Source organism: Bombina bombina, chromosome 3, assembly GCF_027579735.1.
Source record: "Bombina bombina isolate aBomBom1 chromosome 3, aBomBom1.pri, whole genome shotgun sequence".
Classification (NCBI taxonomy): domain Eukaryota; kingdom Metazoa; phylum Chordata; class Amphibia; order Anura; family Bombinatoridae; genus Bombina; species Bombina bombina.
Genome location: NC_069501.1, coordinates 521,361,038 through 521,433,126, shown reverse-complemented (window position 1 = coordinate 521,433,126; position 72,089 = coordinate 521,361,038).

Here is a 72,089-nt window from a genome sequence, read left to right as displayed (position 1 = left end):
GGCAGCGACTTGGTCTTCACTGCACACTTTTACCAAATTTTACAAGTTTGATACTTTTGCTTCTTCTGAGGCTATTTTTGGGAGAAAGGTTTTGCAAGCCGTGGTGCCTTCCATTTAGGTGACCTGATTTGCTCCCTCCCTTCATCCGTGTCCTAAAGCTTTGGTATTGGTTCCCACAAGTAAGGATGACGCCGTGGACCGGACACACCTATGTTGGAGAAAACAGAATTTATGTTTACCTGATAAATTACTTTCTCCAACGGTGTGTCCGGCCCACGGCCCGCCCTGGTTTTTTTTAATCAGGTCTGATAATTTATTTTCTTTAACTACAGTCACCACGGTATCATATGGTTTCTCCTATGCAAATATTCCTCCTTAACGTCGGTCGAATGACTGGGGTAGGCGGAGCCTAGGAGGGATCATGTGACCAGCTTTGCTGGGCTCTTTGCCATTTCCTGTTGGGGAGGAGAATATCCCACAAGTAAGGATGACGCCGTGGACCGGACACACCGTTGGAGAAAGTAATTTATCAGGTAAACATAAATTCTGTTTTTGCCAAAGGATAGGAAGTTGACTAATAATTATGCACACCTGATATAGGGTGTTGATGTCATTAGACCACACCCCTTCTCATTACAGAGATGCACATCACCTAATATGCTTAATTGGTAGTAGGCTTTTGAGCCTATACAGCTTGGAGTAAGACAACATGCATAAAGAGGATGATGTGGTCAAAATACTCATTTGCCTAATAATTCTGCACTCCCTGTATATATATGTATATATATATATATATATATATATATATATATATATATATATATATATATATATATATACGCACACATTTGAGCCCTTTTCAGTCAAAGACCTTGTCATATAAAATATACATTTTAAACAAATGTAATGTTTTTTATTAGAAATACCTTTGCTCACTTAATATTTATTTGTATCTATATCTATCTATCTATCTATCTATCTATCTATCTATCTATCTTATTTATTGATATATTGTGCCCAGTGACCTTTAGAAAAGCAAAGGGACAGTTATTTACAATGCTTGATATATTTTGATGCCCCCTCTTTTGATGAATATTAGTGTTAACATGATGATTACAAATATTACCTGGTATAATATGATAGAGGTGGTGGTGAGTACCCCCACAAAAAGCCCTGTATGTTTATTTTCCCATAAACAAAGCTCTGGTGTATTACAGCAAACAAATACCTGATTTTATTAGAAAAAAGGAAAAGCAGCGTGTTCAAAATAATGTTAATGAAAAGATAAATATTTCTCCAACATAGGTGTGTCCGGTCCACGGCGTCATCCTTACTTGTGGGATATTCTCTTCCCCAACAGGAAATGGCAAAGAGCCCAGCAAAGCTGGTCACATGATCCCTCCCAGGCTCCGCCTACCCCAGTCATTCTCTTTGCCGTTGTACAGGCAACATCTCCACGGAGATGGCTTAGAGTTTTTTAGTGTTTAACTGTAGTTTTTATTATTCAATCAAGAGTTTGTTATTTTGAAATAGTGCTGGTATGTACTATTTACTCTGAAACAGAAAAGAGATGAAGATTTCTGTTTGTATGAGGAAAATGATTTTAGCAACCGTTACTAAAATCCATGGCTGTTCCACACAGGACTGTTGAGAGGAATTAACTTCAGTTGGGGGAACAGTGAGCAGTCTTTTGCTGCTTGAGGTATGACACATTCTAACAAGACGATGTAATGCTGGAAGCTGTCATTTTCCCTATGGGATCCGGTAAGCCATTTTTATTCAGACAGTAAATAAGGGCTTCACAAGGGATTATTAAGACTGTAGACATTTTCTGGGCTAAATCGATCATATTTACACATATTTAGCCTTGAGGAATCATTTAATCTGGGTATTTTTTGTAAAATAATATCGGCAGGCACTGTTTTTGACACCTTATTCTATAGGGGCTTTCCCTAATCTTAGTCAGAGCCTCATTTTCGCGCCGGTATGGCGCACTTGTTTTTGAGAAAAGCATGACATGCAGCTGCATGTGTGTGGAGCTCTGATACATAGAAAAGTCTTTCTGAAGGCATCATTTGGTATCGTATTCCCCTTTGGGCTTGGTTGGGTCTCGGCAAAGCAGATTCCAGGGACTGTAAAGGGGTTAAATATAAAAATGGCTCCGGTTCCGTTATTTTAAGGGTTAAAGCTTCCAAATTTGGTGTGCAATACTTTTAAGGCTTTAAGACACTGTGGTGAAATTTTGGTGAATTTTGAACAATTCCTTCATACTTTTTCGCAATTGCAGTAATAAAGTGTGTTCAGTTTAAAATTTAAAGTGACAGTAACGGTTTTATTTTAAAACGTTTTTTGTGCTTTGTTATCAAGTTTATGCCTGTTTAACATGTCTGAACTACCAGATAGATTGTGTTCTGACTGTGGGGAAGCCAAGGTTCCTCCTCATTTAAATAGATGTGATTTATGTCATAAAAAATTTAGTAAAAATGATGCCCAAGATGATTCCTCAAGTGAGGGGAGTAAGCATGGTACTGCATCATCCCCTCGTTCGTCTACACCAGTCTTGCCCATACAGGAGGCCCCTAGTACATCTAGCGCGCCAATACTCCTTACTATGCAACAATTAACGGCTGTAATGGATAATTCTATCAAAAACATTTTAGCCAATATGCCCACTTATCAGCGAAAGCGCGACTGCTCTGTTTTAGAAAATACTGAAGAGCATGAGGACGCTGATGATATTGTTTCTGAAGGGCCCCTACACCAGTCTGAGGGGGCCAGGGAGGTTTTGTCTGAGGGAGAAATTTCAGATTCAGGAAAAATTTCTCAACAAGCTGAACCTGATGTGATTACTTTTAAATTTAAGTTGGAACATCTCCGCGCTCTGCTTAAGGAGGTGTTATCCAATTTGGATGATTGTGATTATCTGGTCATTCCAGAAACACTATGTAAAATGGACAAGTTTCTAGAGGCCCCGGGGCCCCCCGAAGCTTTTCCTATACCCAAGCGGGTGGCGTACATTGTTAATAAAGAATGGGACAGGCCCGGTATACCTTTCGTACCTCCCCCCATATTTAAAAAATTGTTTCCTATAGTCGACCCCAGAAAGGACTTATGGCAGACAGTCCCCAAGGTCGAGGGGGCGGTTTCTACTCTAAACAAGCGCACCACTATACCCATAGAAGATAGTTGTGCTTTCCAAGATCCTATGGATAAAAAATTAGAAGGTTTGCTAAAAAAGATGTTTGTTCAGCAAGGTTACCTTCTACAACCTATTGCATGCATTGTCCCTGTCACTACAGCCGCGTGTTTCTGGTTCGATGAGCTAGAAAAGGCGATTATTAGTAATTCTTCTTCTTATGAGGAGATTATGGACAGAATTCGTGCTCTTAAATTGGCTAATTCTTTCACCCTAGACGCCACCTTGCAATTGGCTAGGTTAGCGGCGAAAAATTCTGGGTTTGCTATTGTGGCGCGCAGAGCGCTTTGTTTAAAATCTTGGTCAGCGGATGCGTCTTCCAAGAACAAATTGCTTGACATTCCTTTCAAGGGGAAAACACTGTTTGACCCTGACTTGAAAGAGATTATCTCTGATATCACTGGGGGCAAGGGCCACGCCCTTCCTCAGGATAGGTCTTTCAAGGCCAAAAATAAACCTAATTTTCGTCCCTTTCGCAGAAACGGACCAGCCCCAAGTGCTACGTCCTCTAAGCAGGAGGGTAATACTTCTCAAGCCACTCCAGCCTGGAGACCAATGCAAGGCTGGAACAAAGGAAAGCAGGCCAAGAAACCTGCCACTGCTCCCAAGACAGCATGAGATGCGGGCCCCCGATCCGGGACCGGATTTGGTGGGGGGCAGACTCTCTCTCTTCACTCAGGCTTGGGCAAGAGATGTTCTGGATCCTTGGGCGCTAGAAATAGTCTCCCAAGGTTATTTTCTGGAGTTCAAGGGGCTTCCCCCAAGGGGGAGGTTCCACAGGTCTCAGTTGTCTTCAGACCACATAAAAAGACAGGCATTCTTACATTGTGTAGAAGACCTGTTAAAAATGGGAGTGATTCATCCTGTTCCATTAGGAGAACAAGGGATGGGGTTCTACTCCAATCTGTTCATAGTTCCCAAAAAAGAGGGAACGTTCAGACCAATCTTAGATCTCAAGATCTTAAACAAGTTTCTCAAGGTTCCATCGTTCAAGATGGAAACCATTCGAACAATTCTTCCTTCCATCCAGGAAGGTCAATTCATGACCACGGTGGATTTAAAGGATGCGTATCTACATATTCCTATCCACAAGGAACATCATTGGTTCCTAAGGTTCGCATTCCTGGACAAGCATTACCAGTTCGTGGCGCTTCCTTTCGGATTAGCCACTGCTCCAAGGATTTTCACAAAGGTACTAGGGTCCCTTCTAGCTGTGCTAAGACCAAGGGGCATTGCCGTAGTACCTTACTTGGACGACATTCTGATTCAAGCGTCGTCCCTTCCTCAAGCAAAGGCTCACACGGACATTGTCCTGGTCTTTCTCAGATCTCACGGATGGAAAGTGAACGTGGAAAAGAGTTCTCTATCTCCGTCAACAAGGGTTCCCTTCTTGGGAACAATAATAGACTCCTTAGAAATGAGGATTTTTCTGACAGAAGCCAGAAAAACAAAGCTTCTAGACTCTTGTCGGATACTTCATTCCGTTCCTCTTCCTTCCATAGCGCAGTGCATGGAAGTGATAGGTTTGATGGTAGCGGCAATGGACATAGTTCCTTTTGCGCGCATTCATCTAAGACCATTACAACTGTGCATGCTCAGTCAGTGGAATGGGGACTATACAGACTTGTCTCCGAAGATACAAGTAAATCAGAGGACCAGAGACTCACTCCGTTGGTGGCTGTCCCTGGACAACCTGTCACAAGGGATGACCTTCCGCAGACCAGAGTGGGTCATTGTCACGACCGACGCCAGTCTGATGGGCTGGGGCGCGGTCTGGGGATCCCTGAAAGCTCAGGGTCTTTGGTCTCGGGAAGAATCTCTTCTACCGATAAATATTCTGGAACTGAGAGCGATATTCAATGCTCTCAAAGCTTGGCCTCAGCTAGCGAGGGCCAAGTTCATATGGTTTCAATCAGACAACATGACAACTGTTGCGTACATCAACCATCAGGGGGGAACAAGGAGTTCCCTAGCGATGGAAGAAGTGACCAAAATCATTCTATGGGCGGAGTCTCACTCCTGCCACCTGTCTGCTATCCACATCCCAGGAGTGGAAAATTGGGAAGCGGATTTTCTGAGTCGTCAGACATTGCATCCGGGGGAGTGGGAACTCCATCCGGAAATCTTTGCCCAAGTCACTCAACTGTGGGGCATTCCAGACATGGATCTGATGGCCTCTCGTCAGAACTTCAAAGTTCCTTGCTACGGGTCCAGATCCAGGGATCCCAAGGCGGCTCTAGTGGATGCACTAGTAGCACCTTGGACCTTCAAACTAGCTTATGTGTTCCCGCCGTTTCCTCTCATCCCCAGGCTGGTAGCCAGGATCAATCAGGAGAGGGCGTCGGTGATCTTGATAGCTCCTGCGTGGCCACGCAGGACTTGGTATGCAGATCTGGTGAATATGTCATCGGCTCCACCATGGAAGCTACCTTTGAGACGAGACCTTCTTGTTCAGGGTCCGTTCGAACATCCGAATCTGGTCTCACTCCAGCTGACTGCTTGGAGATTGAACGCTTGATCTTATCGAAGCGAGGGTTCTCAGATTCTGTTATCGATACTCTTGTTCAGGCCAGAAAGCCTGTAACTAGAAAGATTTACCACAAAATTTGGAAAAAATATATCTGTTGGTGTGAATCTAAAGGATTCCCTTGGGACAAGGTTAAGATTCCTAAGATTCTATCCTTCCTTCAAGAAGGATTGGAAAAAGGATTATCTGCAAGTTCTCTGAAGGGACAGATTTCTGCCTTGTCTGTGTTACTTCACAAGAAGCTGGCAGCTGTGCCAGATGTTCTAACCTTTTGTTCAGGCTCTGGTCAGAATCAAGCCTGTTTACAAACCTTTGACTCCTCCTTGGAGTCTCAACTTAGTTCTTTCAGTTCTTCAGGGGGTTCCGTTTGAACCCTTACATTCCGTTGATATTAAATTATTATCTTGGAAAGTTTTGTTTTTGGTTGCGATTTCTTCTGCTCGAAGAGTTTCAGAATTATCTGCTCTGCAGTGTTCTCCTCCTTATCTGGTGTTCCATGCAGATAAGGTGGTTTTACGTACTAAACCTGGTTTTCTTCCAAAAGTTGTTTCTAACAAAAACATTAACCAGGAGATTATCTCTGTGTCCGAAACCAGTTTCGAAGAAGGAACGTTTGTTGCACAATTTGGATGTTGTTCGCGCTCTAAAATTCTATTTAGATGCTACAAAGGATTTTAGACAAACATCTTCCTTGTTTGTTGTTTATTCCGGTAAAAGGAGAGGTCAAAAAGCAACTTCTACCTCTCTCTCTTTTTGGATTAAAAGCATCATCAGATTGGCTTACGAGACTGCCGGACGGCAGCCTCCCGAAAGAATCACAGCTCATTCCACTAGGGCTGTGGCTTCCACATGGGCCTTCAAGAACGAGGCTTCTGTTGATCAGATATGTAGGGCAGCGACTTGGTCTTCACTGCACACTTTTACCAAATTTTACAAGTTTGATACTTTTGCTTCTTCTGAGGCTATTTTTGGGAGAAAGGTTTTGCAAGCCGTGGTGCCTTCCATTTAGGTGACCTGATTTGCTCCCTCCCTTCATCCGTGTCCTAAAGCTTTGGTATTGGTTCCCACAAGTAAGGATGACGCCGTGGACCGGACACACCTATGTTGGAGAAAACAGAATTTATGTTTACCTGATAAATTACTTTCTCCAACAGTGTGTCCGGTCCACGGCCCGCCCTGGTTTTTTAATCAGGTCTGATATTTTATTTTCTTTAACTACAGTCACCACGGTATCATATGGTTTCTCCTATGCAAATATTCCTCCTTAACGTCGGTCGAATGACTGGGGTAGGCGGAGCCTGGGAGGGATCATGTGACCAGCTTTGCTGGGCTCTTTGCCATTTCCTGTTGGGGAAGAGAATATCCCACAAGTAAGGATGACGCCGTGGACCGGACACACCGTTGGAGAAAGTAATTTATCAGGTAAACATAAATTCTGTTATCTCTGTGTATTATTCTGCAAGTCACTTTTAAAGTGCATGTTCTTGGAAGCTCAGGTAATGAATGACCTATTGTAGAATAATAAAAAGAAAAAACAACAATTGGGGTATTTATTTAAACAGCTTATCAAAGCTAAATATTGACTTATGTCTTACCACCTGAGAACAAAATGTTATTAAAGGGACATAAAAGTCAAACTTAAACTTTCATGGCTCAGATAGAAAATGCAATTATCTTCATTTTATTGGTTTTCTTTGTTTAAAAGCAGTATACCTAGGGTTGGCTCAGTTGCACATATATATGCCTCTTTTTATTAGCTCTTCAGATGTGTTTAGCTAGCTGCCACTAGTGCATTACTGCTATTCAGCTGTTTTTAACTGTGTGTTAACCCATTTACAGGGTTTAAACACATAGTTACATGCAAGCAACAATGCAATAAAAACATGTTCTAACCCATTAGGGCATTTTCTTTTAGCTCTTTTATGTCCCTTTAATATGGCCACAGAATCATTCCATGAAGCATCCATCAGGGAATATTTTGTACAAACCAAGTGATAACCACTATATTCAAATACGAAATCCACATGAGTTTCTTTCTTGGTAATAGATCCAGCACATAAGCTTCACATGGGTGTGAAATATGTGTTCAGAGTTTAGATTTTCCACCATGTGTGCTGCTTGAGGGAAGAGCATTGCCACTAGATGGATTAAAGGGACAATCTACTTGAAACCTTTTATTGTTTAAAAAGATAGATAATCCATTTATTACCCATTCCCCAGTGTTGCATAACCAACACTTTTTTACCTCTGTAATTACCTTGTATCTAGGCTTCTGCCCACTTCCCCCTAATCTCAGTTCTTTTGACAGACATACATTTTAGCCAATTAGTGCTGACTTATAAATAACTCCACAGGAGTGAGGACAGTGTTATGTATATGACACACATGACCTAGCAGTGTCTAAGTGTGAGAAACTGTCAAATTGCAAAATGAGATAAGAGGCGGCCTTCAATGGCTCAGAAATCAATTTGAACCTACCTATGTTTAAATTTCGACAAAGAATACCAAGAGAACAAAGTAAATTTGATGATAAAAGTAAATTAGAAAGTTGTTTTAAACTGCTTTACCTATCTGAATCATGAAAGTTTAATTTTGACTTGACTGTCCCTTTATGCCGTCTCTGATGACTTGACAGATGGTATAGTGGTGGTTACCATATGGTGTATGATGACACCACACTCAAAGAGAATTTACCCAGGGGCAGAATTGTTCATTGCTGGTGATGTGGGCAAGGCCCTTTTAGAGCACATATCTCAGCCCCCACACAACTTTCAGTGACATGAGATGCCAAGTGCTTTACTAATTTCCATCTATGGTACAGATTACCATTTTTCAAATGGTGATTACCTAAAGGAGCAGCTAAAGTCTTGTTTTTAAACTTGAGGAAATAACTACTGTATACATGCATAAGAAGTGGTGACCTTACTATAGGGGACTCATTTATTAAAGCACGGGCAATCAAGGTTACCAACTAGGGAATCTGTCTGGTTGTGATCTAGGTGAGGATATCCTTGTGCAATGCCATCCCCCTGCTCTTGAATGACCAATTTTGCAAGTGCGTGGCCTGCCAGTCTCCCCAAACAAACAAGTTCTGGGTGTTTAACTGGCTGGCGGGGACGTTAGGAGCAGTGGTCAGATGAACATTATTATTATTATTATTATCATTTATTTGTATAGCGCCGCCAAATTCTGTAGCGCTGGGTACAATGATAGGGGTATACAATGACAAAGATTTGTGATGCAATACAAAACATAACAAAACAAATCTAGCACAGGAGGAAGAGGTCCCTGCTCCGGAGAGCTCACAGTCTATAGGTTTAGGGTGCAGAGACATAAGGTTGGGGTAGCTTGTTACATCGGTTGTATTTGCAGCAGTGAGTCGGGCAGTTCATGTACATGTATTAGCTTGGTTTGGATGCGGGATGGAGGAGGGATGGTAAGCCTCTCTGAATAGGTGTGTTTTCAAGGATCTTCTGAAGCTATACAAGGTTGGAGACAGTCTTATGGGGCGAGGTAGAGAGTTCCAGAGGACAGGAGCAGGACATCACTTCTTATAGTACTGTAAGCAGGCTTGCCTGCCCCGCAAGGGCTCTATAGCAGCTTTTGCTACCTTTCATATGGGACACTTGCCTTACATACTGACAGAATTTTCAACTGTATATAAATTTTCCCTTTTTAAATGAGTTTTCCTTTAACACCACAGTCATAGAAAATCAAAATTGGAAAACAGCACACACCTTTTTTGTATAAGGCACGTAATTCTGGATTAGCCACCTCCAAGTACAAACTTCAAAAGAAAATAAATAATGATACAGAGAAATAAAGGTCCCTTTTTAAACAATTTTGCGAGGCTAGGACCAATTTTCTTTTGAGGACACCTATAGCACCAGACACAAGATCATTTTGACTGAGGGGAGGGAAAAATGTATTTCCTTTTTCAAATGATGGCTCACTTGCCCCATTCTGTGCAGCAAATCGCCATGGAAAATGACCTGACCCACTGGACAGCAGGTAGGTGTTTTATGGATGGGGTTATGGATGGGAGTGGAGACTCTATTTACAATTTAGATTTACTTAGAAACGAGTAAGGCCCTCATTTGAGCAAGAGTTATTCTTCTTTTAAATGAAGGCTGCTGTAACTAAGTACACAAAGTATCCTAAAATGAAAGAGCATATTAGCCACTTTCAAATGAGTGGTTTCATAGGTGGTTGCCTAATAATTTCAATTTCTGGTCTTCCTGTTGACTTTTATGAGTTTTAAGGTACCTAACACCACATGACCAGATGACCACACTAATGGATCTGTGTCTGCCCAATTCCTAGATGATATATTTATTGTAAAATTAGGCAAAAGTGTGTGAACATTTGCATAGGAATTTTATGTTTTTAAATTATTATTTACTACACTACGTGGTCCCGATTTTACAAATGTTACAGAATTAGACATAGTTTTCCATGCCGACACTTGCAGGGACTGCCCTCATGGAATGCTATAAAAATGGACAGTTCGAGTGAGTGGTGATATAGCTCCCATACAAAGTAATTGAGCTTGCTAGAAAGGGAAACTTCGCTGAGGAGCGCACCATTAGCGTGGAGGAGGGGTGCATTTTAAAAATTAAATCCTGCAGCCAATACAGATCGGATTAATCTGTTATCAGCACCTCACAGTCACCTCTATTATGTATTTTTTTATATTAGAGTATTATGCAATTTGCGTATATTGACACAATCAGACTAACTTTTAGTTTTCAAGAAATAACAACAAGATCTGCAAGGGGAAAATGTATACAGAATACACCAGACCAGCAGGAGAAAGTTCAGCTACACACATGGAACACCCCTGTGCAGGGCCGCCACTAGAAATTTTGGGGCCCCTGACTTAACCATTGATCAGGGCCCCCCCCACACACTTCACTGACATGTGCAATTTTTGACCAATTGACTAAAAACGTATATGCACTTTATTCTTAAGTGTCTATTTAAACTTGGAAATGTTGTAAAGGTAGTAATATACACACACAGACACACTCATACACTGAAACACACACACTCACATATAGACACTCTAGCAGACACGCAAAGAAACACACTCAGACACAGACACCCAAACAGACACTCAGCACTTGTTTACACTGACCTGACAAGTAATGAGGTAAATTACAATTTTGTAAAAAAAGGAGATTTAGAAAACAAAATATGGAGTTCTGATTATCTTTTTGTAAAGGAAGATGCCAACTAAATGATGACAACAGCATGCAGTGGCTGAAAGGAAGGGCCCTAAACTGCCTAAACAGTAATTTAAAGGTTAAATGGTGGATTGGTGACTTCCAGAAAGGTCTCGTTAGTCTCAAAGTCTGTAGAAAGATGTGAATAATCAGCAGAAAAGGTCAAAATGTCCTAAAAAGGAACAGACAATGGACAAACTGAGCAACCTTAGTCTGAGAGTATAGCATTTTATGCAGATGTAAAAATCTTAGATAAAATGCCTCCTTGCATCTGGAAAGTCCTTGCATAAAGGGGCAGTAAACTGGAATGTTATATATATATATATATATATATATATATATATATATATACCATTTGTGTATTGAGGAGGAAACATTTCTGCATGGTTTTAAATATAGAATTTCGACAGCATCGTCAAATAATCATTAATACACTGCTGCTAAAAAAATGTGTTTTTATGGACCCCTGGCCCCACCATACAACTACTACCACACTGAAGTTACAATCCAAAATTGCACAAAGAAATAAAAAAACATTTGCTAAGCAAGTCCTACCTCCTCTGCAAATGAAAGTGATCTGCCGTCTGACTCAGGCACACACTGTACAAACAAAGTGCCAAGTCTGTCTCACACTGTGCATAGACGAAGACAAAAAGAGAGGCGCACAAATGTGTGTATCGATAGAGATAAGGTAAGCACACACTTCAGAGGATTTGTACACAGGGTACTCACACTTTAACACAGCACACCAGTGTGCTTGTGGAAGCGGGCTGGCAATCAGAGCTGGCCAGCTTGCTCTCTCTGGCTAATCTTCAGTTGCTGCGGCTCTCCGATAAATGAACTGTCTGGTAGTGGTATGCTCACATTCAATCTCAAGGCTCAAGTTAGTTAAAATAAACTTAAAACTTTTATTGCACAGAGTTGACAGGCATATATAAACAAGTTTAAAATTGCTACGCGTTTCTCGGCCCTCCTGGCCGTTTCATCAGGCATATACAATCAGTTTTAAAACCGGCTTTTTATTGCCGCCACTACCAAACATTTCCACAAACACACCCCTTTCCTGATGGGTGTGTACAGGTAAGTTAAACACCATTGGTGAATTCTTAAAAACATATCGGGACCTCTATTTGTTACAGCAGTTTCTAGAAATTACAAAAATATCTATTTTTTAGCAAACAAATTTGTCCTTACTTTGTCCTTACGTTGTTAGTATGTTAGATAGATTGGCGGTACTGTTTATAATACTGTACTACAAATATGTGTGTTATATGGAAGTCATCAAAATACAGCTCTGTGATTGGTCCGATTCCGGTCCTTTCCAAAAAGAAGGTCTCCGATATGAGACCAGTGTGTTTTTTTATTATAAGTTATGACTATTATTTGTATTATGTTTACATTATATTACACAGTTTAAGTAAGGACAAATTTGTTTGCTAAAAAATAGATATTTTTGTAATTTCTAGAAACTGCTGTAACAAATAGAGGTCCCGATATGTTTTTAAGAATTCACCAATGGTGTTTAACTTACCTGTACACACCCATCAGGAAAGGGGTGTGTTTGTGGAAATGTTTGGTAGTGGCGGCAATAAAAAGCCGGTTTTAAAACTGATTGTATATGCCTGATGAAACGGCCAGGAGGGCCGAGAAACGCGTAGCAATTTTAAACTTGTTTATATATGCCTGTCAACTCTGTGCAATAAAAGTTTTAAGTTTATTTTAAGTAACTTGAGCCTTGAGATTGAATGTGAGCATACCACTACCAGACAGTTCATTTATCGGAGAGCCGCAGCAACTGAAGATTAGCCGGAGAGAGCAAGCTGGCCAGCTCTGATTGCCAGCCCGCTTCCACAAGCACACTGGTGTGCTGTGTTAAAGTGTGAGTACCCTGTGTACAAATCCTCTGAAGTGTGTGCTTACCTTATCTCTATCGATACACACATTTGTGCGCCTCTCTTTTTGTCTTCGTCTTTTAGAAAATACGTGTTCCACTTGGGATCGGTTTGGAGAGTGCAGCCGAAAAGGAAAAAAAGAAAGGAAAAAAAGTGTTTAAGTGATCCTATCCTGGGATTGAATTGGATCCACAGGACTTCTCATATATCATTTGACACTGGGACATTTCCACCACGGACTTTCAATCGAACATCATTTAATGAGGTTCCACTTTCCATTTCTTTTAATATTGTAAGATTGTTTTTTATGATCTAGCATTGATACATTAGAAACATTTGTTGTGATACAAGTTGTGTATATAAAATGTATACTTTAATTCACAAATAGTTTCGTACGAGCGCCCTCTGGTGACCTAGTGGTCATTACTATCACACTGTGCATAGTGGTTTAGTGCACACTCAAAAATCCTCTCAAATGCTAATACTTTACTCCTTGTAATAACATTTCCCATGCTCAATTAGCACTCTGCTGTAGTACCCACTGGTGGCTGCCAAAATATTTTTTTTTTTTTTTTTTTTAAGCTCTTGCCTCATGGGGCCCCCCTGGCCCATTGGGCCCCTAACAGGAGTCACCCCTGTCACCCTCTGATGGCGGCCCTGCCCCTGTGCAGCCTCCTAGATGGGGAAACTAGTTATACAATGAGTCTCCATCTTCTTTTTATAACCAGAGTGCACTTGCGAGTTTCAGGCCCTGGTCTCTGTGCCTGTAAGTGGGAGCGGGTCTGAAAGATACGGAAGACGCTGTGTGAGTGACATGGAGGAGCAGCTGCCAACGCACAATATTTATCCTTCTTAATTGTGCAAGCTGCTTGTCGGACCATTCAATTACAACCAGGTCTTGTATAAAAAGATTCTGAGGGACCCACTACGTCTGTTGTCCTGCTTTTTTTTTTTTTTACTTTTGGAGTAACTTAAAGGGATATTAAAACCAAAAAAAATATTTCATGATTTAGATAGTGCATCTGATTTTAAACAACTTTCTAATTCACTTCTATTATCAATTTTTCTTTGTTCTCTTTGTATATTTTGTTGAAAAGCAGGGAGGTATGCTTAGTAGCCGGTCCATTTCTGGAGCACTATATGGCAGCAGTTTTTCAAGAATGTTATCCATTTATGAGAACACTAGATGGCAGCACTATTTCCTGCCATGTACTGCTCTAGATGTCTACCTTAGGTATCTCTTCAGTGCAATATATCATGGCAACCAAGAAAATATGATAATCTAAGTAAATTGGTAACTTTTAAAAAATTGGTATGCTCTGTCTGAATCACAAACAAGCATAAGTAAACCATAATATATATATATATATATATATATATATATATATATATATATATATATACACAACAAGGGTTTTTTTGGTTAAGCACACCACAAAAAGACTGTTTACAACTTAACACACATATTGTGGGAGTGCTACCAAAGTGACCAAAACAATTTTATATATATATATATATATATATATATACATACAGGTAGCCCTCGGTTTACAACGGTTCAAGTTGCGCCGTTTCAGAATAACAACCTTTTTTTCAGTCATGTGACTGTTATTGAAAAACATTGAGAAGCAGTGCATTAATTAAAATAGCCAGTAGGTGGAGCTGTCTGCTTGTGTTGCAGCAAAGATATGCAAGCCAAGCAGACTGAAATTAATCAGTGTAGCTAGCTAGACTTGAGCTATCGAGCAGCTTTCAAAGGAACAAGATCTTCCTGTCTATAAATCCATCCAGATTGGAATGCATAGAAAGAACTGTTTGCAGAAAAATGCAGGTAAAGTCTGTGTTGTGTGATTTTTTTATTAGGTTTATAATGCTGATTTAGCAATTTTTTTTGTTCATTTAACTTAGTTTAATTATATATTATGTGTCTAATGCTGTTTAGCATTTAAAGTCTTAATTTCAAAGCTTTAAAAATAATGTATTAGGTGTTACTTTTGAGAGGGGCCTGGAGCCTAACTCCCTCACTTCCCATTGACTTACATTATAAACTGGATTTCAATTTACAATGGTTTCGATTTACAACCATTCCTTCTGGAACCTAACCCCGGCGTAAACTGAGGGCTACCTGTATATATATACAGGTAGCCCTCAGTTTATATACACACACATTCAGTGCATTTTAGACACTGCTTTAAATGCGTAGCTATGCTTGCATGGTGATTAAAATGAACGGTAAAAATATTTTAATTTTAGTTTTACTCACTATGCAGTAATACAAGCAGATTGCAGATTTTTTTTTTTTTTTTTTTTACATTTTACTGTCTTTGTTAACCTCTTTTTTATTATTGTGCATAATTTCAGGATAGCATGTGTTTTTCATTTTTGTAATTTTCTCTTATGAGACCACACCCACACATCACACCCCTAAACCACACACCCTCAAAAGTGTCCAGTAAATGTCTGTGTAAAAGCTTGCAAGCCTAATTGTAATGTATGGATCGCCTTCACATACTTAAAAGCATTGAACCCCACTTTGCGAGACACACTGTTCTCAAGGTAAAAGCTGCCTTTATAGAATTATAACAGGAGCTTCATAGTACACAGAGAGCTTTACAGAATCTGCCCCTAAATGTGTTTGGATATGTTGTCAAAATGACCCTTTGAAATAAAGATTTTAGCTCTTTTACAGCTTATCTAATTGTTTTTGTTGTTAGATAGTTTAGTCCTGATCATTTTCTGTATAAATCACAAGATGGCGTACTGCAGCAAAAATAATACTTTTCTTCCCTTGTAATTTTTAATTGGTAATTGTTATTTAAAAACAGTTACAGAATCCTAACTTTCTAGATATTTTGGGAAATTGATTCTAGATTTGGCACCTAAAAAGTGTGCTATACTGTATGTTCTATAGAACAAGGATGTCCAACTGATGACCGTGTTCAGCATGTGACCTGGCACTAATTATTTTGGTGCATTAAAAAAATGAGACATACGAATCTGTGCATTAGTTTTTTTTGGCCCAGGACAAAGCATAATTAAGAATACGTACTCCGGGGCTGTAATAACCTGTGGTTAAAGTATAAACAATTGATAGATTAGGCTTGTGTGGATCTCAATTTGCTGTAGCCTGACATATGCAAAAACATGTATTAAAAAGTATTGTGACTGTGATGAGAAAGATAAACAACTCCATGAATACTTAGGTCCATATTTATCAAGCTTCATACGGAGCTTGAAGGGCCGTGTTTCTGGCGAGTCTTCAGACTCGCCAGAAACACAATTTATGAAGCAGCGGTCTAAAGACCGCTGCTCCATAACTCTGTCCGTCTGCTCTGATCAGGCGGACAGGAATCGCTGGAAATCAACCCGATCGACCACGATCGGGTTGATTGACACCCCCCTGCTGGCAGCCGATTGGCCGCGAGTCAGCAGTGGGCGGTGTTGCACCAGCAGCTCTTGTGAGCTGCTGGTGCAATGTTAAATGCGGAGAACGTTTTGCTCTCCGCATTTAGCGAGGTCTTGCGGACCTGATCCGCACTGTTGGATCACGTCCGCAAGACCTTTGATAGATAGGGGCCTTAATTAATATCACAGTATTAATATATCACTTATATAAAGGTAGAAACCAACACTACAGGTTTTACATTTATATTTTGTGACTTAGTACATAAACAGTATATGTGCAAAAACAAAAATAAATAAATACCGGTATGCTGCTACAATAGTAGGATTTGAACAGGCAGTCCTTAGTGACTTGCAAGGAAAATCTCCAGCAGAAGCTGAGAGAGAAAGGTGCTGCGAGGAGGAAGCCAGGTTCTGGTACAGGGAGAAATAATGCAGGTGCAATTACGAGTTTGCAGCAGGTGTTGGATCCTTGCAACAGGTGTCTGGATTAGGACACAGCTTAGGTAAGTGGTTACAGAGAAACAGTCAGCCAAAGTAAATGCAATACACAAACTGCTAGAGAGGTCCGCCAGTCCGGTGCTTGAAGCAGGGAGAGGATCAGGAAGCAAATGCTGTAGAAAAACAAATGAGTTATAAAAGAACAAAGTCTATAATCACAAAGGGCTTCAGTAAGAAAGCAAGATTCACTTGCTAGCAACAAAATACTCAAGCAATTACGTAAAATGAAGGAGGGTTTATATAGCCCAAGGCATTATGGTAGTTTCCTACTTAAAGGAACAGTGTGTTATATGCTGAAATGTTACATAATCCCCCTTCCAAGGAACCACTGTGAGGTTCAAGAACGTGGCCTGTCTGGGTGTCTCCTATGGAAAAGAGACACTAATCACGGGGCATTGAGATTAGTAGATGGTTCCCAGGTGTTATCCTGAGTACCGTAACCATGCCAACGGACGAGATACTGCAACTGGCCACGATAACGTCGGGAATCAAGAATGCTAGCAACCTCATATTCCCCATCAGGTAATGGAGGGGGCTGGGTGACTTGGTTAAGAGGTATTTGAGAGGAGCAAGGCTTAACCAGGGAGACGTGGAAGGTAGGGTGTATGCGATAAGAAGAGGGTAACAGTCTTAGGGTTTGAAATCCCAATGACAGGAAATGGGCCCACAAATAGTTTGCCAAGTTTCTTGGAGGGGATTCCGAGTTTTAGTTTCTGGTAGACAACCAGACAGAATCACCAACCTTGTAGGCAGGTGGTTGTTTGTGTCGGAGGTCATAGTATTGTTTTTGCCTATCCTGTGCCAACCGAATGTTATCCTGGAGTATAGAAAAGGTTTGGGCGAGAGTGTTAGTAACATCATTGACTTGAGGACTGGGAGTGTCCAAGTGGGGCAGTAGATGAAAAGAGGGATAGTAAACAAAGTTAGCAAAGAACGGTGACATCTTAGTGGAGAAGTTAACATTATTGTTGTAGGAGAACTTGGCTAGGGGTAACTGATGTAGCCATTCATCCTGTAAATGGGTGGTGTAACAGCGGAGGTATTGTTCCAAGCACTGATTTGTTCTTTCAGTCTGCCCATTGGTCTGAGGGTGATATGCCGTACTGAGTTTCTGATGTATCCTTAAGGCAGCACATAGATGTTTCCAAAATCTTGACGTAAATTGGGAACCACGGTCAGTTGTGATGGAGGTAGGAAGACCATGCAATTTTATGATATGTGTTATCAAGAGGGCACTAGTTGTTTGTGCAGTAGGAAGGTTAAGGCAGGGAACGAAATGGGCTATCTTGGTGAGTAAATCCACTACCACTAGAATAGTATTATGGTTTGAATATCTAGGCAATTCGACTATAAAGTCCATTGCAATATGAGACCATGGACGGTCTGGTATAGGTAAGGACATTAGTAGGCTGTAGGAGTATTCTCTGGAGTGTTTTGAGGTAGCACATGTTACACATTTAGCAATGTACTGCTGGACGTCATTGTATATAGATGGCCACCAAAAATTCCTTTTCAACAGATCCATAGTCTTTTGGATTCCTGGATGTCCAGCAAGAGGTGAGTCGTGTACCAGATGAAGAATCTCCGGGCGGCGTTCCAAAGGTATATAGAGTTGTTTTTTATGAAAATAAAGTCCACGATTGTCCAGATATAAGTTGGTTAGAGGTAAGAGGTGATCAGTTCTTTGGGCAGTCTTAATCTGTTGTTGTAGGGGAGAAAGAATACCCACAAAGTTATCTTTTGGAATAACTGTAGACGGATTTGTTAGATATGTTGGTTTAGGATCTTTCCTAGACAAGGCATCTGCTTTAGCATTTTTATTTCCTGGCCGGTAACTGATGAGGTAATTAAAACGTGAAAAATAAAGATTCCTTCTCACCTGTCTGGTGGAAAGCGTCTTATTGCTTTGGAGATACTGAAGGTTCCTGTGGTCTGTGAAAATGAGGATAGGCAGTTCAGTGCCTTCCAAGAGATGACGCCAATGGTCAAACGATGCTTTATTGCAAGTAACTCTTTTTCGCCGACTGGGTAATGTTGTTCTGCAGGGTTTAAAACCCTGGAGTAGTAGGCAACTGGGTGTATGATGTTTTTTGGAGGTTTTCTCTGGGATAGGATTGCCCCCACGGCATGTTCTGAGGTGTCCACCTCAAGGATGTACTGCTCTTTTGGGTTTGGAATCTGTAATATGGGAGCAGTAGTGAACTGTTTTTTCAAAAAAATCAAAGGAGTACTGAGCTGAGTCTGTTCAAAGAAATTTTGGACAGTCCTTAGTAAGATCAGTTAGGGGTTTAGCTATGGAAGAAAAGCCTCTTATGAATTTGCGATAGAAAATGGCAAATCCGAGAAATTGTTGTATCTCTTTTTTGCACTTAGGTTTTGGCCAATCAAGTATTGTCTGTACCTTATTTTGCTCCATTTGGATACCTTTGTGACTAATGTTATACCCTAAGAAAGTGATGGAATTAGAGTCGAAGATACATTTTTCCAAATTTGTGAAAAGTTGGTGGGTACGTAAACGGGATAAAATCGATCTTACATGCTTTATGTGGTCTTAAAGGTTGTTGGAATATATGAGTATATTGTCAGGATAAACAACAACATACACGTCCAGTATATCTCTGAAGATATCATTGATGAACCGCTGGAATGTAGCGGGGGCTTACATAGCCCAAAGGGCATGACGTTATACTCCCTTATTTAGTGCGAAATTCAGTCAGCCACTCATCACCTGAGCGAATCCTAATGAGGTTATAGGCTCCTCTTAAGTCCAATTTAATTAAATAACTGGCGCTTGTAACCTCTCTATTAACTCATGGATGAGTGGCAGTGGATAACGGTTTTTTATAGTCCTTTTGTTAAGTTCCCTATAGTCAATTATGGGGCGGGAAATGATTCAATTCTGGTTGGGATAAAGGGTATAAATGACCATAGGGAATTGTGGAACCGGGCACTAAGTCAATCGGGCAGTCATAAGGCCTGTGAGGGGGAAGTGAGTCGGCCTCCTTTTTATCAAATACATTTCTAAAGTCATGGTAATGCTTTGGCAAGCAGGGATCAGAGACTTGTAGTACTAATGGAACAGGGAAACAAGTTTTACTACAATACTCAGAGTTGAGGTTGATAGTTAACTCCTTCCACATTATCTGCGGCAGATATAAACGCAACCAAGGTAATCCTAGGACAACCGGAAACATAGGGGATGGAATAACATCAAAGACAAGGTATTCTGTATGATTGTCATTGGTAGACATAGAAAGAGGTATAGTTTTCTGTGAAATGGGAAAAGTAGAAATTTGGGTACCATCAATGACACGCACAGAAAAGGGTTTTGCTTTATGAATCAAAGGAATTTTATTATTATTAACAAAACTTAAATCAACAAAGTTTCCACATGATCCGGAGTCAAGAACAGCCTCAGTGGTCAGATGATTTTGGTCCCACTGTAGAGAGATAGGAATAACACAATAAGAAGAAGTATTAGTTTTTGTAGTGTAACAGTCAACAGTAAAGTTAGGCTTACCATTCTTTTGTTTTGCTAGGGTTGGACAGTCTCTAACTGTGTGATCTTTTGCAGCACAGTAAAGGCATAGGTTCATAATGTGTCTACGGTTTTTCTCCTTGCTAGACAATGGTCCACGAATTATACCAATTTCCTTAGGCTGGTCTTGAAGTTTTGGAGGTGGTAATGAATAAGATGGTGAAGGTACCGCTTTGAATGGAGGAGTGCCAGCGTATTTTTCCTGTTTCCTCTCCCTGACACGACGGTCAATAGTAGTGGAGAGCGTAAATAAGCCTTCAAGAGTGTCTGGGAGGTCTTTTCTGGCTAATTCATCTTTTAGGGTTTCAGATAACCCAAGGCAAAACTGTGTACACAGAGAAACTTTGTTCCATTGAGAATCCAGAATCCACCGTTTGAAATTGACGATAAAGTCCTCCACTGTACGCTTCCCCTGTTTCAGGGATCTAAGGGCATTATCTGCGGGGTCTGCCTATTTGAGTCTTCATATAGAGAGGACATAGCAGCAAAAAAAATATCCAATTAATCTAGAAGTGGATCTTAAGATTCAAAGTAGGTGTTAGCCCATGCCCTAGGTTCGCCTCTCAAGTATGAAATGACGGTTAGAACCTTTAGGCGTTCAGTGGGGTAGGTTTTTGGGCGTAAGGCGAAAAGTAAATGGCAGGCATTTCTGAAATCCCTATATTGGGATCTATTGCCAGAAAATTTCTCAGGAGGAGATGCCTGTGGTTCTGGAATATTTACAACAGGGGTAGGTTTTGAGGATATAAAATCTGTTATATAAGTTTTGAGATTCTGATTCTCCAATTTCAGCTCTCTGACTGCTGCATTTAAAGTATCCACTCTCTGTGAAAGGGTGGCAATATGATTTCCAAGCTCAACTGGATCCATTTTTAGGCTTGAGTATTATGTAATAACCTGTGGTTAAAGTATAAACAATTGACAGATTAGGCTTGTGTGGATCTCAATTTGCTGTAGCCTGACATATACAAAGACATGTATTAAAAAGTATTGTGACTGTGATGAAAAAGATAAACAACTCCATGAATACTTAATCAATATCACAGTATTAATATATCACTAATATAAGGTAGAAACCAACACTACAGGTTTTACATTTATATTTTGTGACTTAGTACATATATATGTGCAAAAAGAAAAATAAAGAAATACCGGTATGCTGCTACAATAGCAGGATTTGAACAGGCAGTCCTGAGTGATTCAGATTCCACTAGCATAGAGCTCCTTGCAAGGAAAATCTCCAGCAGCAGCTGAGAGAGAAAGGTGCTGCGAGGGGGAAGCCAGGTTCTGGTACAAGGAGAAATAATGCAGGTGCAATTAGGAGTTTGCAGCAGGTGTTGGATCCTTGCAACAGGTGTCTGGATTAGGACACAGCTTAGGTAAGTGGTTACAGAGAAATAGTCAGCCAAAGTAAATGCAATACACAAACTGCTAGAGAGGTCCGCCAGTCCGGTGCTTGAAGCAGGGAGAGGATCAGGAAGCAAATGCTGTAGAAAAACAAATGAGTTATAAAAAACAAAGTCTATAATCACAAAGGGCTTCAGTAAGAAAGCAAGATTCACTTGCTAGCAACAAAATACTCAAGCAATGAAGTAAAAGGAAGGAGTGTTTATATAGCCCAAGGCATTATGGTAGTTTCCTACTTAAAGGAACAGTGTGTTATATGCTGAAATGTTACAGGGGCATCCGATGGGTGTACAGAAAGGTGGCTTCAACTCACAAGATCTCTCTTAGAGCGGCAGCAAAGAAGGAAAACAGTAGACAGAGTACCGTGTAACCTTACCTAAATCTTGTACTTTGTCAGTAGCTGTCATAATTATAACACTTGTAGCCTTGCTCATCATTTACACTTTGTATTATTTTGTATTGAGCAAAAAACCTTAAAAATAAAAACTGATCCTTTAAAGGGCTAAACACACATTATGAAAAATGCGTGGGTATTAAAATGGTCTGTTAAAGAACACATGCTGTCCACCACTGAATAGCAGATGCATCTTCCTTAAACACGTATTATCATGTTTATTTCCTTGTGGTTTTACTTATGTTGGTGAAACAGAAACAAGTCTAAGAGAAAGAAGATCAAAGTAAAAAAATTATTAACATTCACTCAACCAACCTGTCAAAGAGGACAAGGTCATCTCGTGGTGACTTCATTCAAGTATTCCACAGATTGTAGACATGAGTCTAGGAGTAAGCAATACATGCAGTAAAAATTATATTACGAATAATGTAAAGCTTGTAGATTTGTGATCTAGAGAGACATCTGGAAGACAGAAACTGATCTCCATCCTGTCTCAACAGTTTATATCTGGTGATGATAAATTCCTTGCATGTGACTGGGTATGTCTGCAGTTAGTAAAACATACTATATATATATATATATATATATATATATATATATACACAGCCATGTCCAAAAATATTGGCACCCCTTCATTTCTGTCAGATAATGCACCACTTTGCCCAAAAGATTGTTGCAATTACAAATGTTTAAGCATTATTGTGTTTATTTCTTTTGTTTGTATTGGCATGACACAAAAAAGTGGAGAAATAAAGCCAAATCTTACACATTCCAAGACTGGACAAAATTATTGTCACCCTCAATTTAATATTTGTTAGCACACCCCTTGGAAAAAATAACTGAAACCAATCGCTTCCTGTAACCATCATAAAGTTTCTTACACCTCTCTACTGGAATTTTGGACCACTCTTCTTTCACCAACTGCTCCATGACTCATAGATTGGAAGGGTTGCTGTTTTGAGATCTCTCCACAGGTGCTCTTTTGGATGGAGATTTGGACTCATTGCTGGCTAGTTCAGTAATTTCCAGTGCTTTGTCTTAAATAATTTCTGTGTGCTTTGGGTCATTGTCCTGCTGTAAGACCCATGACCTCTGACGGAGACCCAACTTTCTGACACTGGGCCCTACATTGCACCACAGAATTCTTTGATAGTCTTCAGATTTCATAATGCCATGCACACAGTCAAGAGATCCAGTGACTGAAGTAGAAAAGCAACCCCAAAACATCAATGAATCTCTACCATGGTTGACTGTAGGGACTGTATTCTTTTCTTTAAAAGCCTCATTTCTTTTTCTGAAAACAGTAGAATGATGAGCTTCACCAAAAAGCTGTAATTTTGTCCACAGCACATTCTCCCAAAAGGATTTTGGCTTCCTCAAGTAAGTTTTGGCAAACTGTTTTGGCTTTTTTTGGCAAACAATTTGGCTTTTTCATGTTTCTGTGTCAGCAGAGGGGTCCTCCTGGGTCTCCTACCATAGCGTCCATTTTCATTCAAATGGCAACGTATAGTGGGAGCTAACACATTTGTACCCTGTGCCTGAAGGTCAGCTTGAATTTGTCTGGAAGTTGATTGAGGTTCTTTATCCACTATTCAAACAATCCTTTGTTGCAATCTTAGATCAAATTTTCTCTTTCGTCCATGTCCAGGGAGATTAGCTGCAGTGCCATGGGCTGTAAACTTCTTGACAATGTTGTGCACAGTGAACACAGGAACATTAAGATCTCTGGAGATGGACTTCTAACCTTGAGATTGTCCATGCTTTTCCACAATATTTGTTCTCAAATTCTTAGACAATTCTTTGCTGCTCTTTCTCTTCTCCATGCTCAGTGTGGCACACAGAGACATTCCACAGAATGGTTGAGTACATTTTTCACCATTTTAACTAGGTGCCGGTGTGATTTCTATTTTGTCAGCGCCTGTTAATTGATACAGGTGAGTTTAAATACAAATTATAGGAGCATCACAAACTTGGAATGCAATTTTGAGAAAGTGCCAATAATTTTGTCCAGTCCATTTTTGGAGTTTTGCATGGAATGTGTCAGATTTTTTTTTTTCTCCACTTTTTTTGTGTCATACCAGTACAAACAAAAGAAATAAACATGAGAATGCGTAAACATTTGTAATCGCAACACTTTTATGGGTGAAGTGGTGATTTATCTGATAGAAATGCAGGGGTGCCAATATTTTTGGCCATCACACACATATATATATATATACAGCTACTTTACAGGAAATGGACCGTCCCCCCCCAAGGGTAATAAAAAAAAAGCAGGGACACATTCCCCTTACTCAGACGTCTTGAGTTTTCAGCTACACATCTAGTCCTTTATTTTGTTAGCAAATCTATCATTGTTTTGCAGTTTCTAATATTTTCTTCTCTGCTGGAGCCAATTAGCAACAGAATGGTTAGGCTGCTATATATTCCTTAAAGGGACATGACACCCCAACATTTTATTTCATGATTCAGATAGAGAATACAATTTTAAGCAACATTTCAATTTACTTTTATTATCTAATTTGCTTCATTCTTTAGATATCCTTTTTTGAAGAAATAGCAATGTACGTGAGTGAGCCAATTACACAAGGCAGCTATGTGCAGCCACCAATCAGCAGCTACTGAAACTTTTTGGATATGCTTTTCAACAAATTACAGGGAGTGCAGAATTATTAGGCAAGTTGTATTTTTGAGGATTAATTTTATTATTGAACAACAACCATGTTCTCAATGAACCCAAAAAACCCATTAATATCAAAGCTGAATATTTTTGGAAGTAGTTTTTAGTTTGTTTTTAGTTTTAGCAATTTTAGGGGGATATCTGTGTGTGCAGGTGACTATTACTGTGCATAATTATTAGGCAACTTAACAAAAAACAAATATATACCCATTTCAATTATTTATTTTTACCAGTGAAACCAATATAACATCTCAACATTCACAAATATACATTTCTGACATTCAAAAACAAAACAAAAACAAATCAGTGACCAATATAGCCACCTTTCTTTGCAAGGACACTCAAAAGCCTGCCATCCATGGATTCTGTCAGTGTTTTGATCTGTTCACCATCAACATTGCGTGCAGCAGCAACCACAGCCTCCCAGACACTGTTCAGAGAGGTGTACTGTTTTCCCTCCTTGTAAATCTCACATTTGATGATGGACCACAGGTTCTCAATGGGGTTCAGATCAGGTGAACAAGGAGGCCATGTCATTAGATTTTCTTCTTTTATACCCTTTCTTGCCAGCCACGCTGTGGAGTACTTGGACGTGTGTGATGGAGCATTGTCCTGCATGAAAATCATGTTTTTCTTGAAGGATGCAGACTTCTTCCTGTACCACTGCTTGAAGAAGGTGTCTTCCAGAAACTGGCAGTAGGACTGGGAGTTGAGCTTGACTCCATCCTCAACCCGAAAAGGCCCCACAAGCTCATCTTTGATGATACCAGCCCAAACCAGTACTCCACCTCCACCTTGCTGGCGTCTGAGTCGGACTGGAGCTCTCTGCCCTTTACCAATCCAGCCACGGGCCCATCCATCTGGCCCATCAAGACTCACTCTCATTTCATCAGTCCATAAAACCTTAGAAAAATCAGTCTTGAGATATTTCTTGGCCCAGTCTTGACGTTTCAGCTTGTGTGTCTTGTTCAGTGGTGGTCGTCTTTCAGCCTTTCTTACCTTGGCCATGTCTCTGAGTATTGCACACCTTGTGCTTTTGGGCACTCCAGTGATGTTGCAGCTCTGAAATATGGCCAAACTGGTGGCAAGTGGCATCTTGGCAGCTGCACGCTTGACTTTTCTCAGTTCACGGGCAGTTATTTTGCGCCTTGGTTTTTCCACACGCTTCTTGCGACCCTGTTGACTATTTTGAATGAAACGCTTGATTGTTCGATGATCACGCTTCAGAAGCTTTGCAATTTTAAGAGTGCTGCATCCCTCTGCAAGATATCTCACTATTTTTGACTTTTCTGAGCCTGTCAAGTCCTTCTTTTGACCCATTTTGCCAAAGGAAAGGAAGTTGACTAATAATTATGCACACCTGATATAGGGTGTTGATGTCATTAGACCACACCCCTTCTCATTACAGAGATGCACATCACCTAATATGCTTAATTGGTAGTAGGCTTTCGAGCCTATACAGCTTGGAGTAAGAAAACATGCATAAAGAGGATGATGTGGTCAAAATACTCATTTGCCTAATAATTCTGCACTCCCTGTATATTAAGAGTATGAAGCAAATTAGATAATAAAAGTAAAATGGAAAGTTGTTTAAAATTGCATGCTCTTAACAAAATTACATGATTTATCATTCCTCTGTATTTTATATTTACATCGGTATAGAAAGGAATAATGTACCCAGTCTTTTACCGGTTCATCTGTAATTCGCAGTGTTGCATTTTTACTACATGCCCGTTTTTTGTTCACTCATATAAATAGAAGTTACCAGTTAGAATGAGATTCCGATAAAAACGTTATGCCAACATTTTGAGTGTCCCTTCTTAGGTAATGCTTTGTGTACTAGTAAGAAAAAAAATGTCATGCAATGTGGCTTTGATATGAAGATCCTCATTGGATAATAACCAGCATGTGGTATCTGCTCTATGAGCAGACAGTTCTTGTGTTTTGAAATCTTAAAACAAAAATAGAATTTATACATTGTATTTAAAGGCTGCTACAACAGTAAAATGCCTTTTTCTAATAAGGGTATTCAATGCTATGTATAATAATAGTGCAGGTAATTTTGTTTAAAGCCACAACAAATTGTTTGACCAGTGAGCTAATTGACCGAGTTAAGCATTTAATGCCTTTTTTTAATGTAACCTGGCAACGTGATCAGATGCTGTATTTCACTATATATTATGTATAATAAATATATTGATTTTTTTTGGAAAAAAAAAAAAAAAAAAAAAAAAAATTGCATGCTCTTTCCAAATCATAAAAGAAAACATTTGGGTTTCATGTCCTGTTAAGTTCTCAAGGTTAGAAATTTTTTAATTTTTAGAATTAAATTAAAAAGAAAAGGGGGAAACATAATAAAAGTGATTATTTTTTTTTTACAACACAATTCAAGATTTGTATTACAATATCAAAATGTTTACCGCCCCTGTAAGGTAAAGTTGTTGTTTTAATTCTGAAAGTTATCTGGAAGAGCACAATTGATCATGTGATAGCAGCTCATTGGCTGATAAGGAAAACTCTACAGCACTGTAGGTGAACACTGACACACCCCACAAGCATAGGAACAAAAACATCCCCTTGTCAAAAAAAACCTATAATCACAATCTGGAAGACACGAAACAACAGGAGGCGCCTTATTTTACACAGACTTTTTAAGGGACTACCATCATTTATTTACCCTGCATACTCCATTTATCTTTTTAGCGCCCGCTTTATAGGTTCCCTTTAATCATAGTGCATATTAAAATGCTTTTTTTAAGATGTAATAAAGGGAAAAAAAATACTTTAATGACCCTTTAAAGTTTAAACTTTTTTCATGAAAACATATTTTCAGCTAGTATAATTTATGTTCTCAGCTTTTCTATCCAAATGCAATGTTCCTTTAATATATCAGCCATAAATAACTGCATTTATTTTATTATTTTCCTATTAGTTAATAGTACCCATGTGCAATTGGTCACAGGGTACTAAAATTCCAGTATTGGAAAGTACAGAACAATTCAAATTACAGATGTCAGTCATATGTAAATATTCTCCATTCAAGACGGAATATGAATTACTGCAGCAGTTTGACTTAATTTACAACAATCATGGTAAGTCCATTCTATAACTTTTTTTTCTGATTAGCTATACTAACTTTATATTTACTATTGTTTAAATTACTTGTGATTTAATTTAACAGTATAGACAATATATATATTTTGAAATATTTACAAATATTTAAATTGGCTTAAAAGTTCTTAAAAACACAATGCCCATTTAAAAGCTGACAGAATATTTAAAAATTATAAAAAAAAATTAAAAAACCCCACAGGTGGGAGACTGCACTCACTGGACTTTTATTTTTTTTATTTGGAATACATATATAGACATAAAAAGCAATACTTGACTTGCCTGCAAGAAATGCGTATATTTTAATTTGCAAAAAGGAATATTTGATCCGTTTAATTCAGATAAACCATGCAATTTTAAATGATTTTCAATTGTATTTGTAGTATCAATTTTGCTTAATTCTCTTGAAATCCATTGTTGAAGAAGCAGTAATGCACTACTGGGAGCTAGCTGGACACATTGGTAAGCCAATCACAAGAGGCACCCACTTCAAAAGTCAATTTTTCAGTGAGCTAACAGTTTGAATTGTTGTCCAGTCAGCGCTCTAGCTACGACAACAGTGCCATATGGGGAGAACGCTGATTTTTTATTTCGTTTTTATTGAGGATAATTTCAAAACATACAGAAGCATGGTAAAAATGGTAAAAAAGAGATTCCCTGTGGATGCACGCAAGGCCATTTATGGACCAATTATAGTAAAATAGTAAGTTTAGGGATTTATATGGAGAAGGAAGAAGAGATAAGAAGAAGAAAAAGAGAACAAAGAGGAAGTAAAAGGGTTAAGGGTTGAAGAAAAGCCAGAAACTGGGCATTCTGTTAAGAAATTGGAGCATGGATACCTTTAAGTTTGCTTATGCTCGAGGGAAAGGAGCTCTTGGATATATATATATATATATATATATATATATATATATATATATATATATATATATATATATATATATATATGTATATATAAATGTAGTATTATCTCCTTAAGGAAAATACATAGAAGTATATAAATATAGCTGGGATTATGTTTGGGCCTTCACATTGGACCTGTGCAGTTAAACAATAGATGAAGATCACTTGTAACAATTAAGTGACTATACAAATTCTTAAAAAAAAATTATATTCCATAACATTACAATCCTAAAACAATTATAACAGTTATCAGTGACAGACAAAGAGCCTGTCATTTGGATATAATGATATGTAAGCGGGTTTGGAGTATGGAAGCAGATTCCTTTTTTATTTTTCTATAATGCATCTGTGAAGGAGCAGATAGCCTTTTGTTCCTTTAAACATGTTATGGCGTCTTATGCACATAAAATATCATTCCAGCCTTATCGCGGCTTCGGCATCCAGCCACTTAGTAGAGGACAGAAAGTAGGTTTAATGTATATAGTATCAGTGATTTTTGGTACTACAGTGATCATTCTGTGAGCAATATTTAAGTGAAATGGCTAACTCCTTTTACTACTGAGCTACTTTAGAGGTTGTAAGCTGTTAGAACAATGTAAACTAATGTGGGACTGGTACAGATGTTAATGATTCAATATATATGCCTTCTCCTATACTGTAATGATGGCTTCTTTAAGGGATACATTTTAATAATTGAAAATGTATATTTGTAAACTATATTATTATGATCAGGTATTTGTAGAGCGTTAACAGGTTCCGCAGCGCTAGGAACATTGGTGGTATATAAAAACAATTACAGGTATCAAATGGGTAGAGGGTCCTGCTGAGAGTTGCACTGTTGGCTCTTATGAAGGTGGACTCATAGGCTTACATGCTACGGGGTTTAAGGGGATAGCAGTGGAGATAGGAAGGTTAGTGTAGGTTATATGGGTCCCTGAATAGTAGAGTCTTCAGGAAGCACTTGAAGCTTTTAAAACTAGGGGAGAGTCTTGTGGAGCGAGACAGAAAGTTCCATAAGATGGGAGACAGTCTGGAGAAATCTTGCAAACGGGAATGTGAGGGGGTAACAAGAGAGGAGGAGAGTAGGAGATCATGAGCGGAGCGAAGGGGTCGGGAGGGAGAGTATCTGGAGACAAGGTCTGAGATGTAGGGGGGAGCAATGCACGTAAGGGCTTTATGTGTCAGAGTGAGAATATTGTGTTTAATCCTGGAGGCAAGTGGAAGCCAGTGAAGGGATTGGCAGAGAGGTGCGGCAGATGAAGAGCGACGTGTAAGGAAGATGAGCCTGGCAGAGGCATTCATTATGGAATGTAAAGGAGCTAGGCGGCAGCTAGGGAGACCAGAGAGGATGGAGTTGCAGTAGTCGAGGCGGGAAAGGATAAGAGAGTGGATTAAAATCTTAGTTGTGTCTTGTGTAAGGAAATGTCTGATTTTAGCGATGTTTTTAAGGTGGAAGCGGCAGGCTTTACCCAAGGACTGAATGTGAGGAGTGAAAGAAAGATCTGAGCCAGTGTAACCCCAAGACATCGGGCATGTGAGGTTGGGGTAATGATGGAGTTATCAACAGTTATAGAGACATGGGGGGGGTGGAAATTTTGGAAGAAGGGGGAAAAATAAGGAGCTCAGTTTTGGAGAGATTTAGCTTGAGGTAGTGAGAGGATATCCAAGATGAGATATGAGAGAGAAAGTTATTGACAAGGGTTAGCAAGGAAGGAGATAGTTCTGGTATCATCGGCATACAGATGATAGTGAAACCCGTGCTACTTTATTAAGAAACCTAATGAGGACGTGTAGATTGAAAAGAGAATGGGACCGAGGACAGAGCCCTGCAGTACCCCAACAGAAAGAGGTAACGGGGCAGAGTATGCCCCAGAGAAGGCTACACTAAAGGTATGGTTAGACAGATAGGAAGAGAACCAAGAGAGAGCTGTGTCGCAGATGCCAAAGGATTGGAGGGTATGGTGAAAAAGAGGGTGGTCAACAGTGTCAAAGGCTGCAGACAGATCAAGGAGGATAAGTAGAGAAAAGTGGCCTTTGGATTTTGCTGCAAGTAGGTCATTGGTAACCTTAACAATTGCTGTCTCTGTTGAGTGAAGGGGGCAAAATACAGATTGCAGTGGGTCATGGAGTGAGTTTAATGTAAGGAAATGGGATAGACATGCATATACTAGCTTTTCAAGAAGCTTTGAGGCAAGAAGGAGTAGGGAAATAGGGTGGTAGTTGGATGGGGAGGTTAGATCGAGGGAAGGTTTTTTGAGGATAGGTGTGACTAATGCATGTTTAAGAGATGTGGGAACTATACCAGTGCTGAGGGAGAGGTTGAAGATGTGTGTGAGTATAGGGGTAAGGGTAGAAGAAAGGGAGGGGAGTAGTTGTGAAGGGATGGGGTTGAGGGGACAGGCAGTGAGGTGAGAGGATAGTATAAGGGCAGAAACTTCTTCCTCTGTAACAGGAGCAAAGAGCTAAATTTATGGCTATGTGGGTTTTGGATGATTGTGAGCTTTTGAGGGGGTGGGAGACCGGTAGTATGTTGAGAGCTGATTTCATTTCTGATGGAGTCGATTTTGTTGTTGAAGTAGCTGGCAAAATCTTGAGCTGAGAGAAAAGTTGTGGTGGGAGGTGGGGGTGGGCGGATATGTAAACTTAAAATCAAGTAATATATTATAAAACATCTCAAATAGTACACCAAATCTTCCTAAACAAGATTATGATGGTAAATGTACATTACATGCATATTATCAACCCCCAGTGTATGTTTGCAAAAGGAGCAGAGTTATGTTGTCTCCGGAGACAGCATTTTGCAATAGTTGATCGAGCCCTTGCAGTAGGATTGTGTGTTGTAGAGTTGTGTTGGCTGGTGATGTTTTTGAAACATATGATGTATATTGTAAATCATATGGTACACTGAGAGCCTCGGTTAGTGGGATGAAGTCTGGAATAATGTTCTGGGTCAAGAGGCAAAACATCTCTAAGTCCACAGCCACCCGAGGGTCCCCCCCAAGCCCCTGTGAAAGCCATTTCGACTCAGAGATCCGGCCCCGCTGCTGGTGCAAGCTTGATATTCCAGTAGGTTTTGGGGTCGTTGGAGTAGTAGAAGATGTACACTGCTTTTTGGTAGTGATGTTTGTGGGAGCTGTGTTTGGAATATACACTGGCTGGTTATGTGAGATAGCTGTAAGCGCCATTTTAGGTTGTTTGTCGGTATCTCCCCCATCTGATGGATCTGGGTCAAAGGAGAGGTAAGTGGCTTGCAAGTGAAGCCCACATATACTGCCCATTATGGTGTATTTGCATCTTTGTATTTTCAGTGGGGGTGATGTTGTAATGCTGCTGTCTGACTAAAATACCGGGTTAGTCATTCTCTTCAAATTTTGTGGTCAATCCTGGCATAGTAATCATAAGAATCTGTTGTGATGGTACAGTGAGCTTTCAAGCCCTGCTCTTTCTATAAGGAGTTGTAGTTACTGTTCTGATGGTGCCCTGTCCATCATAGATTTTAGCATGATCTCTATTTTAGCCAGTTGAAAATCGAGGTTATCTGGAGAGTCGTTAACCCACATGGCTGCCGTGAAATTCAGTGTCATCATTTGCTATTCTGCTGATGTACTTGAAGGTTTATGCCTCTTGAGAAAGGCAATATAAGCTCTGGGAAACTTGTGGTATCGGTATCTGTGTTAAGTGAAACCAGTTCTGGCTAGATACCCCAGATTTCAGGGGGGGGGGGGGGAACGTTGTCTGCGAGATAACCACCATTGCAGGCCTCAGTTGTCCTGTTATGTCTCTAGGATCATTAATACAGCAATTAGGGCTGGCATTTTAATAGTAGGTATTAAGAAATACAATAGCAATCATAATATTGATAATTGCTGTACATTTTACACAGTAATCGGCGGATTACTGTTTTTTCTCCTGGAGCTTCAGAAGGATGCGACTGCTTAGAGACACTGTTTGGACACGCCCCCTGAGAACGCTGATTTTTATAACAATTCAAACCGTTAGCTCACAGAAAAATTGACTTTTGAAGTAGGTGGTGCAACGCGGGGTATTTGAATTTCATATCTACATTAAAAAGTAAGTTACAGAGCATCTTCATTAGCAACTGATGGATTAAACTCCATCTAAAATATCACTAACATTCCAGACCTTTTTTTTTTTTTATAAATGGGAGAGTTTACTATCACTTTAAGGACAGGTAGGTACGAAGTGTTGTATAATATTGTTTCACTTGTTCCAATAAATATGTTTATAGTTATATGTGCTGCGGCATCTTGCAGCTTGATATATTGCTTTAGACTGTTGTGTGGGGTCTAGCAGCTTGCACAATTCTACACTGGCAAAGAAAAATAATCCAGTTACTCCCAACATGGCCCTTTTAGTACAACCAATCCCTAATAGTTATGATACACCCTTAAACCATCAGAACAAAGCAACTTACAGTAGTTAAAGGGATAGTAAAGTCAAAATGTAACTTTCATGGTTTAGATAGAACATGAGATTTTAAACAACTTTCCAATTTACTTCTGTTATGTAATTTGCTTCATACTCTTAGTATCTTTTATTGAAGAGTAAAACTAGGTAGGCTCATAAGAGCTCAGGAGTGTGCACGTGTCTTTAGTACTCTATGGCAGCAGTGTTTTGCAACATTATTTGTAGCTTTGTTATACAATGTTGCAAAACACTGCTGCCATAGAATGATAAAGACACATGCACAATCCTAGCTTTAATCTTCAATAAAAGATACCAAGAGAACGAAGCAAATTTGATAACAGAAGTAAATTGGAAAGTTGTTTAAAACTGCATGCTCTCTCCAAATCATGAAAGTTTAATTTGACTTTACTGTCCCTTTAAACAGAATAAAGGTCTTAGGCTAAAGTCAAATCTAGACATTCTCAACAGTTAACTTGTTAAATGTAACTTATTTATTAGTATACACATTTATGCTTCTGGTAAACAGCTTATCTATAGCCTTATAAATTATTTTATGAAATAGAAGTTACATAGAAGCTACATTAATATTAAAGGGACATGAAACCCAGATTGTTTCTTTTGTGATTCAGATAGATCATGTAGTTTTATACAACTTTCCATTTTACTTCTGTTATCAAATTTCCTTTGTTCTCTTGGTATCCTTTATTTAAAAGCAGGAAAGTAATCTCTGGAGAGTGCATGTGTCTGCAGCACTATATGACAGCAGTTTTTCAAGAATATTATACATTTGCAAGAACACTAGATGGCAGCACTTATGCTCCAGACGTGCATGATACCTACATAGGCATCTTTTAGTTAACAGAAGGAAATTGTATCCACTGTCTAAATCAAAAAGTAAATGTGGGGTCTCATGTCCCTTTAACCCTTTGAGTGCTGAGCACTTTCCCACCTGGGTGCTAAGCTGGATTTGAGGTGTTTTTATTTTTTTAAATATATATATATTTTTTTTTAACTTTTTTCTTTTTCTTTCAGATCCCCAAGACTTATGCAAAGGTTAGGCGATTACCTTTCCAACGGTTGGTCTTGGGGGTCTGTAGCTGCTTAGATGCCTGAGATACAGGTTTCTAAGCAACATGCCCCATTTCCCTATACTGTCTATTGTATTTGTTAAATAAAGATGCGCGGTAATGTCATCACGTCATTGCGCGTCACGTCACCATGCGAAATGTGAAGCCCCGGCAATGCCCTTCACTATGCAGGCCAGATCGCCGGTGTAGGAGTCCCCAGATCTCCCTCAAGGTGGGATAGTGCTAGCGACGGCTCTGAGCCGTCGTTAGCACCTGACTGAGACAATTTGCGACGGTAGCACTCAAGGGGTTAAATATATGTATTTTCTAAAATAACATAACTGATTTTCTCTTATGTTTAGATTGTTAGAACATCTTTAACAGAATAAAATGACCTTTCTTTAAATGTAATGTTCTCCATAGACAAATTATAGTAAGGAATCAAATACAGAGCAACTACAGTCTAGTGCCAGTTGCTGAGCACTGATAGCTTTATTTAAACCATTGAATGCTGACTGTTCATATATTATACTGCTGCCCTAAAGGTAAGACAGAAGATTGATGAGGCATGAAACACTATTAAAATATAGAGTGCAAGTTGTAAGACTATACAGATGGACTGTGCTTAATTGTAAAACAAAACATTATTGTATTTCCTCAGAACAGGTAATTTTCTGTGAGAAAAGCAAACAAATAGAAATTCTAAATACACAAAAAGAGAAAGGTAGCACTAATAAATACCCAACAAATTATTAAAAAAAAAAGTGTGTAGATGAAAATAAATATCTTCAAACACAGATGGAAAAGGGAGTATCCAAGCAGTTATGAATCCTAAGAAGAACAGTTTTGCTATACAGGCAGCTGCTATTTCTTGGTTTCTAGCTACACTCTAGGTTAGCTGAGAAATACTAAAATAAAAATGGGCACACCATAATGTGTTATATTCAAGGGATAATACATATTGGTGTGCACTAATTCTATTTTTAAATTTTTACAGTATACCTTTTGTGGGAGATGCTTTTGCATCATTTGGGATTTCCAATGTATAACTTATTTTAGTTACAATGCTTCAACTAGGCACCACGGAGGTTTATACGGTGATACTCTTTTAGATTATAATACAAATAGAGGGATATGAAACAGAATTTTGGAAAGAGAGTCTTCTCTTTCTAGTGAGGGCTCTCGTGCCAGGTAGGTGATACCAACGGAAATGGCAATCACCTACCTAATGTTTTCACTGCACCTTCAAATCAAAACAAACAAGAAGGTATAGAAACCAGAACACAACTCCACACTGTGTGATATAGATCCAATGTGAGATTCTTTATTTAAAACATAGTAGATAGTACATATGAACATGGAGCCCATAACAAAAATCCTCTTACGCATTTCACATGGGAAAACCAGTGCTTTGTGTGAGATTCAAATCGACCCATATCCCTTAAAGACATAACACACCACACAAACAAAATGTCTCTATTGTGAAAGATGGGATTACCTTCAAATTAGGGTGTCTCTCTTGCTACTCTAGGTAGCAGGAATTGCTACGTGTAAAATAGGTCTCTTACAATGTACTGAGGTTTAAAATGGAATTTGGCTCTGCAATCTAAAAAATAGAGTCTTTCAAATTGGTTACATGCCCAGGTCTATAGCAGATGTTTACCATAGCACAGTGGCGTCACTAGGGGGGGTGCGGGCCGCTCCAGGGTGACACCCTCCTCCGGTTCCTGTGAAAACACTTAGACGCTAATACCCACACTAATTCAACTGGTCCAACCCAAAACCCTAAACGGGAAGCTGAACTGTACTTTTTGCATTCAAGGATTAGCGGTGCTGACTACGGTCACTATCAATCTGGACACTAACAAAATTGTATGTCCGTTTTAACCAACGATTTACAGCAGCATCCTCAATAGACTATATATCATTATAGGTTAATACTATTTCACATATGCAATTTTATTATATGAACAATTGATTGCTATTTATTTTTCATTTGTATTTACATAAGGTGCACCTTATTTATCACATGTATTGTCTATGAAATATATGTTTTTATTTTTTAAATAAATTTGTCATATATATGCCAAACAGAGGCGATTACTATAGTTTTTAATTTGATAATTAACTAGGTTTATTTATTTTTTAAGTAATTATTTGGTAGAGCCCTTGAGCGCACTCACATATCTGGTTCTTTACTTGTCCTTACACTGGCAAATGTCTCACAGTATTTGTGTTGTTTGTCTAAAGACAACTTTATCACTCAATTCACCATAGAAATCTTTCATATGTATATTGCACCAATCAGATTAGGGAGTTCATTTCTTTATAGCCGTCAAGTGATTGCCATAGTAATAAAAGGTCATCTGGCATAAACTGCCAACCTTTTTTCTTTTTTTTTTGCTAGGTCTCAAAGGTTATTTTTTTATTTGAGCAAATACAGTACAAATCTTCAAGTATCCAAATAAAAGAGGAATACTAGGTCACTATAATTTGACTTTATTTTTCATTATAACTAGCATTATCCCAGTGCAAGCAAAATGCTTATGTTTACGTTTGTGACGATGTGTAACTATATCCTAAAAAGCAATGCTAGACAAAATTAGGTATTCCAAGCAAAGATTAGCCTGAGAATAATGTGCATATGTGTTTTTAATTTCATGTGATAATAAGCTTTAGTTTTATTTTAGTTATGGGTGTCACATAGGGTTGCCAACTTTTTTTGAAGATGATAAGGGAAGACTAAGGAATCAAGAAATTTTACGAAAGAAATCCACAAATTTTAAAGTAGTTACTGAAAAAAAAGTTTATATTACAATTTGATAAAATCAGATGGAGCATGTCATTTTAAGACACTTAAAATCATTTCTATTTTCAAATGTGCTTTGTTCTCTTGGTATCCATTGTTGAAAATGAACCTGCACATATCTTACACTAGTGGGAGCTAGCTGGTGATTGGTGCCTGCATACATTTGTCTCTTGTGATTGGCTAACTAGATGTGTTCATCTAGCTGCCAGTAGTGCGATGCTGTTCCTTCAGCAAAGGATAACAAGAGAATTAAGCATATTTGATAATAAAAGTACATTTTAAAAGTTGTTTAAAATTTTATGTTCTGTACAAATCATGAATGAAATTTTTGGGGTTTCCTGTCCCTTTAATACGTTAAACAACTTTCTGCTAATCCTTGAATTCTAATTCTATTTACATCTGGAGCAAAAACATTAAACTGTCAGATACAGCTAAATTATTAACTAAATAAGAGTAGAAGATTGCAATATTAAATGTATGAAATCAAGATTTTGCATGTAAAAAAAAAAGGAGAAAGATATTCTAAGAGCAGATAAATAAGGGGGCTGTAAAGAATTGTAAAATAGTTTGAGTAAATAAGGGAGATCCATGGAAATAAGAGAGGTAATCATCATCATTGGCAATCATTGTAAACCTATGTTAGAAAATGTTGTTCATTTTATGTGATCGCTGTTGCTGAGGTCACTTAGAGACATTTATAAATGAGTATAAAATATAGAAAAAGGCCTAATTTCTTACTTTCCAGCTGAAATTTCTTACTAGTCCTGGACAGGTGGACTAAATCAGAATTGTAACTATGTTATTTCCCCCTCTATTTTTGTCAGATTATTATTATTATTATCATTTATTTATATAACGCCGCTAAATTCTGAAGTGCTGGGTACAGAGATAGGGGTATACAATGACAAGGATTTGTGATAAAATACAAAAACATAACAGACTAAACAGTCTAGTATAGGAAGAAGAAGGCCCTGCTACAGAGAGCTTACAGTCTACAGGTTGAGGGTGCAGACACATAAGGTCTGGGGTAGCTTGCCACGTGCATTGTAGTTGCAGCAGTGAGTCAGGAAATTAAAGAATTATTTTGAGTAGGATGAAAAACAGAGGAGAGATGTTTAGACTCTCTGAATAGGTGGGTTTTCAAAGAGTGCCTGAAGCTATACAAGGTTGTACAGACTTATGGAGCAGGGTAGAGAGCTCTGGAGGACAGGAGCAGCACTTGAGAAGTTTTGGAGGCAGGAGAAGGATGTAGAAATAATAGGAGTGGAGAGACGTAAGTCAAAGGTTGATCGAAGAGGATGGGTCGGGGAGTTTTTGGAGATGTGAGAGGAAATATAGTTTGAAGTGAGGCTGTTGAGTGTTTGTAGGTTAGGGTAAAAACATTTAATTGACTTCTGGAATGTATGGGAAGCCAGTGTAGAGCCTGGTAGAGCAGAGTAGCTGATGTAGATAGGCGACTTAGGTGGATAAGTCTAGCTGAAGAATTCATAATAGATTGGAGGCAGTGTTTTGGAAGACCATTTAGAAGTAGATTGCAGTAGTCAATGCGTAACAAAATGAGGGAATTATTATTTTTTTAGTTTCTTTAATATGGAAAAGACGAATTGTGGAAATGTTGCGTAGGTGAGCATGGCAGAATTTGTCAGGCTCTTGTATATATCATAGGATATTCTGTAAAAGGAAACGAAAACGAGCAGTTTGAGAGATATGGAGCAAACTGTCTCTCAGATGACAAATTAATGTAGGATTGTTAAGAGGAGAGGATGGTCAACTGTGTCGAAAGCATTAGATAAGTCCAGAAGAATTAGTTATGAGAAGTGTCCCTGTTACTTTAGTGAGAACGGTTTCTGTTGAGTGTTTAAGGTGGAAACCAGATTATACTGGTTCAAGTAAGGAGTTAAAGGGACAGTCTACACCAGAATTTTTATTGTTTAAAAAGATAGATAATCCCTTTATTACCCATTCTCTAGTTTTGCATAACCAACACAGTTATATAAATACACTTTTTACCTCTGTGATTACCTTGTATCTAAGCCTCTGCAAACTGCCTCCTTGTTTCAGTTCTTTTGACAGACATCTATTTTAGCCAATCAGAGCTGGCTCACAGGAACTCCATGTGCGTAAGCACAGTATTAGTATTATCTATATGACATACATAAACTAACACCTTCTAGAGGTGACAAACTGTCAAAATGCCTTGCGATAAGAGGTGGCATTCAAGGGCTTAAAAATTAGCAAAAGCACCTCCTATGTTGAGCTTTCAACTAAGAATACCAAGAGAACAAAACAAAATTGTTGATAAAAGTAAATTGGAAAATCTGAATCATGAAATTTTATTTTGGACTAGACTGTCCCTTTAATTTAGAGAAATTGAGTTAGGCGATTATAGACCGGTCGTTCCAATAGTTTGTAGACAAAGGAAAGTAAAGGAGAACAGCTGATAGTTAGAAGTTGTGGAGGTGTCAAATGTGGGCTTTTCTAGGATTGATGTGATTAACGCATGCTTGAATGTATCAGGAAATGTGCCAGTGGTGAGAGGCTGGTTAAAGAGATGAGTTACGGCAGGGGTTAGAGAAGCAGAGAGAAAAAGAAGTCATGAAGAAAAAGGGTCAAGTGGGCAGGTTATGAGATGAACTGAAGAAAGGAGTATGAATACTTATTCCTCTTTTACAGGAGAAACGTTGCAGAGAGTTTTGTTACTAGAAGGGGTGGGTAGGAGGGATGGGTTTGAGGAGTGTGAGGGAAAGATGTATTTTGTAATTGTGTCGATTTTATTTTTTAATTGATCAGCAATAATCTGAATTGAGTTTGTTAGTGGGTAGAGGTACAGGCGGATGTAGAAGGGAGTTATAGATTGAGAACATCCTCCTGTGGTTGTATGTGTGACTTAACACAGGGAGGATAAATAGACTTGTTTGGCCAGGCTGAAGGCAGAGTTGTATGACCTGAGGGTGAATTTATAATGCAGAAAGTCAGCACGGATGCGTGATTTTTTTCCACTGACATTCAACAGTTCATGAACATCGCTGAAGATAACAGGTCTGTTTGGTGTGCCATCGCTGTTGTCGATTGTATGATACATAGCAAACAGTGTAAGCATGCAGTTTTATGTAATGTTGGTTTTAGTGCATGATATTTAAGGCCACAAGTGCATATTTTAAGGCCACAAGGTCTGGGCAAGAGAGGGATGAAATGTTTGAGAGTAGAGGTTTCAGTTGAGCAAAAAAACCTGTGAGAGATGGAACTACAGGGGGTGCAGAGGTCGCTACTGCGACCGGGCCCCCTGAGGGTGGGGGCCCAGCTTAAAATAAAAAATAAAAAAATATATTCAATAAAAAACGTTGACCTGCCACTGACTGCACTGATATCATGTGAATGTGACGTGATGCTTCACTAGTGTCTCTGACTACAGGGGTTAGTGTTTCTGTTTTACCCATTGGTGTTTGTGTGTGTGTATGTGCGTATGTATGTATGTATGTGAATGTGTGTATTTATGCATGTATGTGTTAGTGTGTATTTTTGTGGAACCAACAAATGACTGACCTTGTTACTACAGCATGGGGGGCGGGGGGTAAACAGTGTCACTATACAGTACCACTATATACAAGACGGGGGGGGTCACAGACTACTCTGGTCACTTTATAAAGTACTGGGTCAGATAGGGTCAGGCCAGCCATCTCACCGGCAGATAACAGACTGTTTCACTAACTCACTATATACAGTACTGGTGGGTTAAACAATGTCACTATATACAGTAAGAGGGTCAGACCATCTCACAGACTGTGGGCACAGGGTACCTCCTTTTGCAGACATGTAATCAGATTCACATTTTTTTTCTTTGTTAAATGTAAAAAAAAAAAAAAGATATTTATCAAATTCACCTTTTTATCAAATTCACCTTCTTAGATTCTTGCACCTGGGCCCTGTGGTTTCTAGTTATGCCTCTGGTGATATCCAAATCATTTAAATTCCTTCAAGGTAGCAGTTTTTTGGGGGCTTGCAAGGATGCAGCAGAGTAAGAGAGAAAGTTAGTAGATGGTGGTCAGAGAGATGAAAGGGGAAGTTAGAGAAGATGGAAACGGCGCAGAGATTGGTGAAGACCAGTGTAATTGAGTTGCCTTAACAGTGGGTTTGAGATTTTGTTTTGCACTGGGACAGGCCAAAAAAAGAGGTAAAAGATAAAGAAGTTTAGAGGCAGCAGGCATGTTGGAATTCTCAATAGGTATGTTGAAGTCCTCTAAGATGAGAGAAGGGGCGTTATAAGATAGGAAGTGTGGAAGCCAGCCTTCAAAAAGTGTTCTAGAAAATTGTAATGCTGTTTAACTGTGTACTGATGTATTATTTTGTATCTGTTCCAATTTTTTCTTTAATCAAAAACTGTGAAATTATTTCTTGTTTGCATTTATTTTACAATTGATATGTTGAATTTTGGAAGTTAGTAACTATTTGAGTGAAAATTAGATTTGTAATAATAAGCCTTAAATAATGCTTAAAAATAATACTTTTACCATTGATACTTCCAGGTACTCTGATCATTATCTATAACCTGAAATTAATGATTAATGGTAAACCAGAGTTGGATTTTATAACAGATGATGCTGATATTTTGAATGCTGGAATGGAGAGCTTCAATGTGTAAGTCATGTAAATAATTGTTTTAATAGCAGTTTTAATAGCAGACCTTAAATATTACACTTTTTAAAAAAAATTTTTATATATTGTCTTTTTATGGATTAATAGGATATAAATATTGCACCTGGTAACTAATATGTTTTAGAAGCCTTAAAGGGACAGTAAAGTCAAAACTAAACTTTCATGATTCAGATAGAGCATGCAATTTTAAACAACTTTCCAATTTACTTTTACCATCAAATTTGCTTTGTTTCCTTGGTGGTATTTTTGAAAAGCTAAACCTAGCTAAGCTCAAACTGATTTCTAAACCGTTGAAAACCGCCTCTTAGCTCAGAGAATTTTGAAAGTTTTTCACAGTTAGACAGTGTTAGTTCATGTGTGTCATATAGATAACATTGTGCTCACTCCCGTGAAGTTATTTAGGAGTCTTCACTGATTGACTACACTGCATGTCTGTCAAAAGCACTTAGATAAGGAGGCTGGCTGCAGAGGCTTAGATACAAGGTAATCACAGAGGTAAAAAGTATATTAATATAACTGTGTTGGTTATGCAAAAACGGGGAATGGGTAATAAAGGGATTATCTATCTTTTTAAATAAGAAAAATGTTGGTGTAGACTGTCCCTTTAATGACCACATATAAATTCATGGTCATTGAACACACGTAATATATTATCTAAATTTAAAAATAGTCTGGATACATTTCTGTATATAAACAAAATTCATGGATATGATTGCTAGTATTAAATGGGTCACATTTTAATGGGGTATTTTAGATTTGTATAGGTTGAACTCGATGGACTTCAGTCTTTTTTCAACCTTATCTACTATGTTACTATGTAAAAATGTCTAGAGGCTCATGACCAGTTTTAGGTAAAGTTGCAGGGTACATTCTATCAGTTGTTCTCCTCTCTACAAGGTTCTTTTGAGTTGTGTTTGCCCCAAAGCACATATTTTCAGATCCACTTTTTCCTGGGTCTACAAAAAGATGACAAACAGTCTTAGTTCTGTTTTTGTTCTAAGTGCCCAAAACTTGTGCAAAAGGTTTTATGTGGCCCAAGGGATATTTGAAACACAGTATAGATGATATAATTAGATAATCAGTAATTGTGGTTATCTGTTACCCTGATACATAGAATTTGACGGTAGGTAAGAACCAAAAGGCCCATCAAGTCTACCCTTATTACATGTTACTTATTTCTTAGAATAGCATGTCCCAGGCATTTTTGAATTATTTTACAGTCCTTGGAGACAATTTATTAAGTAGCAGATGCTGCTTATTCCACAGGAGTTAAGAAGCACCAGTCTTAAGACTGCTGCTCCTTAAAGGATTACTTTCTGTTATAATTTTTAAGCTAAACAACTAACATATTAAAGTTAATAAACATTAATTAAAACTACTGACCTATATTTTCTCCAAATTGAAGTTTCATAACGTTCTAAAAGTTATATCTTTTATTCGCCGATGATGTCACGTTATCCTGCCCACTATTTTCAGCACTGCATTTTCAAAATACTTAAACCAATAACTTTGTGTTTAAAGCGCCATTTTGAAACCTAGCTATTGTAAACGGATTGGTACAGAGCAAAGGATACCCACGGAGTGGGTTTGGAAAACAATTAAATTTGCAGACAAGATTTCTGATATACGGTAGAGATATGTTAATGAAATGCTATTGATAAAAAGCGTATTTGGGGTAGTTAGTTAGTAACAGGCATAGAAAATATTTACTTACAGTGGCCCTTTAAAGGGACATGCAACCCAAATTTTTTCTTTCATGATTTAGAAAGAGCATGCATTTTTAAACAACTTTCTAATTTGCTTCTATTATCTAATTTGTTTTATTCTCTTGATAATCTTTGCTGAAAAGCATCATACCAATCCTAAAAAAGCCCTCACTTGACCCCTCCACGCCTTCTAACTATCAATCAGTCTCCTTACTTCCCTTTGCTTCAAAATTATTGGAACGACTAGTCTATAATCGGCTAACTCAATTTCTCACAACTAACTCCTTACTTGATCCACTACAATCTGGTTTCCGCCCTAAACACTCAACAGAAACCGCTCTTGCTAAAGTAACGAATGACTTGTTATCAGCTAAAGCAAAAAGCCATTACTCCTTACTAATTTTTCTTGACCTGTCCGCAGCTTTTGACACAGTTGACCATCGTCTCCTCCTAAAAATACTACATTCATTTGTCATCCGAGACACAGCCCTCTCCTGGTTTGCATCATATCTTTCAAACCGCTCGTTTTCAGTTTCCTTTAACAACATATCTTGTGATCCTATGCCTCTCTCAGTTGGAGTACCGCAAGGCTCTGTCTTGGGCCCCTTGCTTTTCTCTCTTTATACATCCTGCCTTGGCAAACTTATAACCTCCTTTGGATTCCAGTACCAACTATATGCTGATGATACCCAAATCTATCTTTCCTCTCTTGATATCTCTCCCTCTTTACTCAACCAGATTTCTGACTGCCTCTCTGCAATTTTCTCTTGGATGTCTTCACACTACCTCCAACTCAATCTGTCCAAAACTGAGCTGCTTCTTATCCCCCCCTCTTCGAGACATCCAACACCTGACATTTCTCTGATGGTTGGAGACTCTATTCTCAACACCTCACCCCAGGTCCGCTGCCTTGGGGTCACACTAGACTCAGAACTCACATTCAACCCACATATACAAGTGCTTACTAAATCCTGCCGTTCACACCTACGCAACATTTCCAGAATTCGTCACTTCCTTACTCAAAAAAATACAAAAATACTTATTCATGCCCTCATTTTGTCACGCATTGATTATTGCAATCTACTCCTAAATGGCCTTCCAAAACTCCGCCTCTCCTCCCTCCAATCTATTATGAATGCTTCTGCTAGACTCATTCACCTAAGTTGACGATCTACATCAGCTGCTCCGCTCTGCCAGTCTCTACACTGGCTCCCCATACACTCCAGAATACAATTTAAAGTATTAGCCCTAACCTACAAAGCACTCAACAGTCTAACTCCCAACTATATTTCCTCTCTCATCGTGAAATATTCCTCATCCCGTCCTCTTCGATCAACCTCTGACCTACGTCTCTACACTCTTGTTATCTCTACGTCCCACTCCCGGCTCCAAGACTTTGCACATGCTGCTCCTGTCCTCTGGAACTCTCTACCCCGCTCCATTAGACTGTCTCCAACCTTCTATAGCTTCAGACGATCCTTGAAAACTCACTTATTCAGAGAGGCCTACCATCTCTCCTCCATCCCGCATTCGAACCAAACTTATACATGTACATGAACTGCCTGACTCACTGCTGCAAGTACAACCGATGTAACAAGCTACCCCAACCTTCTGTCTCTGTACCCTAAACCTATAGACTGTGAGCTCTCCGGAGCAGGGCCCTCTTCCTCCTGTACTAGATTTGTTTTGTTTTGTTATGTTTTGTATTTTTCACAAATCCTTGTCATTGTATACCCCTATCACTGTACCCAGCGCTACGGAATTTGGCGGCGCTATACAAATAATGATAATAATAATAATAATATCTAGATAGGCTCAGTAGTTCCTGATTGGTTGCTGCCCATAGAAGCCTTGTGTGATTGGGTCACCCATGTGCATTGGTATTTCTTCAACAAAGGATATCTATAAAATGTAAAAAAAAAAAATAATATAAGTAAATTGGAATGTTGTTTAAATTTGTATTCTCTATCTGAATCATGAAATAAAAATTTTGGGTTTAGAGTCCGTTTAACTCGTCTGCCACCTCTGAGGTGGCGGACTGCAAATCATCCTGATCAGATAGGATCGGGATGTTTGACACCCCCTGCTAGCGGCGTATGCTGTCGACACTTAGCGATGTCGGGCAGACATTTAATAAATCGCCCCCCTTGTGTTTACCAACTCTATTGGTATAGTTAATTCCACAAATCTACCACCCTTTTTGTAATAGAAACCAGACTAAATTTGGGAAATTCTGCTTTATTATGACCTACTTTAAATTCAGTATTTTACTGGATTTCTGAAAAGTAAGTAGATAATGTTTGTTTAACACTTCAAAAAAATTGGTAGCAGAAATTGTGGTAATGATACCTATTTCTCTACTGATATGCTTAAAATCAACTGCACAATAAAATCATGGTATGCAAATAATTAAAGTCATCTGCAATATATCACAGTATAAATCTATATTGTTCACCTTGTTGTCTTCCTCTATTTGTTCTAAAAAAATTACAAAATAATTTATCAAGATGTATATGGCCGATAGGAAATATAGTATGTGACTCTATTCTTAAAAAATACATTGAGGCAGAAGGAACCAATTTCCTGAAATAGTACACTATCACAATAATGTACAATCATGATAGTATATAATTGGAAAATAAATAATTATTCAACCTTATGATTTATGTAAAAGTAAAATAGTTCATTTTAGCTGATGCTGTAGTTTGCATCCCTCTATAGGAAGGATTAAAGGGACATTGTATTACTTTTTTTTTTTGGCAAATTAAGGCAATCCTGGGATATGTCCCTTGAAAAGCCAGGTGGAATCCATGCTCCTGGTCTCTTTTCCTGTGGCCAATGATAATCTGATCTGACCATAGTATTGTGTAGATGTCAGTTAATTTTCCGTATACTTAAAGGGACATTAAACTACCAATTACAACTACCCTTGAATGGTTAGTACACATTATGTTAATGCATTGCATACTATTCCTGCAGCTCTTTTCAAACCAGTTCTCCTGTTTTAATAGCCTAAAGGTGCCAGATACTGAAGCTCCGCCTCTTTGTACTGGGGCTGCCATCTTGAAGCTCAGGTATTCTCACAGCCTGTGACAGAAGCTGCGCACAATCATAGATCAGTAATATCGACTGTTTTTTTTACAGCTGTATAATGTGCTTCAGGTTAGGGTGCTTGATACAAAGCAGGAGCTGTACATTTTGCATTTGTTACACAGCTTTACAGTTACAAAAAATAGGTTTAAAAAAGCACTATTATAAAGCAATGCAGCCACAGCAAAAATGTAAAGCTCCTGATTTACATATGACTTATGAGTCAGCACTGATTGGCTAAAATGCAAGTCTGTCAAAAGAACTGAAATAAGGGGGCAGTCTGCAAAGGCTTAGATATGAGATAATCCCAGATGTATAAATTGTATTAATATAACAGTGTTGGTTATGCAAAACAGGGGAATGGGTAGTAAAGGGATTATCTATCTTTTGAAACAATAAACATTTTCAAGTAGACTGTCCATTTAAACCAATGATTACAATTCATAATAAGCTAAACAACTTGTTTCATAATGGAATATCATCATGTATTTATGAATTCCAGTAATATGAATTTACATCAGTTTCTAAATGCAATGCCATAGGACAGAAAGGTAAATGCAAAATACATATGTAGCAGGTAATACTTTCTAGTTATTTATATTACTTTTACTCAGTGTTTAAGATATTTGTAAGAATAACCAGAATAAACGTTACAGCTAAAAAAAAAAATAGTCATATATGTAATTTTCTCTAGTGCATATTTTATGATATACCGAACACCGTGTTTATAAGATATTTGTAGCATTCTGCATAGAAAACATGTTGAGGCCTGGCAGTTTAATTTTCACTGTCTATAGCCACCAGTGGTGTTAATTCCAGAACATAAGGTGAATGTATGATGATGTAATATTGATGAATGTAAAAAAAAATACCCGGAAATAACTGAAATCTAGAGAGAGATCTCTGTATATAGAGTTCCATGGATATCTGATACTGTAATATAAGGAGTGAATATAAAACACAGTGAGACACTGAAAATCCCAAATGGGAGCAGACTGTATATGGCTTATGTTTTTTTGCATTATATACTGCCCCCTCTACTTCCTTTAGTTTAGCAACTTTTTTACAATAATTTATTACTACTTAGCCATATGTATTACACAAGTTCACTTAGGCCCCAATTCTAAAAACGTTGCACCTTTTTCCACTTGCAGGGACAGCCACCAATCAGCAGCTACTGAGCCTATCTAGACATGCTTTTCAGCACAGGATATTAAGAGAATTAAGCAAATTAGATAATAGAAGTAAATTAGAAAGTTGTTTAACATTACATGTTCTTTCTGAATCATGAAATAAAAAAATTTGGGTTTCATGTCCCTTTAATACAAATCAAAATACAGTTGTTCTGTGCACAGTACCTTAAAGGGACATTCCAACCAAAATTGGAATCCACATGGATGCATTTTGGTTTTGAATAGAATCATTTTTGCAATATACGTGTATTAGCAAAAATGCTTCTGATAAAAGCTGCATCAGTTTCAAAAGTGTATTTAAATATGCACCGTGCAGCAGTATTTTAAATGCAACACTTGCTCAGAGAACCGAAGGTGCTTTTACCATCTGGCAATAACTCAATTTGTTAATTGCTGACATAATACAAGCCCCAATGGCGCTTTTAATAGCTGCAGTACTTAAAATGCTGGTGCACTGAGAGTATCTAGTTATGCTTTACATGCACGTGCATAGAAAAATGGTAACACTAAAACAGTGATTACTTTTACTAGAAGCATTTTTGCCAATTCATGTATATTGCAAATATGTTTCTATTCAAAGATGTAATTTATCTATGCGCATTTAAAATTTGACCGGAATGTCACCTACCTTAACTATTATACTAAAATTACATTAAACTAGCAATTAAATTAACTATATTACATATTAAAAAACCCTAAACCTAATCAAATTATTTAAATCTACTATTAAAAATTACAAAAAAAATAAACGCTAAGTTCCAAAAAATAAAAAACAATAAATTACGGAAAAAAACTGTATCAAATAATAGCGCTATCAAAACAAAAAAGCCCCCCCAAAATAAAAAAAACCCTAGCCTACAATAGACTACCAATGGCCCTTAAAAGGGCCTTTTGTGGGGCATTGCCCCAAAGAAATCAGCTCTTTCACCTGTAAAAAAAAAATACAAACACCCCCCAACAGTTAAACCCACCACCCAACCAACCAACCCCCCAAATAAAAAGCCTATCTAGAAAACCTAAGCTCCCCATTGCCCTGAAAATGGCATTTGTATGGGCATTGTCCTTAAAAGCGCATTTAGCTCTTTTACCTGCCCAGACCCTACTCTAAAAATAAAACCCACTCAAAAAACCCTTAAATAAACCTAACACTAACCCCGACGATCCACTTATAGTTTTTCAAGTTTTGCTTGGAGGATCCATCCAGCCGGCAAGAAGTCTTCTTCCGGGCGGCAAGAAGAGCGGGTCCATCCTGAAGACATCCGGTGTGGAGCTCCTCTTCAATACGGTCGCCGCCATAAACTGGAACTTGAATGCAAGTGACGTCATCCAAGATGGCGTCCCTTGCATTCCTATTGGCTGAACGGTTCCAACAGCCAATAGGATTGAGCTCTCATCCTATTGGCTGATTGGAACCTTTCAGCCAATAGGAATGCAAACGACGCCATCTTGGATAACGTCACTTGCATTCAAGTTCCAGTTTACAGCGGCGACCGTATTGAAGAGGAGCTCCGCGCCGGATGTCTTCAGGATGGACGTGCTCCGTGCAGCATGGATGAAGATAGAAGAGGCCGCATGGATGAAGACTTCGCCGGATAGATGAAGATGGAAGAGGCCCTCCGGATGAGGACTTTTTGCCGCTCTGAGGAAGACTTCTTGCCGGCTGTATGGATCCTTCAAGCGGAACTTCAAAAACTGTAAGTGGATTGTCGGGGGTTAGTGTTAGGTTTTTGGGTGGGTTTTATTTTTAGAGTAGGGTCTGGGCAGGTAAAAGATCTAAATGCCCTTTTAAGAGCAATGCCCATACAATAGCCCTTTTCAGGGCATTGGGGAGCTTAGTTTTTTAGATAGGCTTTTTATTTGTGGTGGTGGGTTTTACTGTTGGGAGGGTGTTTGTATTTTTTTTTTACAGGTGAAAGAGCTGATTTCTTTGGGGCAATGCCCCGCAAAAGGCCCTTTTAAGGGCCATTGGTAGTTTATTGTAGGCTAGGGTTTAGGGGGCTTTTTTATTTTTATAGGGCTATTAGATTAGGTGTAATTCGTTTTTATGTTTGATACTGTGGTTCCCCCCCCCCCCCCGTAATTTAGTGTTTATTTTATTTTGTAATTTAGTAATTTTTCATAGTAGATTTAAATAATTTGAGTAGGGTTAGGGTTTTTTAATATGTAATATAGTTAATTTAATTGCTAGTTTAATGTAATTTTAGTATAATAGTTAGGGTAGGTTAATTAATAGTTTAGAAGTAGCTTCTTTTAATTCTACAGGTAAGTTTAAATTTATGTTAAGATAGGGATGTTGTAATTTTAATGTAAAGTTAGCGGGTTTTTAGGTTTAGGGGTTAATAGCTTAATTTAGTTTATGGCGATGTGGGGGGCTGGCGGTTTAGGGGTTAATAGATTTAGTTAATGGTAGTGATGTGGGAGGCCAGAGGTTTAGGGGTTAATACGTTTATTTAGTGGCGGCGGGATAGGGGTTAATACATTTATTTAGTTGCAGTGTCGGGGAGCAGCAGAATAGGGGTTAATAACTTTTATTTAGGTGGCAGCGATGTCGGGCCGGCAGATTAGGGTTGTTTAGACTCGGGGCTTATGTTAGGGTGTTAGGTGTAAACGTTACTTGTATTCTACCATAGAAATCAATGAGATATCTGGCAGCATCGAACATAAGCTTTCTTTGCTTTCAGACTCTCATTGATTCCTTAGGCATCCGCTGCCTCCAGGGTGGCGGATTGAAAACCATGTACGCTGGGCCGGAATTGCCGCAAACGTACCTGTTAACTATTTGATAACTTTTAAAAAGTGTCAAATAGTGCCGAATGTGTATTCGGAACATCTGTAATGACGTAAGCATTGATCTGTGTCGGATTGAGACCGGCGGATGGTATGTTACGTCACAGATTACGACTTTTGCCGGTTCTGTAGGCTTTGATAACTAGGTCGGATAAAGCTTGCAACAATTACGCTGCAGAATTACAGTGTATTTGCTGTTGACGGCTTGATAAATATCCCCCAGAGCATGCAATTTTAAGCAACTTTCTAATTTACTCCTATTATCAAATTTTCTTCATTCTCTTGGTATCTTTATTTGAAGAGCAAGAATGTAAGTTTAGATGCCCGCCCATTTTTGGTGAACAACCTGGGTTGTCCTTGCTGATTGGACAGAACCAATAAAAAAGTGTTGCCCATGGTTCTGAACCAAAAATAGCTTTGATGCCTTCTTTTTCAAATAATAGCAAGAGAATGAAGACAAATTGATAATAGAAGTAAATTAGAAAGTTGCTTAAAATTGCATGCCCTATCTGAATCATGAAAGAAAAAAAATGGGTTTAATGTCCCTTTAAATGATTTATTCCTGTGTAATTGACCTACAAATTTTACGTTTTTGATAAAATACGATTTTTGGTGAACAATTTTATTACAATTTTTTAAAGCACCTTAACAATACAATTTTTCCCTGCATATTTTTGTGTAAATAGTTAAATTATTTGGTTTGTATGTTTTTTGAATTACAATTTTCATTGTTCACCTTTGTAATGTTTGAATCTCCTTCCCATATGAAAATGCAGTATACGCCCCTTAGCGAGGCACCCTGTTTTCATGGAAAAAAAGTGGCTTTATAGAATTCCACCAGGAAAATAGGACTGGTGAGAATTCTTATAGAATCTCACCAGCCAAGAGATATTTTTATTTTTTTATTTTTTTTAAATGCAAATCTTTATTGGTAAGCTCAGAAAGGTTACAGACATATGGAATCAGTTGTGTTATTAGGTACAAAGTAAACCGTTTGAGTCAAGTCTTTCAGGAGAGATTTGGTAGAATAAACGTCCGCTGCTAGGTTTAAAGTTACAAGTGTCTCTCAAACATTGCGTTGTCTCTCTTCTGTAGGGGAGGACTACTACCAGCAAGACTCTGAAAAGCCAAAAATTTTCTTTCATGATTCAGATAGAGAATACAATTTTAAACAACTTTCTAATTTACTTCTATTATCTAATCTGTTTTATTCTCTTGGTATCATTTGTTGAAGGAGCAGCAATGCACTACTGGTTTCTAACTGAACACATGGGTGAGCCAATGACAATCAGTTTATATATGCAGCCACCAATCAACAGCTAGAACCTAGGTTCTCTACTGCACATGAACTTGCCTAGATAACAAGAGAAAGAAGCAAATTAAATAATAGATCAAAGGATAACAAGAGAAAGAAGCAAATTAAATAATAGAAGTAAACTGGAAAGTTGTTTGAAATTGTATTCTCTATCTGAATCATGAAAGAAAAAATTTGAGTTTCATGTCCCTTTAAGTTAGATTTGCATTTATTTTAGCAGTTTTATAACTTTGTTTTTGAACAATAAATGTAAAATGTTTTGAAAAAGAACATATTTTTCTTTTAATTTTCACAATCTGTTTCATCTAAAGGATTTTGTAATAGGGGTGGGGGGGAAGGAGCGGAGGGAGACCAGGGGTGGATTCAGATCTGGAATTGTATCATGGAATGTTACTGTGTTTCACTGGTTATTCCATTAAAAAGGGGTATCTTCCCATGTAAGGAGCATAAGTTCATGTAGGTTGGGTTTTCCTATCTTTTTTTTGGGGGGGGGTTTCCTATCTTAAGATAATGATATCATTCGAGTTGAAGCTGAGTGGAAACAAGTGTCCTCCATTCCGAAAGACTAGGTATGAAGTCAGTTTAGCCCAGAGATCTTTTTAGAATCGGGCCCTTAATCATTACATAAAGAATCTGATTCTCAAAAACTCGCTGGCATGGAGAGAAATGATCAGCTTATTTTAGTGAGCACTATTTTGTAAAATAAGTGTCTCTCCTTCACAAAAATATTAGTGAACTCTCCTTAATCAAATACACAGTTCGAAAGGTAAAAATTGCCTTTAAAACTATCTCTGAGCAGCCTCATAATACTGGCGAGGCATCTTATAGAATCTCACCAGGCCAGAGAGCTTTAGACAATTAGGCCCATTGAGAGAGTAATGTTTCAGCAAAACATGATAATTTATGCAGTGGTTACAAGACTCATTTAAACTGTAGTCTTTTTATTAGGTTTAATATTTTGAAAATAGGTTAACTATTAGAAAATTAAATATAGCATCATTTAAGTCTAATGTTGGGTAATACATTTATTAATTGTGGACAAGAATATCGATTGAATTCTTGCTATTTTGTTTTAAAGTCATTCAGAATTTCGTTCACTGAGAGCCTATACATCAGTCCTTTATTTTGACCCAAGAATGAAAATCTTTATAGAAGCTGAGAGAATTTCTAATAAACCATTGACACACAGCTTATACAGACCAAGGTAAGATGAAAATTGGCCTATAAAATTGTATACATACATTGGGTATTGAGGAAAAAAATTGGGAAAACAAGTGGTTTGTCTAGGTGTACACAATGAATTATTTTATTTTTATAGCTACAAGGGTACATATATGATGAATGATTATGCTATATGGTTTATGTTTTCTTATGCCATTCATGTCATAGGCTATTCTGTTATTTCTGCAGTGATGTCAGTGAGATGATGATATCAGTGATATCATTGATGATGTCATACATTTTCAAGGGAGGTGATCTTAAGTTTTTTATTTCTAGCAATTAAACTTTGGAGTAAGAACTTAAGCTGTTGTGTATATAAAAACGTATGTGAATGACAGACATTGCATTTTTATTATAACTGAAAAAAACAGGGCGCTTCCCCTAAAAAAAAATCTTGATTACTCTGTTGTAAACACAAGAGTTACTATGTATGGTGGTCTAGTCATTTTTTAACGTGCATGCAGGGTATTGGGGAGTGCAGAATTTGTTTGTAACCAAAACGCTAAGCAGTTGTCACTAAATAAAAAAAAAAAAACAGTTGAATAACTGTTTATAAACGTGTGTGTATAATTTCATTTTAGGATTTACATGGAATTCATTTTTAGATATATTTTTTTCTACCTGAAAAGAACATAGCATTTTATTTTTTTAACTGTTGACTTTTGTATGTGTATCGTAAAATGAAAGGACCTTTAAAGTAGAATTTCATAATCAATAAGTGAATAATTAAAAGATGATTCAATAGCACTCATTCTGAATTTTAAATTAACAGTAGATTTTCTATGACAAATTTACTTTGTATCATGTGATAGTAGTCTGCCAATCAAAGACTCATATGTATATGCTGTAAACTCTTACACATACTCAGTATTAGCTGGTGCCTCAGAAAGTTTGCATATTAAAAGACTGGACAATTTGATAATGGGAGTAAATTGGAAAATCTCTTAAAAGCATGCTCTGTCTGATTCATGAAAGTTTAATTTTGACTTTTAGTGTCCCTTTAAGCTTAGATAAACTGACTAAAGCAATTACTACAGATTCAAACGTAGGAGAAACATTTAAAATTAGACCTATATTCTTAAAACTATTTAAACTTTTTTCATTCATAAAATGGTGTGAATCTACGAGCCATCACATATAGGATTAAAGTCCAGTCCTAGAGGAGGAGGCAAAACACCCCACACAACAGAGCTTCAATTCCCCCTACTTTAACATGATTCCTTACTCATTTTTTTGCCTCCAGCAAGGAAGATTTTGAAACTTGAACTGTTGATCCCCACATCATTTGAAAGGAGTTCTCAAACTGGTGTGAAACCCGATATCCCCCTCAGAGAGCGGGGAATAGGACAAAGGAGTACATTGGCAGTGAGATTATTTCTCCTTCTGTGAGAGTTTGTCACTTGCCACAGGTGTCGCTGGGACTGGTCCAGCAGCCTCCTCCTGTTGGTGCGTCGGAGTACTCCTTCCTTAGGATCATGTGTCAGCGCAAACTACACAAGATGGGCTATTCTACTGGAAGCCGGTCTCCTGCAGCATTATAAGCATGTTAGAGTGAGTGCTGACAGGTAAGTTAGTACTTGCACTCACATAGCTTGCAGGGTATTAGCATTAACATGTATACATGGTTCACATAGCCTGGGGACATAGTTACATACACCAGATATGTAAAACACTACATACAGTTTTGGGCACTTTTACCGAAAAAATTGAAGCACTGTCTCTTTAAATTTGTTTCTGGTATTTAGTACATACCAGATCTCAGGGAGGTAACTTTTCCCACCAAAACTGTGCTGTTTTCTAAATTTCCCTCACAGACGGTGGCCATCTTTGATGACACACTGCAGTTTCTCCTCAGAGCCTTAGAGTGGTAAGCACCCTTAATAGCTAGAGTTTTGCATACATTTATTTAAACCCTTTATTGACTCAAAACTGTCATTTTTTTTTTATTTTGTAATGTACATTTTTTTTCTCTTAAAGAGACAGTACAAAGTTTTTCTAATCCTCTCACAGGTACACTCTGGTACAAACTGCTTCTTTAAGATGGCTTAGAAACATACAAACACAGTTTCTTACATTTCTTCGTTCCCATAGTTGGAAAGTCAATTTACGAAAAGCTGTCTATTGCCACATACCAGAGTTTCCTTTCTGGGCTTCATCATAAACTCTGCAACAATGAGACTCTCTCACTGATGCTTGCAAGCTCAAACTGCATAATCACTGTGCTCTGCTATTTAAACTTCTTCTTCCTACATTGCTTCAATGCATGGAAGTGGTTGGTAGCGGCCTCAGATGCTGTTCCTTTTGCTAGATTAATTTAGGTTCTTTGCAGCAAATGTTGCAACAGTGGAATGGATATTTCAACATTAGATCTCTTTAGACTTCAAGACAAGACATTCTCTATCTTGGTGGCAGACTTACCAATCTTAAGTTAGGGAGCATCTTTCCTCCATCTGAATTGGATAGTATTTACCACGGATACCAGCCTGCTAGTTTGGGATGCAGTCTGGGGCTCTCAGAAAGTGCAGGGTCTCCTCGGGAGGCGGGGTCTCTGATTAGAGCTTCATACAATCTTCAGAACTATACAGAGTTGGCCCCTGTTAAGACTAGAGTATTTTCAGTTAGACAATGTCACACTAGTGGCTTTACATCAATCACCATGGTGGTACTCAGAGTGTCTTAGCTATGAAAGAGGTAGCCTGCATTCTGAAACTTGGGCAGACAACCATGATTGCATTATTTCAGCTGTTCACATTTTGAGTGTGGACTATTGGAAAGTGGAATTCCTTAATCATTAACACCTTTACCCCGGTGAATGGTCTTTAAATCTTGAGGTATATTGGGAATTGTTGGGGAAGGCCATACATAGACTGGTTTCTCTCTTGAATTACAGGCTACCCCAGAATTGTATCTTGAGATCCACAAGTGACTCTATTAGATGCACTAGTAATTACCTGATAATTCAATCCAATTTACATATAACTTTTTGCATAAATAACAACAGAGAAGCGCTCAACCTGGGAACGAACAACAACATAATAGCTTGTTCTATGGCTAGTTACTACCCAAGAAGCAGCCTCTTTTTGCTCAACATTTTTGCTCAACTTTTCTGTAGCATATCAGTCTGATCCTGACTTAACAGTACAGTCCAGCTCCAAAATACCAGGCAATCCCTCTCTAAACGAGAGAAACGGCAAAACCCCAGACGTATGTTTCGGCCAATTGTGGGCCTTTTTCTCCCATTTAAATTGTTCAATTTTACCTGCTGGAGTGTATTACATTATTTACAAGTAGCTCCTTTACCCCTATTTTGGCCTCTGAAATAGCTCATTTAGCTTGTGGTATCCCAGCCTATACTGAAAGTTTTGATACTGGAGTCTCAGCTATTTAATAGCCTAAGTAAACACAGCCAGCATAAAAAGTGACACTCCCAGTGGGGTGCAGGATAGTTAAGTAATAACATGATAATTTTCCATTGTTCTCTCTATGTATTGAGCTTTGGTTTTCCAGACAAATATAAGATAAGGAAGCAAGTGTGTGTACACAAAGTAATAACATAATCAGATCTGATATTACCTGAAGCTCAACCCATTGTAATAGGCTGTGGTTTCAAAGCACAAAAACAGCTGCTTCATATACACAAATAAGCCTGAAATGCAATTTCTCATACATTTTATTCTCTGCAGCTGGTATAACAAGTCATTGAAAATACATTAATATAAAAACAATTTTACAGTGTACTGTCCCTTTAAGCTGCTGTTCGTTCCTAGTAGAGTGCTTCTCTATTTGTATGCATTTGAATAATGACCCTGGGGAGGTCTCCCTAACGGTGATAGGGGAAGCTAGACGTGGACTCCTTTCCCATTGAAGCTTAGAGGAATATGGCTGCACCTCACTGATGGGACCCATAGGAGGACGAAACGATTGTCTGGGGTTGTCATGTTCCTTGTCCAAAGGAGAATTGCCTGGTTTTTCAGTGCTAGACTGACCTAAATTTTCGGGATCAGATTGATATGCTTCAGGAAAGTTTTCCTTTGTGAAAAGCAGAAAAAGGCTAAAAGAGTCTGCTCCTAGGTGGTGACTCGGCATAGAACAAGCTATTAAGCTGTTGTTCGTTCCTATTAGAGCGCTTCTCCATTTGTATGCATATTTCCTCCTTTTATTTTGCTATGGAAGATAATAGCCAGAATAAAGCAGGAAAGGCTTTTTTTATTTTATTTGCACTTGCCAGGCCTTGCAGCACTTGGTACAATTGTCCTCAGGCCAACCGTTGTTTCTTCTTTTTAAGTAAGACCTTCTCTCTCAAGGTCCCTTCTTCCATCAAGATCTCAAATTTCTCAATTTGACAGCATGGCAATTGAACATATTATTTTGATACAAGACTAAAAGGACAGAAATTTGGCATCTATGTAAACTGGCTAATAAACCCTTATCCAGACCAGTCTGCAAAAAAAAATTAAGGATTCGAGATATCTGAAAGAGTTCCAATGGTAATTCTTAGACTTACACAAGGAAGGGAAAACCTTCCGGACTTTATGATAAATTGATCTTGTAACAGGCTTACTGGCCTGAATCAAAGTGTCTCACTTGATCTGAAAAAAAAAACCTGAGACAAAATCAGATTTTACGTATTCCTGACATTCAAGCCTTTGTTCAAGATCTGGTCTGAATAAGACCAGTTATCAAGCCTGCTTCCCCTCTGTTGAACCTTAATTTAGTTTTAAGGGTTTATTCAGGTTTATCCATTTGAACTTATGCATATCTATAATCTGTTCTTTACCAGAAGAGCAAGAGTGATCTTGTGATTCTCCTTACCTGAGTTTTTATCACGATAAAGCATTTTAAGGAAAAACTACTCTTTCCTTCCTAAAGTTGTTTCTTCTGAAAACACCAATTAAGAGATGTAGTCCCCTCTCTGTCCAGCAGCAAAAAGTTAAACAAACTTAAGATAGATCAATTCTTAACTTGAAAGTAGTATGGGCCCTGAAATTTTATCATCAAGCCACTAAAGAATTCAGAACTTCTTCTTCCTTGATTGTCCATTTATCGCCCCCCCCCCCCCCATAAAGGAACAAAAAGCTACCGCAATCACCTTGGCAGCGTGGCTTAAAACTTTGATTTGCATAGCGTGCCTAGTTGTGGGGAAGTCTTCACCTGCAACAAATTGCTGCTCATTCTACCAGAGAAGTTGCCCCATCTTGGGTTTTTAGAAATGAAATTATTTCATTGAACAGATGTACAAAGCATACTTGGTCATCTTTTTATACCTTTACCAAATTATATCATTTTGACATGTTTGCCTCTTCTGATGCTACTTTTGGTAGGAACATTCTGTAGGCTGCAGTGCCTGTCTAGTACTTCTACAGTGCCTTAACTGTTTTCCCTCCCTATTTCATGGTGATCTTGTGAACTTCCCAGCTTGGTTATAGGATTCACATGTGATGACTCGTGAAGTCTCACCATCTTATGAAAGAAAAGAGACTCGCCCTTGTTTTTTTCCATAACAGTTAGCAGCAGTACCAGTTTGCACTTCTTTTACCCTGTTTTTCCTTTGCTACTTTCTTGTTTTCTCCATTCTCTTGGCCATATCTATTACTAAGGAATCATTGGAAGGTGGGAGGGATTAAATATCTGTTGTGTAGGGTTTTTTCCGCTTCCATCAGTACTTTAAAACCACGTGATGGCTCGTGGACTCTCACCATCATGAAATAAATTTATTTATCAGGTAAGCATATATTTTTTTTAAGTCCAAACTATCTTATTTCTTGACCTAAAAATGTTATCAAATTCCATTAACGAAACTCCAAGCCTCTTCCTCAATTTGATGAAGCCGTTTTAGTTGTTTACCAGAAACAAATGCAAATGTAGGGAACAGAACATGGTAACGGGACCTAGTGGATTGCGCCCTGAGGTGAGGTCAGAGTCCAGCTGTGCCATTTGCCCTTCTTTAAGTACTACAAGAGAGCTACAATGACCAGGCTATTCGACTGATAGCCCTATTTGCAGTGATTAACCTCTGTAGTGAAGAAGCTCTTCCCCTCCTATACAAAGATCAGACAAGGCTTAGTGCGGTAGAAACTAACACATTTTAATGGCAAAGAGACAGGGTTTTAAACAGTACAAGATGTAAAAAGTAAACAGGCAAAAGCCAATTACATGCTGCCCCCTGATCTCCCCCATTGTGTCCAGATCCTGCCGGGAGATAAGGTTTCCCAGACATAACATTTAATTCTGCCGCTTTTTATGTTCAGTAACTTAAACGGTGAAGCACCCAGCTTCTAGAGGGAGCACCCCCAAGTGTTTGGTATTATTAAAGCTCTTGTTGAGACGCACATTCTATGAAAGTTTAACGCATTTCGGTCACATGGTGCTGGAGCAACAAGCCTTTTTGTGTTTATAAAACGATATGAGTGTATAAAACACGCAAGAGGGCGCTAGATGACCGCTAGAGAATCAAAGGTATATACTGCCCTTAAAGTGGATATAAAATATATACAAACATGGGAACAGATCGCGGACTCTCACCACAAAATGAACACAGCGAATGATGTTCAGTCCCATATATAAGCACAATGTCCGTACATCAAATGTCCATATGGTGTTGGCAAACAAATCCCTGCCGATAGTGTTGCGCTCTCCCTTTCCAGGTGCCCTCTTCTCTTCTTTAATAGCTGGAAGCAAATCTGTGGGAGTAAGTGACAAACAAAGGCGACCAATGTGTGTATCCAATGGTATAGTATCCCACCTTGCACACGTATGCTATACCCAGGGTACTCACACTTTTGCTGAGCACACCAATGTGCTGGTAGGTGCGGACTGGCTATCTGAGCAAGTAGTGACAGTCAGACTCCTAGCCGCTTGCCTCCTTAGGTAATGTTGCTCTCGACCGCCAACAGGAACTCACAAATAAATAACCCCCAAGGATTGGTAATGTGGATATACTTGCAATGGAATCACATACGATGGTATAAAATCAACTTTTTAATCATTGTTAAAAACAACCATACAGATTCCACAAGTTAAAATCAGATATGTACTCTTTGCTACGCGTTTCTCGGCTGCTACTTGGCCGTTTCTTCAGGCATAATTGTACAAACATTTGAATCGGCTATATATTGCGCTCATTACCAATCTCAAGCTACCCCCCTCCCCCAATTTCAGCCAATGGGCGCGTTACCTATAGCCACTAGCTATTAGTAAGCACGCAGCTGAAACTCAGTAACACAGTCGGATTCCACCCATATACAAATTTCAAACATCAATATGTTGATACAAAGTAGCCAATATTGTTATCTACTTGAGGCTATAGAACTCCATACTTTTAAACGAAATTTTACTAACATACACACTAAATATCAGCATTAGGTCTGTCAAATTTATATGGAAATTTCTCAAATGGCATCAAGGCTTTTTATTATTTCTTTTTTATTTATTATATATATTTAATGCTTGCAATTCACCTCCAATATGTGCCAGTAGGAAAAGGAATGACCTTCAATTTGAAATTAGACAAAACTTCATTACGCTAGCGTTTAGAAGGTATAAATATTAGTTTAAGTGGTGATACGATTTATACTAATGTGCAATGTACTATAAGTTCGCACTATCTGTGGCTTTCTTATTTGTTTATTGGGGAAACTTCATATTTTTCCATAAGTGATGTTAGGTAAGATATTCTTGCGATTATTCTCTTACTAAAATAAACTTCTTTTTCTTATTAAAGGGATGTACCCTATGTGGGATTACGCAGAAATAGAGATATATATAGAGAGAAAAAAATATATGTATAAAAAGTTGTATCAATCCTAGAAGTAAGGTGCCCAATGGAACTGTAAGATTCTATTTATAAATGTAACTTCAGTATACTCGTAATTAAAGGGGTATAACACTGCAATTTCCAGTTTAAAGGGTATGGCGCTACAATTTCAAGATGTATTAAATATACAGAGTTTTTAGTACCTAATGTAGTTGGAATCCTTCTGAATTCATCTATTACCCTGTAAGAGATATATATTATAATATGTCCAGTTACCCCAAGATTATATCTAAAGTGAAAAAGACTCAACTTCATTATGCTCCTCAATTAAAGGGATTTACCGCAACTATTTCACAGTATTCTAACTACAGATTTTTAATCTAGTTAGATACCTTTAAAATTCATCCAATATCCTATAGGGGATTCGTATTATAGGTGCTCTGACAAAATGCAGAAAGACATTTGGCAGAAGGACATTTGGCAGACGGACATTTGGCCGACAGACATTTGGCTGACAGACAGAAAGCTAAAGAATGTTCCAATTTCGGCCGAGGGCAGATACGTTCCAGAGTGCTCTGTTCTAATCACAGCCTCGGGCGCCGCAACTGCCTCTGGGAACCTTACCATGGGTCCTAGGCCGCACGTTTTGTAATTCTCTGTCTGGGAAACTATCTATCAAATCTATCTATTTATCTATCAAATCTATCTATCGTATCTATCAAATGTATCTATTGCATCTATTGATCTATCTATCTAATCTATGTATCTATCTATCTATCTATCAAATCTATCTATCTCGTGGCCGGACTGTTATGTGACAGCCACTTGTGTTTCGGCCAAATGTCCGTCGGCCAAATGTCCGTCGGCCAAGTGTCCGTCGGCCAAGTGTCCGTCGGCCAAGTGTCCGGCCACAGTATTATAATATATTTAATTATCATAAAAAATATATTTGCAGTGATCACTAAACGTGGGTTATATAAATGTACAGTATAATACCTACCCCAAGTGAGTGAGTTTTTCTAGATCCAAATTAAGAAACATAGATAATATGTGTATTACATTGAATAATTCCAATTCCCATTCATATAGAGAAGTGAATTATGAATATGGAGGATCAAAAAATGATACCCTCAATGGTCAATATAAAAAAACTGTAAAATTACAATTAAGGATTCAACAGTTTTTCTTTAATCATGTGCATGTCGTGAATAGTGTGATACTAATATAGATGTGTAGAATATCATATATTAATTGTGAATGTGTTGCTAAACTAAAAAAGGGAGGTCTATGATATGTGGATCTAATAACATTATATGTGTTATAGTGAATAGACCTATAAGTGCTGCTAATGTGAAACTCTACAACTAAGTCAAGTTACTGTGAAATATATATTCTCATGTATATTCTATATAGACCATATATATATATATATATATAAAACTATAATGATTGATCTAAATTAAACTACCTTTGATTCTCTAGCGGTCATCTAGCGCCCTCTTGCGTGTTTTATACACTCATATCGTTTTATATATTTAAATTATGTTATAAAGAGGTGCAGCTTATTTCTATATATTAGGGGTTAGCAACTAATATTCTTGTTACAGACCTATTAGGTGCAGTACCATATTTTGCTATTGATATTGTTGGTGTACTTTTGTATAAGGAGGGCACTACCTCTTGTTATATCATATTGGTTATTTTAGCGCCCTCTAGTGGCTACGGTCACATTTTTTTCAGTTTGGTTTACATTACTTAGCCTTTTTGTGTTTACTGGGAGCTCATAAGATAGTGTAGGGATAGGTAGGGGGTCCTGCGTGTACAATAAAATTATATTCAGGCGGCTAGAAAAATGTCTTAAAAAGGGTGCTTTTTTGAGGGGATTGGGAGCAAAGATTAATAGGACAGAAAGACAAGAAATAAAGAGACTTGTGGCTGAGGAACCGTCTTTTTAAACCTTGAAACCACCGGAGGGGATGTGTGTTGGAAGAAACATCCGGTTTTGTGTCACAATGATTTCCTTACCTAGCCTTTGAATATTGACATCAGTAGGGTACCAATGAAAATTTTACATTTAGAGTCATGTATGTCATTCATGTAATTAAAAAATGTTTGGAGGCGTTTGAACTTGTGCAATCTATGGTTAAATCTAAATTTAGTATTTTGGTAAGATTTAACCTCTCAAAAATCAATTTAAGACAATGAAAAGCTCTCTCTTGCAGCCAAGAGTTTAAAAAGACTTTTCCATATTTTTAATATCAACCTCATTTTGAATATTTTCTTTTCATAATTTGAATGCAACAATAATATATACTTCACATTTAAATGGAATGGCCCTTTGTCTATCATCACTATAATGGAAAATCATTTGATCTGGTCTCTTAATTCTAACAATATTTAAGCAATATACAGGTAGCTAAAAAATACAAATAGATACTGGGAATTATATTAAACAGTTGCAAGATTGTGGGATAGTATAGACTCGACTTGGGAGGTCTCACCTGCTAGCCGCCAGCAGCTATTCATTGTCTCAGTTTTAAGGGGTTAAAATGAGAAAAAAAATACTAGAGAAGAGAAAAAGAACTGGAAGCCCACAATTGAGAAATATTTTTTTCCCTTTGGCCCTAATAAACATAGATACATTTAATTAACATTTAATTAAAATGTAGTACCTTTTTACTTGTTTTGACACATTTTTTTAAAAAAAATGTATATGTTTAATGTTCATTAGATATGAGAAGTGGACTACATTTTTTTAAGAGAGAGCAAAAAGGATGCAAATATTTGTAAAATAGTTTTCATCCTTTCTTAAAGGGATAGTATAGTCAAAATTAAACGTTTATTATTCAGATAGAGGATGCAATTTTAAGCAATTTTCTCATTTACTCCTATTACCAATTTTTCTTCGTTCTCTTGATATCTTTATTTTAAAAAGCTGGGATGTAAGTTTAGAAGCCAGCCCATTTTTGTTTCAGCATATGGATAGCGCTTACTGATTAGTGTCTAAATGTAGCCATCCAATCAGCAAGCGCTATCCAGGTGCTGAACCAAAAATGGGCTCCTAGACTTACTTTCCAGTTTTTTTTTTAAAATAAAGATACCAAGAGAACAAAGAAAAATTGATAATAGGCGTAAATTAGAAAGTTGCTTAAAATTGCATGCTCTGTCTGAATCATGGACGTTTATTTTTGACTAGACTATCCCTTTAAATATCACTTCAAAAATAGCACAACTTTAGAAATGTTAATAGTTTTTATATCTACAAAAATAAATGCTGTGGTAAATTTAGAATTATTTTTAATTTTTTTCTTCTCTGTTTTTATATAATTTTTTTTTTATTTAAAAAAAGTTAAATTAATTTTTTGGATGATTCATAAAATAAACACATTATATGTCATCACATATTGATTTTTTTTTTATTGTAGAATGTATGCATACAAAATGCCATATTTTAAAGCAAAAACTGGTAAGTAATATTATCTCAGTTTTTATAAATAACAACTACTAGCAAGAGGGATATGTGGAAAATATATCATTCATTAATTTTGAATAGTATGGTAGGGGAATATAAACATTTCTGACAATCCAAAAAAAAAATGTATGTAGAATTGCCATTTTTATTCTTTAAGCAACAATTACTGTTATGGTAAGTTATATTGTTGTGCAAGAGTGATGGTATGGAAATGTTCTATATTCTATTGTTAGCTCATTTTGTCACCTAAGCTTTTAAAGACACCTGTTATGACACTTAAATAGTCTAAACCACTGGTTTTCAGACCTGTCCTCAGGCCTCCTCAACAGTCCCGTGGCCGGACTGTTATCCGACGGACATTCAGTGCTGCGGAATCTGTTGGCGCTCTACAAATACCTGATAATAATAATTTGTCCGACTGACATTTGTGTGACGGATAATATTCCGACAGACAACCGGCCGTCGGATAACAGTCCGGCCACGCGATAGATAGATTAGACAGATATATTAATTAGATAGATAGATTAGATAGATGCACAGACAGAGAACCACAAAACTTGCGGGGTGGGACCTATGGTTAGGTTCCAATATGTCTGACGGACAAATGTCCCTCTGCATTATGTCCGAGAACCCAACAGTCCAGGTTTTCTGTATTACCTTGGATGAGAGCAGGTAAAATAACTATGTTTACTAATCAGCTGATTATTTCACCTGTGCTCCAGTTCAGATTTCTTCAAAATATGGCCTGTTAGGGACAGGTTTGAAAACCAGTGGTCTAAACCAACTCATTAATGTGAATACAATGTATGATAAATTATTCCTTTAGGCTTATATTTGTATTTGAATATACGTTTTTTCTTTGAAATCACAACCCGTTAAAATGGGTTGAGCTTGCGGGGAAATCAGATATCCTTATTTTATCACTGTCTGTATACACACACATGCTACTTTATATTATCTCTGTTTGTATACCAAAGACCAATACTATGGCCCTGATGATCAAAGCATTGTCAGACCCAGGAAAAAGTGCCTTTTTGGCCTTGCCAATCTCGCAATCCATGGGTCCTGTGATATATTCAAAGAAAGTGAGCTGACCCTCTCTGTTCCAAATAGCGGCGAAGTATCCCTCATAGGAAATAGGGATCTTCAACAAAAGTCTGCCAACCTTGCCAGTTATCTACACAACATAGACAGTAAGTTTGCTAAAAAAAAAAAAACCTAATGCCTGCAAAGCATCTTTGTGAGTTTGGTTCCAGCTACTAATCAATTGCCTTACATAAGCACCTAGCCAAAATGGATCCAGCAGAGATAGCACCTTGTCCCAGCACTTTCGGCTCCGACTTACTCCATGCAGGGGTTTACAATCTTCTTAACTAAATCGAGACATCTGAATTTTTCGTAGGCTGAATTTGCCATTACTTTAGAGATTTTGTGGTGATAGACAGCAGTTCCATACTTTCATTACTGCCTGCCATAGTCTGTTCTCTGTTAAGCCTGGGACTCATGCTACAGCTTTTGTTAAGGTTTGTACTACTGTAGTCTTGTTGACAGGTGAACCCCAAATCTGTGTACATAACTTGATTCAAAGTAATAGTGAAGTACTTAATAAATGGGACTCTTTGGTTAACTCTTTGAGTATACTATATGATGATGTACATGACAATTCAACTACTCAAGTTGCTTTGAGATCTTTATGACAATGAAGAAGGCCTGTAGAGGACTATGTGATTTTTGTTGCATTATCAGAGATAAAGAGCAGTGGCTCTCCTTGATCAATTGTTTATGGGTCTTTCTGAACAACTTACGGATGAGATTGCTCTTGTGGGTCCTCCAAATGACTTGGAAAGTATGATTTCCTTAGTTATCCAAATTGATAGCAGAATTTGTAAAAGCCAACAGGAGAGACTGACAAAGAAATGAGATGAGGATTGTGAAGTAAGAGACATTTTTGCAATAAAAACCTATGCATATTGGAGCTATCAAAAGACTGGATTCTTGATCAGAATTAAACAAATGCATAATACTGAATCTGTGTTTGTATTGTATAAAGTCTGTGAGGCCTAAATGAGAATCTAAAGGAGGTAACAAGAATTCTGCAGCAGCGTTTCTTAACACTTCTTCTATTCTTGTTCTTATTTATTTGTATCCATTTCTTTACAGTGGACCCCCAAGATAATTAAGATTGTTGCAATGATTAATTGTTGGGCATATGGCTGCTTCCTTGATTAGACCCTGGCAACTAACATTGGAGTTGCCTCTCCCAATCGGGATTTATTTGACCTACCTCTCCGTCTAAATATTCTTTATGGTGAAGGATAGGGGCCTGAGACCCTGTGTGGTTTATAGAACCCTTAAAGTATCACTGTCCGGAATATTCCTGAGATGTTGGACAGAATTAAAGGTGCCTATGTTTTTACAAGATTGATTTGAGAGTGGCTTACAATTTGGTTCGTATTAAAGAGGGGAATAAATAAAATACAGCATTCTACTTAGATCCTGGCTGGAACTTGGGATTCATTGCCAATCCTTTAGAGTCCTTGGGCCTGTGTTTCAGATTTTATTGTTGACCTTTCGCTTTCAGATTGCCATAATACCATTTTAGTGGTTGATGAATATTTTACTAAGACTGCCCGTTTTGCCAGTATGTGTATGAGTGCTACTTTATTTCTAAAGGAAGTTTTCCAACTACATGGTTTGCCAAGGGTTGTGTTATCGTACAGAGGTTTGCAATTCATTTTTTGTTCTGCTCCCTTTGACCTTTATTCAAAGATTATTGAAACAGTATTAGAGATGATTCCGTACTTATCTTCTAGAAAACTGGCTGTGGCCGCTTCCTACAGCAGAGTTTGCCTACAATAATTACATCTATCAATCCATCAAAATGTTTCAGTTTTTGCAACTTATGGATTTTATCCTACATTCATTCCAAATCTTTCCTGCACTTAACCTATCACTGATCTTAGTCAAAGACACACTTTTCTTTCTAGTACACAACAGAATAAATTGGAGCGCCACTAAAAAAATACAAAATACAAAGTAACAAATATGTCAGTGGTAATAATATAACAAATATGCAAGTAGAAATATCACAGCGATGCAATATGTGATATATAAAAAATGCAATAAAAAACAAAATATCACAATATACAGCTTACAATAACTTCATATATAAAAAACAACCTTACCATATATGTCCCTTATAAATAGATGGAAGTGGGTAGTGCAAAGTTCATATATAAAAAAAGTGTTAATTTAAACAAAATCTTTGCAAGGTGTCTTGCTGCTACTTCTTATCCACTGGTGTGAACTCCGTGGGTGAAAAGGTGTAGAGGTGTTTCTGAAAAAAACAGAACAAAATGGAGCGCAACACTGTGCACCAAAAAGTACACAAGCAATCTAAGTGCAGTATAAAAAGTATCACTTTAATACATAAAACAGAATAAAAAATGCACACTCTCAATGTTTAACTTCAAACATATAAGGTATGTTCCAGCGTATATGTCTTTAAGATAGTAGATCCACCAGGCTGTTAATTACCCATCTACAATAGCGGATGTCCACTTAGGCAATAATGGAAACAAACAGTTTGACATCCAACCCAAAGTCAGTGGTGTTTCAGGGTTAGTGCGTGCCCACAAGGATCAGATAATCTACACAACCGAGGACCGTATATCATAACAGGAAATCGGTACTCTGTAATTAGCCGGCTCCAGTGTAAAACGCTCCTGTCAGATAACCTGTGTCCTTCGTTACAACAGATGGGCGTGATCTGTTGTAACGTAATGTTGGCATAATGTGTGTGCATGTGTGTGTATATATATATATATATATATTTATATATATATATTATATATGTGTATATGTGTTCAGTTAGGTCCCATAAGCATGACTGACACAATTTTCATAATTTTCTCCATATGTGCCACTGTTTTACCACTGCTTCCGAAATGTTTCACAGATAATGTGGTAAGCTTCAGATCACGAGCCATTCCTTCCCTTCTCCTTAGTCTTCCCATAATTCTGGTAAAGACTGATCTTATTTACATCTGTCCATAGAACTAGACATGCCTTTTTAATATTTTATTTTTATTGAAATATTTAGAATACAATGGAAAACCAACAAGTAAGAATAAAATAAGAAATAAAATAAGACATAGGATACAGAGAGCTCATGGACATGCTATATGTATGTTTTCTAGCCTTCCTATGCTTGAGGCTTACCAGCGGTTTGCACCTTTATTAGGTTATTTGCTGTTGCTTAACTATTAGCTTAACCAACAAAAATGCTGGAAGAACCATCCTTGGAGTGATCTAAACACATATCTGAGATATGACTCCAAATTTGCCAGTATGAATTTGAGATAAATAATGAGTCTTCAGGCTTGCATTCAAGTGTTCTTGCTGTGAGCCAATTGCAGGTTTTGTCTACTGAGAGTTGTTGTAGATTTATCAGCCTTTGCGGGGCTGCCTTGCCCCAAGCTCAGTGCTCTGGCATTGTTGTTAATACTCTTTGCCACAGACTCTGCTCCTGTACTTGTCTGCTGATTTGATTCCTCATTGCTAAACCTTGACTTGTTTTGGATTTCACTATTTAAATTGTGCTTTCTACTGCTGCTGCATTAATATTGCTGACCTCTTGTCTGTCTCTCACCGAGCTTCGGTGGATTCTGACTCTGTTCCAGTTCGTCTTTGTTGGCTTTTGACCCTTACCTGTCTGATTTGCTTCAGCCTACTGTATGGAGCCTGTCTTTGCCAGTTTTGATTTCTCCTGTCTCAGCTGTATTACAGAGGTATCTAGCCCAGCCCTTATCCAGAGGAACCTGTCACAGCCTTGCTTCAGAGGCATCTGTTAAAATCCTGTTCCAGAGGCACCTGTTACAATCCTGTTCCAGAGGCACCTGTTACAATCCTGTTCCAGAGGCACCTGTTACAATCCTGTTCCAGAGGCACCTGTTACAATCCTGTTCCAGAGGCACCTGTTACAATCCTGTCCCAGAGGCACCTGTTACAATCCTGTCCCAGAGGCACCTGTTACAATCCTGTCCCAGAGGCACCTGTTACAATCCTGTTCCAGAGGCACCTGTTACAATCCTGTTCCAGAGGCAGCTGTTACAATCCTGTCCCAGAGGCACCTGTTACAATCCTGTTCCAGAGGCACCTGTTACAATCCTGTTCCAGAGGCACCTGTTACAATCCTGTTCCAGAGGCACCTGTTACAATCCTGTTCCAGAGGCACCTGTTACAATCCTGTCCCAGAGGCACCTGTTACAATCCTGTCCCAGAGGCACCTGTTACAATCCTGTCCCAGAGGCACCTGTTACAATCCTGTCCCAGAGGCACCTGTTACAATCCTGTCCCAGAGGCACCTGTTACAATCCTGTTCCAGAGGCACCTGTTGCAATCCTGTTCCAGAGGCACCTGTTACAATCCTGTCCCAGAGGCACCTGTTACAATCCTGTCCCAGAGGCACCTGTTACAATCCTGTCCCAGAGGCACCTGTTACAATCCTGTCCCAGAGGCACCTGTTACAATCCTGTCCCAGAGGCACCTGTTACAATCCTGTTCCAGAGGCACCTGTTACAATCCTGTTCCAGAGGCACCTGTTACAATCCTGTTCCAGAGGCACCTGTTACAATCCTGTCCCAGAGGCACCTGTTACAATCCTGTCCCAGAGGCACCTGTTAGAATCCTGTCCCAGAGGCACCTGTTAGAATCCTGTCCCAGAGGCACCTGTTACAATCCTGTCCCAGAGGCACCTGTTACAATCCTGTCCCAGAGGCACCTGTTACAATCCTGTCCCAGAGGCACCTGTTACAATCCTGTCCCAGAGGCACCTGTTACAATCCTGTCCCAGAGGCACCTGTTACAATCCTGTCCCAGAGGCACCTGTTACAATCCTGTTCCAGAGGCACCTGTTACAATCCTGTTCTAGAGGCAGCTGTTACAATCCTGCTATCTTGTTGTACTTGCCACAAGTCCAGTCTCAAGATTCTTGCCTGCTGTGTTCCAGAGATATCAGTCTAAAATACCATTGTGCCACCTGTCTCTGTCTTTTCCAGCAGCATCTGTCTTAAACAATTTTTGTAGCTTGTGCCTCTGCTTATAACAGCAGCACTTGTCTTGACCTATTCCTGCAAACATGCTTCTGCCAAGTTGTGCAGCACCGTCCATTGGGGCCTATCTATCAAGCTCCGAATGGAGCTTGATGGCCCGTGTTTCTGGCGAGTCTTCAGACTCGCCAGAAACAGCAGTTATGCTCTGTTATGCTCTGAGCAGGCGGACAGGAATCGCCGGAATTCAACCCGATCGAATACGATTGGGTTGATTGACACCTCCCTGCTGGCGGACGATTGGCCGCGAGTCAGCAGGGGGCGGTGTTGCACCAGCAGCTCTTGTGAGCTGCTGGTGCAATGCTGAATACGGAGAGCGTATTGCTCTCCGCATTCAGCGATGTCTTGCGGACCTGATCCGCTCTGTCGGATCGGGTCCGCAAGACCTTTCATAAATAAAGGCCTATATCTACAGTTCCTGTTTTCCACCAATCAGCAGCAAGCTCCCAATACTGCATTGTTGCTCCTGAGCCATCCTAGGTATGCTTTTGATCAAAGCATACCAAGAGAATGAAGTAAATTAGAAAATATAAGTAAATTAGAAAGTTGTTTAAAATTGCATTTTGACGTTACTGTCCCTTTAATATTTAGTCATTTAATAAAATGACTTGTATGTTGATGTGCCATCCAGGTGGCAAAATCATGAACATATTCCATGTACTTATATTTTTACTTATTCTATTTTATTCACTTATCCTTTGCTTTATTTCTTCCATCACATTTATCTCCAAATAGCTTGAGTACAGTTTACAAATGTATAAATTGATACATATCCATCTACATTCCAGAGAGTCTATGAACTTCCCACAGCTAAATCGAAAAACAGGTTCATATAATACTTCTCAGCTGTATTTGAAGCTGCTGTTTATCCTTAGCTTCCAGATATTTGTTATTTGATTGTACTTTGTGACATTTTTGTTTCATGAATCCCCTTTCGTCTATCTAATCACTCAGTCCTCTCTTCTCATGCAACAGCTCCACCTCTTTTGAAATACCCACACTTACTCAGCAATGCTTTCACCTTACATTACTCCTGTCATTGAAAATATACTTCCACCCCTCTATTGATATTTATTATGTGTTTCCTTTTGTAAACATTTTTATTTGTGCATTAGAAACTTCTCTTGTTTTGTCCACCATACTTGCAACTGTTTCCATACTGAGGTTTTTAAAACAGAACTTAAAAACTTACCTTTCTTGGATGATGCTCGGCCAATCTTGATAAAGATTGCTGCTATTAAATCCTGTTTCTTTTAACTTCCTTTGTTAAAGGGGCATACAGTTAGTTTAAATTACACAGTATGATTAAAAACCTTAAAATGCAAAAATAGTATAAAAGAAAGCACTAAAAACACACTATTTCTTAAGAATTATCACTCTAAGGTCTAAGTAGTCAAATGCGAAAAACTATTATTTAACCTCTTGCAAGAGGAGTGTTTTTAAATTGCTTTCATGTACCTAAAACAGTTGAAAATGTTTTAGCCGTGCAACGGTATACATTTTGGTTAACATACTTTAAAAGTTTGCTCATGCCCCATATGTGTTTGTATGGCAATCACTTGTGTAGATTTGGTGGCTGACTAATATAAAAAAATGTTACTGCTATTTTTTTCCCCCATTTAAGTCCCTTTTCAAAACAAAGGAGATAATGGTGCTTCTTAACATAAAAGGATAAATATTTAGGGCTAGATTACAAGTGGAGCGCTAAATTA